This window comes from Micrasema longulum, unplaced genomic scaffold, assembly GCF_059751315.1.
Source record: "Micrasema longulum isolate JH-2025_06_02 unplaced genomic scaffold, ASM5975131v1 h1tg000253l, whole genome shotgun sequence".
NCBI classification, from domain to species: Eukaryota; Metazoa; Arthropoda; class Insecta; order Trichoptera; family Brachycentridae; genus Micrasema; species Micrasema longulum.
This window is the reverse complement of record NW_028277458.1, coordinates 148,359-220,447: the sequence shown is the minus strand read 5'-3', so window position 1 is coordinate 220,447 and position 72,089 is coordinate 148,359. Positions and strand designations below refer to the sequence as shown.

The following is a 72,089-nucleotide window of genomic DNA, read 5'->3' as shown; positions in this document are numbered from 1 at the left end:
GTGTCCTTCAATCAACCAATAATTTTAATTGTGTTAGTCTGTAATGTTAGTGGTAATATAGTATTCGTTTCAATTTATTGATAAACTTTTCTATAAATTGGTCAGCTTTTCGTTACTTGCCTCTATCTACTACCACCAAATAAAAAGTGTTTCTAAGTTTCCCATAGAAATCACGTCATTGTTATAATTACAAAAGGCACCACAAAGAAAATAGAACATTAAATAATTTAAGTATTCATTTTATGTCAAATCGATAAAACAAATTTAATGTGACGACCGGTTTCAAACACCGCTATTCCTTTATCAAGGCTTCATCTAACACTAAATATGTTCAATCTCACCAAAGCTAAAACCAAATTGCAAGTTGGTACCACTGGATAATAGAGTCCCCGTACAGACAAAAACTATTCTATCATATCAACCACGAAGTTAGCTACAGTTACAGCAATACGACGGACTGTAGGTTCTCAGGTCGACAGTTGAAAGCGCTAACCGAAATCGTCCGTTACACGTTTGTTATTAAACTGACAATAATACCAAAAAATTGCAACGCTTTTGTTCTATGCAACAAAGCTAAAGGGGGGCGAATTGTCACTCTGAGTGCACAAAGTTATTTTAAAAAAATAATTAAATATGGTCATAATACAATTGTTATTATTAATTATACAAGTGGCGCAAAAGTTGTCACCTGATGTTCTTTGGCTGTAATTTTTTTTTATCAGTTCAAAAAATTGGTTTTTGAATTGTGTTTACTTGATGTCTTAATTTGTTTCTTCCATTAATTCGAGAAAACGATATCAGCCAAGTGGCCACCGCCAGAATTGATGACCACGAAGGCCCGATGTATCTCATTTTCCATCACTCTTTCCAGAACTTTCGACGATAGGTTCTCGCACTCTTGATGGATGTTCTTTTTGAGAGCTTCAACAGTCTGAGGTTTATTGCCATAGACTCGTGACTTCAAGAAACTACACAAAAAGAAGACTGGAACGGTTAAATCGGGCTATCTTGCCGGCCAGTGTAAATCATCAAAATGAGAAATTAGGCTACCCGGAATGCAGCCCTTAGAATATTGGTTGTGGCTCGGGCAGTATGCGCTGTTACTCCATCTTGTTTAAACCACATGTTTTTTAATCCAATTGACGAATCTAAAAGTCGTTTAGCATGGCTCTGTAGCACTCGCTGACCACAATAGTCGTTTAGCCCGCGGCAATATTTCAAAAAATAAGCCTGATGACGCCTCCAGCGTAGACACCACATCATGCAGTAACTTTGAGCAAGCGTAATGACTCTTCGTGGGTTATACGCGGATTTTCAGCGCTCCAAAAGTGATACTTTTGCTTATTCATATATCCACAGAGATAGAAATAGGCCGCGTCGCTCACGATGATTTTTGAATAAAAGTTGTCTTCATCGTGCTCGAGATTTTGGATGGCTTTCGCAAAGGTTACACGCGCTTGGTGGTCAACGGCTAGCAGTCATTGCACTATTTTTACTTTGTAAGGAAACATCTCTAAGTCTTTTATCAAAATTCTCTGTAAACACCGCCGATTGGTGCCTAATTATTCGAGGCCCGAAAGGCCGATTAACTGAGGCCCGTAGTGTCATAAAACGATGCCCGGAGGTCCGATTGCATGATGCCCAAAGGGCCGAATTACCTAGTATATGTAACTGTCGGCAATAGCCAACTGTTACACATGTTTTTTATAATTGTATAATTAGCATTACATACATAGGTACGTTGACTAGTGGATACGTGAGAGCTTAATAATTGAGGTTAAATATTAACAATTATGATATAATAGTCATGCATATATCGTAATAATTATTATTGATGAGTACTTACATCAATACAACTATTAATATGCTAGAGTTATGCGTACAAGAACAAGTAATACACCAACGTTATTCGTTATTATTGAAATGTGATGTTGTTTATATTTGCGTTTCTCAACCTTTTTAAGCCTGCGGACCGGGGAAAATAGGAAAAAAAAATTGCGGACCGGTAACGCGGGTATAAAAGTTTTTTTTTGTTTGAAATTTATTTAATAACCCTTACGGATTATAACATTCATTTTACAAAAATAATAAATCATTTTTTATTCAGACTCTGTTGTTGATAAAAATATTTTTTTTATGAGTCTTTTGTTCAGTTTTGTCTGAAATTCTACAAAGTTTATTGTATAACTTCAGTCCCTGATTTATTAGTCTCGATTGTTCTTGTCTTGTTTTTGAATGTTGTATGTGATATTGTTCTGATATTCTATGTCCATGTTAATTTAATTACATTTTTTAAAAAGTTTTAGTTCTTTGTCTACAATGATATCACTGGCTAACTTATTGATACATTTTGAAGATTTTAGTTGATAAAGTTCATTAACATTTAATTGTTTTGTTTTTTTAAAGAGTTCTTCAGTTGGTGTTGGTCATAAACTAGCTTTAATATTTTATTTTGCTGTCGTTGTAGTCTATTTATGTCATTTTGGTTTCCCGTTCTACATAATTGTAACATATAACATATTTTAGATTTGACGTAGGCTTCGCCCGTAAGATTTTTTCCGGTTTTGAAACAAAGTTTTTGATTTTTGAAAAAGGACTCGATAACGTTTCTGTTTTGCTAATTAAATTATTGATTAATTGATTTGGTTTTCATTTTGTCGAACACCATATTTAAACGAATAATACATTCGTTTGGAAACGCCCTAACAAGGCGAAACAATTGTCATGACATTTTTGTTTTTATATTTGTAAAAATAAAATAAAGTTTTTAGTAGACTCAATCAGTGCTTGTTTTTTTTTATATTATAAGTTTCAATTACTTATGTGAATTGTCCACTTCAATTAAATTATTTATGCAGTATTTTAAATTTAGAAATAACAAGTGACGCTTTTTTAAGAGCAGGAATTGAAAAATGCGCGACGAGTATTTCTGCGGACCGGCAGGAAATCTCAACAGACCGGTACCTGTCCGCGGACCGCCGTTTAGGAAACGCTGGTTTGTATGATAGACATAATATATAAACAGTATTATGAATTTTATAATATTGAAGTAAAAAAAATCTGTAATTCGCTACTAAGAAAGCATTCTGGTTTTACCGACCTAATATACTGAAAACGATCAAATGAAATGTAATTTAAAACCGATTTGATTTGCAGTAACTAGATGATTTCGGTAACGTCTAAATGGAATATGCAAGTCTAGTCGGGATTACGACGTGTGTAACTATTTTTCGCGTTAATCGAATCATTGAACAGTAGGGTCTCGAATAGGAAGTGAATGCAGAAATTAATGTCATTAGTATTACATTGTAATGGTCAGCGCGTTTGCCTACCATGCAAGATCTCTCGGATTCGATTCCCGCCAAAGTTGATACGAAATATTTATCAAAAAGTGCGTTTTTACACTAGAATATTTCATAGTCTCCGGACTGATATCTGAAGCATAAGACTGGCCATCTTACCTTTATGTAAAAAAAGTATCAATATCTCTGCAATAGATGAACCATTGCAATGCCCTATGCACCATTAGGTGCTGTGGTAAATAATCCCTTTTCTTGCAGTGATGTTACATCGTGTTGCCACAAGAAAAAGACGGAATATTCTTAAGCTCTTACATTTAAAAAAAAAAACACTGAAATATAGAGTTTTATAATTCCTTTTCCATAATTTATAAAAATTAACATATAGTTTAGCTTTACAGAGCTATAACAGTATCAAAAACAATCATAAATTCAACGCTTATGATTTACGCGTGCGTCCCCCATCACTTTCAATAACCGACTGAATTTGTTTCACACAACACCGGCTACAGCGGCTAGATAACAGGGTATCTGCCTTCCTTGTTATGTGTTCTATCTTCGTGCTCTCTCTAATACCGATGTATTGCAGTATTTGCGGACATCATTCTTCGGGTAGCAAGGTTAAATATTTTTTGTATTAAAATTCAGTATGGTTATACAAATATTACTTTCCAAATTCGGTCTAAAAATGACAATTTAGAGATCATAAAAAAATCAACTTTATAATTTAAAAAAATAAGAGAGAAATATCAAGTATTTTACCGTATGTTGACTAGTATGACATCGCAGCCACACAAGAGTTAATATAAAATAAATTAATATTATATAAGTTTATGTTGTTTTACCACATCAGGTTGAGGTTGGGGTAAATGCGCACCCTGGGGCTGGAAGCCATTCTCGTCAGCGATATAAGTCACAGAATACGTCACCCCGTCCGGGCCGATATAGCTAAAGGATCCCCTGACTATGAGGGACTCTTTCTCCGGATCTCCAGCATTCACGACTTCCGACTGCTCTTGTCTCTTTGTTCCATCAGAAGTCTGAAATCTAAAAATAATCACTTTACCATCACAGGATCGGGACTAAGTTCTGCTGTTTGTATTTTTGTATTAATTTATCCCGACACATCAACATCCTCGGAGTAATGATTCGCTAAGCAGGAGGCGTATTCCAACAAATCATAGATGTACCCTCAGAGTAATAATTAGCTAAGCGGGTGGCGTATAATTTTTAATATTTGGTTGATTTATATAGCGCCATTTTTGTGAAAATTCATCTCAAAAGCGCTTTATGCTTAACTTACATTCTAACAAAAGTAAAGTGACATATTATGTTTTCTGATTTAAAATTGAGGGTATGATAATCTTAAGAAGAGAGATTTTAGTTGGGATCTGAACTGACTAGGACTGTCGATGATTCGAAAGTTTGAAGGCAATTGGTTCCAGGAGTGCTATTCTGAACCACTCTCGTGGCACGAGAAAACAGTTTTTCTCGTGTATTTTGTATGTAAATACACGAGATAATACGGCCACGAGAGCGTTTGGAATACCAGCCCAGGCAAAGGGGCCGGCAACGGCAAAAGCACGATCTCCAAATCTAGTGTTTGGGGAGCGCCGGATTTCGACGAGTTCTCCTCTTCCTGAATCAAATGCTGACCTAAGAATAGAATTTCTTCGACATGTATTTTCCCTAATACAAAGGTACGATAGGTATCTTGGAGCCTATTGATTCTTATTTTATATCCTAGAGAGGCTATTTATTCTTCTTTTTGTGGGTTTCGGGGATTAGCGCTAAATAAACTAGGTTCTGACGTCACTGCGACTTATTATTTATTTAGACTTAAATTTATTATGACGGGAAGATGCTATGTAAGTAATGTTTAATATTTCTCCCTTTTTGTTGCTCTGAAGCATTTTAACTTTTTTTTTACCCATCAATGAGTGAAGAGATTCGAATATATAGCAATCGTAATAAATGATGCTGTGAGTTGGTATTATCAAATAAAACCATCAACACCGGCATTAAGGTTATTGTGGGTGGTGTCAGATGTCAGACTATTGCAGTAGATCATCGGATGATCATCACACACCGTGATATTTACCTAGTGTTAGGTATCCGGACATCTTCACCGACAGGCGTGCATTGCGCAAGCGTAACCATTCTCGGAACGTTTAGTAAGAGATTCTGTTGTAATGTTAAACTTTATAATAAAGATGCAGATTTCTTAAAAAGCCGTTGCGTTACATCTTTAAAATTATTACATAAACAATAATAATGTATCTTTGCATATTGCGTAAGGCTGTGAAGGTCATTTACGTAAAATGGCTGTTGACCTTTTAACGGTCTGTCAGATAGGGCATAGGTGAAACATTCGAGCGTACGATGGTCCACTGGTCTACTGTCTGCCGCGTATGGATTATTTACAATTACAATGTAAATACTTTCTCACTCGTTTTTTTCACTAATAATAATTCTTTTTATTGGTCTTATGCGATTCGCGCACCGCTAGTGTAGATACTTCGAAATGGCATACTGGCCATATCGCAAATCGCAGCGAAGATTATCCATACGACGACGAAAGTTTAACATAATTAAAATCAACATAATACAAAGAACATTTTAAGAGAAGAAAATTTAGAAGTCTAGGCATCCACAGGGCTTATGACCTGTCATTGACTGGTTTAAGTGGTCACTTAACACACTGTGTAACATTCACCATTCTGCCTATATGTGAACATCTATATTCCTTCGATTCTTCCATCTTGTTGACGTTTGTGAAGTTTAAAATATATCTGATTATTTAATTATTTATTGACAATTCTTGATGGAATTCCATTGTTATTATGTAATTGCTTATTTTAACAAATAAGTTACTGATTAAAAATACTTGGTATTTGTTTGACCAATTAGCGCTTTCACCCTTTAATGGGCATCTTCAGACTGGAGTCCGGTCTGGAGTAGTCTTGAATTAACTTCCCTGTCAAAAAAGTATTTTGCCAACTTAACCTGTTAAAATGTATATTTCCCACTCCGTTGTATTTCGCCAGGTGTTCTTTTTCCACCTTTAAATAATAAATGCTTAATCCCAATTGTGGTTCAATAACTCCCAAACATAAACTGTTTAGCAAACTAGTTGTAAATATTTATGTTTTCTGTCCCCTGTTAAGATTCGTTTGAAAATGCCCTAACAAGGCGAAACAATTGTCATGAATTTTTTGTTTTATTTTTTTTATATTTGTAAAAATAAAATTAAGTGTTCAGTAGACTCAAATCAGTGTTTGCTTTCTAATATTAAAAGTTTAAATATGGAGTTCTACAAAACAAACACCAAATCAATTAATATATTTATTTGATCTTCTTATCTCCAAAATATGTTAGAAATAGTATAAAAGCTGTAAACGTTGTAAACAATTTACCAGTCTTGAAGATGCCTACTTAGGTGAAAGCGCTCGTTAGTCAAAATAATAAAAAGTAAAACTAAACCAAGAAGTTTTATTGATAACTTTTTTTATAATTTTATCAAAATCATTAGTCTTCAATTTGCGAAAAAATGCAATCTCTTCCCTATCGATGCGCGATGTGCAGCAGCCAATTATTTTGTGTAGTTATTCGACTTTTTGTACATAATGTAAATTTTACATTGGCGAGCTTATTGCCAAATGGCAATTTCTTCCGACCAACCAATAAAATAAAAATTTTATTTTTATAATTTAAGTTACAAAACATATTCAATAGAAAATATTTTTAAAAATGCCAAAGATATACAAAAATATAAATAACTGTACTTGTATAAAAATTACCTTAAAACATTACTATTACTTAATGGGAAAAAGGAATAAAAAAGAAAGGAGAAGAAATTAAGGAAGAGAGGAGAGATGTTTCTTCAGACATGATTGAAACAGAGATACTGTAGTAACATCATTAATAGTGGATAGTGGATAGTGGATGGGAGATGATTCCACAGTCGAGCCAGATGGAGACTTTATGATTTAGAGGAGAAAGAGGAATTGTGAATGTGAATTTTCTGTGTATCTACCGCAAACAAATAGGCTCGAGTGTATTTGGAGTGTTAAATATATCTAGACTATTCTCGATGACAAGGTTACAATAAATATCGATGGTTAATACTTACGCAAAGTTATATCTTCCGTATCCGTCACTGTCGCTTTCGTAGTTGAGTACGTATGGCTGTTCTTCCACGGGACCTCCCAGGGTAGCAGATGTAACCAGCAGGACGAACCCAACGAGGACCTGAAACATGCGAGATTTAACCGGTTTAGTAAGAAACGAGTCGAGTGAGTACTTCTGCTAATTCAAGGACCTTTGTTAAACGAAGTCATGACTACTTTACCACTGATCACGGACAGCGAGTGTCATTCTGACTCTAATAAAATATCACCATCATTATTATCGATAGTATTAAAGTAGGAATTACAAACGTTACGTTTTTACGAGAAAAAAAATATATGGAAGGAAGTTAAAAAAATACACCACAACACCCAGACCAGCTGAGTAAAAAAGAATTCTTGAATTTTTTTCTTGCAACTGGCAGGAATGGAACCCACGCCGCCAGTTTCACAGTCGGCCGTCTAACCAGCTGCGCCAGGGGGCCTGTCTTTTATTTGTCTTTACACTGGAACTTCTTTTTTACAAAAAAACATCTTGAAAAGAAGGGTACTAAAAAAATAACAAGACTGGATGGGTTTCCTTGAATTAAAATCAATTTAATTGTGTACTATTTATTATTTATTTAACATAAATTTACAACATTAAATCAGGATAAAAAATCAATATTGTATTTAGAAGTTGCCCTTGACCATTTTCTAGAAATAATATCTTCAAAATCGTAACTCTCAGCTAAAAATATTTTATGAACAAATTAAAGTAATATTTTTTTTTAACAAAAACAAGTTAGCTCTATTTTTTCTTATCTATGCAATCAGTATGTGTCTTACGTCAAAAAACACTATGGTAATAATTGCGCTGTTGTCTTTGATGGCTATAACAACACCTCCAATACCATTAAACAAGCTGAATAAATGCAAAGAAAAAGCATTAAAATATCAGTTAACTTTAATTTTGACAAAATCATGGGGGAGACCGTTCAGAAAGGACAATTTCTTACAAACGAAATAAAGTAAATTCGTATGCTGTGTCAGAAAATGGCAACCTTAGGCATTAAAACAGAAATATCTGATGGAGATGCCGACACCATTATTGTGCAATGTGGTATCAACAAATTATAAAATAACTCTTAACACAGGAGAAGATATTGATTTGCTCGTCTTAATGACTGATTTAGCTCCACAACAAAAAAAGGTTTTCGCCAAACCCCCTGGTTTGACGAAAATTTAGGGGGAAAATTGACAAAAAATATACTCATCCTCGGAGCTACAGAAACTTGAAAATATTTCACAAAGTATTCATTGTATACATGCTTTTAGTGGGTGCGACACCATCTCATCTTTATTTAGAAAAAGTGAAGCGCAGATTGTTAAGCTTTCTGAGAAAAATAAACGTTTTAGAGCCATTGCCGATGTATTTTACAAAGCCTCATCAACGCCAGAGGAGGTGTCACAAGCCGGTGAGCACATGTTTTTGGCATTTTATCAAGCTCATGAAGATGACGTGAACAAACGAAGATACGTCGCATTCTTGAAGTCTGTTAACAAGATGAAACCTGATCTTCCGTCACTGCCACCAACGAAAGGTTTTACTCAGCAGCACGCTTTTAGAGTATTTTTGCAAGTGGTTGAAGAACCATCTGGCATCTGAAAAGTGGGGGTGGATACAAGGCTACGATGAACGACTGGAGACCCTATCGACAAAAGACTGTGCCGCACCCGACTTTATCTTGAACACCATTTTTTGTCTCTTTGCGTCTGGTTGTCGAATGTCGAAAGGCCGGGATACAATGCACTTTAGTCTGCGGCAACTGTGAGGGAACCAGTACAAATGGAATTCAGCCAGAAGACATGGAAGTTTGCAAACGAAGACGAAGAAGTTGGAAGACGTTGCAGGCGGTATACCATTACAATATTTTTTTTATTTGTCGATTGTCTATCCAAACTAAGCATTTTTCTTATTTTTTAAACTATACCCGTATTCTATTATTATCGCCACGATTTTTCAAAGTTTTTTTAATTACTCCGCGCGTGACGTCACTAATTCTCTTCGGTGAGTTGCCCCGATTCGCGGGTTGGCTTCTCATCCACAATCACCATCAAATATGATTTGTGATTAAATCTGCTAAACAACTTATAATTTATTGATATAATTGCTCATTAAATTTACGAGGCTGCAAGCTCTAAATAGATAACACCAATAAATCGTTACCACCATGCACACATGTATTAAAATGAGGCGTGTTAATTGATTATTTAGGGGAAGGTTCGTACCTTGGGCCGTTTTTTTTTCAAGTCTCTTTAAATGATTAATTGACAAAGAACGTTTATTTTTTTATCGAACAGCAAATTGTTTGAAGATATTATGTGTTTATCGTGCATAGTTTACATACGAATGACAATTTACGAAACCTCTTCTTTTGACCCAAAGTACGGTACGGTCCTATACCTTGGACTATATGGTATCGTACCTTGGTAATATAAAATAATCGTTCAGTAAATTGACATATTTATGTTTTTATAATGTTTTGTATTTCTATAGTTAAAAATAAGAGGCATTTCACAAAGTGAAAAAGAAAACATTGATAGAATAACATGTATTTTATGAATGTGTGGCATTCAAATATAGCTAATATAATAAAAAATACATAAAACAACATACAAACCATTGCGCCGTTTCCTCATAAGGGGAGGCAGATAGGATAGAACGCCACATCACTATATTTACGTACAGATCTCGCTTCCTCTACTTTCATACATCTCGTGCACGCGCGCCAATTATTCCGACTTTTGATATGTATATCTTTAGTTATTTGTTGGATTTGGTCATGCCATGTCTTTTTCGATCTTCTTCTATTTTTGCATCCATCAGCATTCGCATTGTAAATATTTTTAGCCGTTGTGTTGCTGTCCGTTCGGTCTGCATGTTCCAAGGTACGGTACTGTGAGATGACCCAAGGTACGGTACACACGGTAAGGCAATTAAATTGGCAGTCACGTTTTTGGGGCTATATTATTCTTGGATAATAAGATGTTTAATTAAAAAAACATAAGGAGGCATAATATTTCGTAGAAATAAAGGAAAATGTCTCAAAAATGTATGTGATTAAAAATGCTTGTATTTATTTTCAAAAATAAAGAAATAAAGTTTTGCTTCGGTCATTTTCATGTTCAATTTATTATCATCAAATAATTAAAACAAATTTTAGTTCAATAATTTGTCTTTATTGAGATCCTAGATACCTAAGTTTATTCTTAATTTAAAATGGCGTAATCTGCCGGTCTAAAAGTAATTATATTTTAATTAGGTACATAAAACTTTTAAGTATATTTTCAACAGAAATACCTTTAAAATATTGTTTTTATCTAATTTATATTTTTTTATTTTTCCGTTGGTTATCCGGAAACTGGAAAACTATCACAAAACTCTAGCATCGGTTGATTTAGAAAAAACTTGTGACGTCATTTAAAGTGGTTCATTTTTATTAATTTGTTCATACTGTTAAAACACTACGACGAAGCTTTAATTTTTACGGCGTGTAAGAAAACATTTTTAATATTTCCCTTAGCACTGAACCTCGTCATCCCCTATGCACCATTAGATGCGTAAAAGGTCATCGTCGTCATCATTTCTCTTTCCGAATCCAGTGATACACAGTTCGCTGCATTGAAACACCAAAGTGGAGCGTATTATTAAATGAGTAAATAAAATGACCAACCATAGAACCAAATAAATAAAACAGTCATTATCATCATCGTTTCCCTATCTGCACCTAGAAGTCTATAATTGCCTGCAATGCCCTGGCATTTAGATCATTTTTGCAAGACAAAAGTAAGGTGATCAGTCTTACGCCTTAGGTGCCAGTCCGGGGATAGTGAAATGAGGTCCTAAACCATCTTTAATATATTGATTGATTTGGTGTTGATTTTGTAGAACTCCATATTTTAACTTATAATATAAGAAATCAAACACTGATTAGAGTCTACTGAACTCTTTATTTTATTTTTACAAATATAAAATACCAAAATTTCGTGACAATTGTTTCACCTTGTAAGGGCATTTTCAAACGAATGTGAAGACTAGATGGATTGAATGTCCTTTTTCATTTTTCACGTTGACCCAACCAGTTACCATTACGAGGCGGACTTGTCTCATTTCGATTTCTCTCTTCGGGATTTTTACCCGGGAGTAGCGATCGAGGCTGAAACGCTCGACCAGGGCTCTTGTTCTGTTTCACACGCATAACTGCAGATAATCTTTATCCACCTGGACACGGAGAAGTGTCTAAAAGGAGATAATAGTTACCGCGTGCACTATTCAACTAAAATGGTTGCTTATACCTACGTACATAAGTTGAAGAACATGTTTTGAGGGACATTTGCACAATTTTAAAAAGTGAGTTAGCAGGTACTTGAAATTACTTAATGTACACAGCGTATTTATTATTTACAATGCAACATTCGCGCAATAATATTTGACGGATAATTACAACATTGAAACATGCGCACCTTTAATTATGACACACCACGCTCAATGGATTAAAACTTGACCTAGGAGTTTACATATATATAAACCTACCAGTAACATCTTGATCGGCAGACGGAGCCGTAGCTTGCACTAGAACACTTTCGTCTGTGGCTTCTCCGATCGATAACTATCACTCGAGTGCACTTGCTCTTGTAGAGTCGCCAATTCTTATAGCCGGTTTGATAATCACAATCACTCTTCTCGTTTCAGCTAGAACTGTCCGACATACGACCGCAAGACTTATCTAGTCGCATCTGCATCCTCACATCCATTGCAAAATAACCACTTATCATAAGGTTAAACGTGAATATCCATATTTTCAATCAAACAGTGGGCGTTCTTATATTTATACAAAAATCATCAGCGTTATGATAAACTTTTATTTATCTCAGAGTGTCGATTTAATTTATTTTGAAAAAAAAAAATTATTGATACAAATACATAAATATTGAAAAAAAATACAATAATAACGTACCCCATACTCTATGTGACCAAGGGCCCTGTATTGAGTTAGGAGACAACATAATGGAAAGTGGAAGCACGTACATAATTAAATAATAGCAAAAATAAAAATTAAATATTATTATATAAACATACATATATTTCAGAGGACATCTGGACAGCACGCTTAATAGTATATAAATCTATGTAATATCTCGCAGCATTCTCCTGCAATGGTCTCTTCCCTGAGACAAAATCCAGACTTGTACACTTCTTCCAAAAATGGCTTTCGTTTTTGAGAACTAAATATGTTCATCCATGACCATTGAACACTCTTGGAGCCACAAAAGACAAATGCCTCTGAGCAAACGTCGTGCGTGTTTTTTTAATTAAATAGTTCAAATTACAGGAAAACCTCGTACGAGCATTCTGCTGGGATCTCCTCTTGTAACTGCATGACCAGAAATGTGTCAATGACTCTTTAAAAAAAATTGTCTAATGTCCAGTACCTTCATAAATTGGAACAATTTCTTTAGCGGGAAAGTGGGGGGACAAAGCAGCATCACTCTTAGTATGAATTTTTTACGTTTATTAGGGGGTTCATGATAGACGCAAATGAAGTAAAAGACGCATTCCAAAATATTTATCTATCAATTTTTAACAATATTTTGAATTTGTCCAAATATTTGTAAGGACTGGATTCAACTCCCTAGGAGGTGTAAATATAAAACAGATATAAAGAACATTTTAGAGAAGGTAGTCCAGGCATCTAATTATTTATTTTATTTATTTGACACTTTATATACATATACAATATATATACATATAAAGGCGGGCATATTGCCTTAAGGTAATTTCTTCCTACCTACCCAAACCGTTTAGTTTGAGAAAATTATAAATACACGGACATGTTGAATCTTACAATTTTATACAAAAATTAAAAGCAAAGATTAACAAAAATAAATGTATAAAAAAATGAATTAACACTATAATATAAAGAGAGGAGAGGGGATGGGAAGGAAAGAAGAAGGATAAAGGAACAATTTGAATATTTAGATAGTGACATTTCAATCTTGACTTAAAAGTAAATAAAGAAGAGGCGTCTCTAACATTAGTGGGTAGATTATTCCACAATCGAGCGGCTACTACTGTGAAAGAGGAGGCAAGAAAATTGGAGCGGTGACAAGGTATTTAAAGGGTTCTCTCGTTACTAGAACGAAGAGATAGTCCGTGTTGTGAAAGAGGTTGGATCAGCTCTTTCAGATAAACAGGCGAAGTGGGATTATCGAAAATATTGTGAAGAAGTGATATAATGTGAATGTTTATTCTATGCCTGATACTGAGTCAGTGTAGTTGCGTGCGATACTCGGTTACTCACTCGCTTATGACCTATCATTGGCTGGTTTAAGTTGCCACTTTACATACTGTGTAACATTCAAAACTTCATAAACATCAACAGATGAGTGGCCACTTAAACCAGCCAACGACAGGTCGTAAGCTCTGTAGATGCTTGGACTTCTATATTACCTTGTCTTAAATGTTCTTCATCTCTGTTGTAATATGTAAATGTCAATTTTAAGAAAAAAATATGTTTTGAACGATAAGACGCATCGCACCATAAGACGCGGCCCAATTTTTGATTGAATTTTCAGAATAAAAAAGGCGTCTTATGGTCCGAAAAATACGGTAATCAAATATATGTGTCGATATTTTTAGGAGTGGCCTTATCAATAAAATCAATGAACCCATGTTTTCTGTAATTAAGTACTAAAAAACAAAATGAAAATACCCCTCCCCACACCCTTAAATTTCATAGCATTTTTTAAAAATATTTTTTGTTTTACAGAAATATTTGCGTTCTTATGGATTTACCAAAATATTTCATTTTGAGGGCCATTTTCAACGAGTTGTAAGTAACTAACTGTTGACCCATCAGATTCGGTAAAAATCCTGAATAAGAAAATCAAGTGGAAATAAGTAGTGGAAGTATTTTTTTTTTATAATAAAAAATAAATATTAGGGTTTTTATAATTTACCCTAATATTTAAATTTTGGTGGCCATTTTCCACGAGTTGTAAATAACTCACTATTAGAAATTGAAAATTAAGTTGGGATAGAGTGGGGTTTGAACTTCGAACCTCCAGCCCGTGAGTCCATAACACTAGTCACGTGACCACAAGCAGATTCTTAATTACTAAATGTTTTTTTACGTTTGCCTAGTAAAAGTACGTGTTTTTTTTATGGTCAAATCAGTAAAAAAAAAATTGTTGTAAAAATATGACATAAAATTATCTTATATTTGTTTATATTATTCACGGTCTAGCAACATTGGGGAGCCACTTCACGCATGCGCGCAGGCGGGATTTCAGGTAGAGGGGGGACTTTTGGACACAGTACGATGTATATGAACTTGGTTCTACGCACCTTCTGGTACATTATAATTCTATGTGTAAAACATAACATAAAATTAAGCAAAGTCATCGTAAATATAATTTATTATTCATAAAAATTATCTTATGCGTTATGATAATATATTGATCGCGGTTTGGCAACATTACGTGGCCACTTCACGCATTCGCGCAGGTGGGATGTCGTACAGGGGTGGGGAATTTGGCGATTTTCGCACCTTCTGGTATATTATTCTCCGGTTAAAATATTACATCGTTCATAAATAATATTATTTCACATAGTATACGATCATTTTCTAATAAAACAAGTTGCCCAAGAAGTGTGAAATGGTTGACTTTTTATTTCGACAGTTGTGAAACAAATATAATGTGTATAAGAAAATGTTATACTAAATAATATAATATTATGTATCTCTGTATCTGCATGAATGTGTTGCAAATACGAGTTAATTTATATATTTACAATATATAAATCGTAATGTTAGAATTTAGGTTTTTATGGCGTAGGATGATTTTATTTGCAGCTGATAGAGTTCCGATGTTTTATTTATTTTTGGTCATCATCATCATCTCCATTTCCACACCCGGTGGTGCATAGGGCATGGCGTTCGTAAACCAAATGCAGCGTAGTTCGATCATCTGTTACTTGAATAATGATGATCGTGATTGTTTACTAGGTAAGGTACTAAAAATAATCGTACCCAGGACCTCAAACATGGTAGGCGAACACGTCAACCGTTGCACAACGATAAAGACTTATCTCCACTCGATTTTCTTATTCGGGATTTTTATCTGAAGTTCGATTTCTGGCAAGGTGGACATGAAATTTAGCTGCAAAGTTTCATTGTTTTTATAAAAGTCCCGAATTTCTAACCCACGTTTAAATTCAAATTGCGAGCAAGTTCCAACTATTTTTTATTTTGATTCCTTGACAAAACGCCGCGTTGTTTTTTGTATGAAATTTCTCTATAAAAAAATCAACTATATAGTAGATAGTAACCTCCTCAAAAATACAAATAAATGCGGGATTGAGAATACTCAGACATCGGGACATATTTAAACTGGCTTTGTTTTCAATTAATGTTACATACCACACACCTACGGCTCGCATGTGTCGGGAATATACATATTGCCGAAATATTTTTTTTTTCCTAACTTTTGCAAATACATAATCTCTTAGGAATAAATATTTATATTGTATACCATATAAGAAATATACATGAAATTCATTTTCAATTTTTCTTTTCACCGCAATAGACCGGAGGCCCAATTACAGCGGTGAATTACATTACAGAACACCCAGGCTTGAGAATTTTTTTATTTTTTATTATTGCGTTCTCACCGGAAAATCGAACCCGGAACCTTCCGTGTCAAGCGTCTTGACCACTACACCACAGAGGCTATAAACTTATAAAACGATGAATTTACTGATATAATTAGCAGCCGGAAAGTTCAGTTATATAGATACAAATAAACTGTTTTTTTTAGTACAAGAAAGAAAAAATATCATTAAAATATGTGCACATAAGCTAGTTCACATATACGGTTTTTCAGGGCCAGACCGCGAAAACTTCAGAGGAACATTCCTTCCAGAGGAGTTTTAAGTTTTTTGTACAGGAGAACTTTATCACGTCTTTGTATGTAAATATCTGCTGGTACAATTCTCTTAACTATAGAGTACTGTGGACTGTAGACCCTGGATCATTTTAATATTAGTTTTAGTTGAATTTTCCCACGACTGCCATATCTTATTATTGATGTCCTCACAAAAGTCCGTAATCGATTACAAAGTTTGAATATTTGACAATCCCATTTAGTAGCTTATTACTCAATTGTACAATCTTTGTTACAATATAGTATTGTAGGGTGGGGTGGTTCATACGCCAATATATTAAACCCCCTTAAAATAGTACAAAGATTCATTATTAAAGTAATTCTAAAGAAACCCTCCACATTTAATACAGAAAGTTTACATAAAATATTGTAGGTTCATACAGTAGACACTTTTAAAAAATAAATTATATTATACAAATTTATAAAAAAGAAAAAATATAAGAATTTGAGATGAATAAGTCACCCAGATACCAACATTATATTAAAATTCGTAAATTCCACACAAGTCATGGTCAAAGAAGCTTTGCCTTCAAAGGTTTAAAAATTATAATAATCTTCCCAATGAACTAAAAACTATTAAAAATAATATATCAATGAATAAATTTAAAGTAAATCTAAAGAAATTTTTTGAACACGTGTAAAAACTACATTAAATTTTAATTAGTGTGAATGTATTATTGTTATATGTTTTTTCTTTATATATATCCTATGTTTTTTTCTCTCATGTACTCGTATATAAAATTATATAAACTCTTATAAATAAACAACTACAACAGTGTAAGTCACTCTCCAAGCACAAGAGTCAGTCTCTTTTTTTGGAGAGTTACAGTGATAACATTTACTAGATGTGTAAAAGTAGATATGTATAGAATTTTAAGAAACATGTACCTTTTATAAATTTATTAATTAAAAAAATAAATTAAAAAATTTATGATCTATAAAAACCTCCACAAATGTTATAAGTTTGCAATTACGCGGGTTAGAGATTAGGCTGAAGACCATAGTCATGAGCCCACTTTAACAATTTATCAAAATCATCTTGCTGTAAATCTCGATAATCTAAAGGATTTTATAGAAATGACTGGTGCGGTGTTATCCCCAATTATGAATCTCCTTACTTCATTGAAAACATTACAAACATTGACGCATTAATCAAATACAGTTTTGGACCCATAATAGATCCTCGAGGCACCCCTGATAAACATTCCCTCGCTGAACTTAACGTATTTATTTTTACACTCATTTCCTCTCTCTTAAATAATTTGAAAAAAAGTTAATAAATTTCCCTTAATACCAATTGACTAATATACATATTCATTTTGAACGACAAAAGTTTCAAAAGCTTTTAAAAAATCGACAAAAAATACAGTGACAAGATGAAAAATATTTCATTTGTTATTTATGTAATATACGAAATCCTGCAGCAAGTCATCGCAACTCCTTTTTTGAAAATCCGAATTGATAAGGATCTATGATGTTGAATTTTTAAAAATAAAAGCCCACGTTTTTTCTCAAAAAATTTCAATGGCAGGTTAAAGTGAAATTGGTCTATAATGGATTACAATTAATATGAAAAATTTTGTCCTTTGTCGTATTCTACCGTCATTAGATAGGTACATAATCCCATAGAATAGGGAAATATAACTAAATATGTTCCTTGCCATTGAAATTTGTTTGGAACATTATTACAAATCTTGACGTCACAATAACTAAGGCCAAGCACGTCGCGTTTTTCTACGAACGTATTTTTATTGAATTTATTTTTTTATATTTATGAATTAAAACATTTCTCCACAATATTTTTATTTTTTTATTTACACCTTTTATCAAAAATACAATTTAACGTTCACTTTGCCCAGCTAACAAAGCTACATACTCCGTTCCAAGCTAGGCAATTCCATTTTAATATATGATAGTAGTTAAAAAATCAATTAAGAGCACAGACTAATTAAATATAAACTTACTCGTATACACATTTTGATACATATACATACACATACACACATACACATATATACATATATATACATACATATAAACACATCAACATACACACACACGTACATACACCCATGCGCATACACATACATACAAATAAAACATAGACATTAAAAATATAAAAAAATAAAATAAAATATATATTTTCCTTTTTATGATTTACTCAAATATTTAATTTTGAGGACTATTTTCTATTCTTTTAAATTAGTATTTTTAATTTTTTTAAATTTTCCTTTATTTTCATATTTTATTTTCGAAATCCAGCAAGAATCTCCAATCCGTGGCATGCATCAACTTTCTGACAAACTGAAGGTTATGGACTTTTGCCTACGTTATAGCGTTGTCTCGATGCCATAACAGTGTTGACCCCTTCACTTAGTATCAGATCCCTATTAGAGTATTTTGTATTATGGTTGTGGTTGACGCTTGGGTAAATGTCTCTATTGATGTGTGTAACCACTACCGTTATCAATAAATACTGTTGAATAATATTCAGTACTCTGAATTATTTGAAGAGCAAGTCACTTGAATAACGAAATGTTTTTTTTTAATTACTCGGATTAAAGATTTCTGTGCAATTGCTACAGGTTCGAGGGCCGTTTTTGTGCAAGCTCCCCAACCAATCAAACTGTAATTCAACACAGAATTTGCCATTGCATGGTATAGGTGCTTCAAGTATTTCTAAGTGGGATGAAAAAATGTATCAAGCGCTTAATTTTTTGCAGTTTTAGTTTCAATTTGTTCATCCCATCTCAATTACTGGTCTATAGTTATTTCAAGACATTTTATACTTTGAACAGTACTCAGTTTTTTGCAGTTACAATTCACCATCACTTAACAATTATGTAGTTGAAGTTTGTGAATTTCATTAGGTTGTCCGTATAGATCCATATTGATTTTGAAAATACAATAAATGAATTATTCTAAATCCATTTTATATATTTTATCGGTATTCGTTATACATATATGATATTCCCAAATTATAAATATTAATGTTTGTGTTTCCTGCACGTCTCAACGGAGCGACCGACTGACTTTTTTTACATGGAGATAGCCAAAGAGGCTTAAAGCAAAATAAAATACTTATTTAGCTATTTATAACACATATTTTTCTTTTATTAAGGCCTTCTACCAAAACATGATAACATGGTCTAAAAACAAGTTACATGGATTTTCAAATTATTATAATAATTAAAACAACACAAACAGAAAGGAATAACAATATGGACATAAATAGTAAAGTATAACAAAAATATATATGCAAGAATAACGTAAAATAAAACTGACGAAATTCCAACATAAATTGAAATAGGCACTATCAGAAAAAAACCACTAAAAACCTGATAGCGCCTAGTAAAACACATATAGATAGATAAAAGTTAATAACTAGAAAAATTATAACGAAATATAGTAAGCAGAATCTAATAATAATAATGAATTTTAAGAACTTTAAATAATGAACGCAGGGGAGCTGTAACAAAGTTTATAATATGGTCTATTATTGAATATTCTCTTGTAAATAGTTATAATAATTGATTCAACATAATAAAGTCTGTGCACTCCACTGCGCCGCACCTTTACCCGATCACTGATCGTATTGCTTTCAATAAATGAACGCTGCAAGATTTTTTTAAAATCATGTATCGCATTATCTATGACTATAATTTGACGTCTGTCGACTGTGAGCGTGAATGACGTTTCGGTTTGACCATTTAGAGAAATTTTGCTTCATATAGCATGTTTAAAGTGTTACATAAATGCTTCGGTCTCTTGTATACATTTTAAACAGATTCTTTAGTTTGTTTATGCATTTCACCTTTCTAAATACACTGAAATGTTGACAAGTGGTTCATAAATATGCTCAGTGACCGCGAACAAGCTAAGAACAATAGTATTATCCCAAAATCAGGACAACTTTATTATGAACCATCTACCCATCTAGCATTATGTCAACCTCATTTAATGCCTTTGAAGTCCCTGAACCTTAAGAAACTTGAAAAACTACAGGAACAAGCGAACAAAGCTTGGATGGAGTTTAAGAAAAAATCCGAACACAATAAATGAATTGAATTCTGACTACTTTTATAAAGATGGCGTATACTTTATTTGTGACTGAAATAATCTCAGCATTTATCTTGGCAGCTTGCTTGCTGTATCGCTATGGAGACTGCTACAGGAATCATATTATTGTAACCCTCGCTGTTTTGACAGCATGGTACTTTTCCTTTCTAATCATGTTTATACTTCCTCTGGATGTTAGTTCAGTGAGTATGAAATTTTTTGCTATCCGATATTTTCTATTTGATAGATATTGTAACTAAACAACTCGCTATGTAGTTCGTGCCATGGTGGGATTCGACATGCGGTAGTGTTGCTGGCTGTGGATTAGGTCACAGTTATTGATAACTTAGATATTTGGATTATTTGTAAGAACGCAAATAACTATTTCTTCAGAAATTAATAAAAAAACATTAGAACATATCTTTAGAATGGATTAGTAATTGTTTTTCACTCAGTCTTTACAAATTTGTTTTGTCCACTACACCACGGAGGCCACCAGTCAGTTTACCCTGAAGATGACTCCTGCAATGGTAGCCTAAATGTCAGAACAAATCTAACACACACGGTATCACACAAAAAGAAACATATTGATAATAGTTACCGTGAAAACCTACGCGCCTATGAATAAGTATGTACGTAGTCACCATTAATTACCTTACTAAACCCTGCCACTCCAATATGCGACGAATCGCCTTGTCATTCGCCACAACAAGGTCCCCGGGAGTGCAGCCTTCCCCCATCAGCGGGTATGTCAGTAGGTGGCTGTTATCCTGGGTTGCGCCGCAGTCACACAGGATTTCATTGTCAGGGAGATACCCCCACCTTTGAAGATTCTTTTTACATCATGTAATGCCCACGTCTGTTGAAAGTGATCCATAGTGAGTAGGGTAGATGTTCACTTTCTTGGATTCCCTCGTGTAGATCCATCCACAGTCTGGCTCCAAGATCCTATTGCCACAGTTCTTCTCCTTCCTCCGCTTTTGCAAGGATTCAATAGGGGAGGTGGCTTTGATAAAACCGTTTGTAGATAGGGAATGTCTAAGATCGTGAGTTTATTTGTACCTCTCTGCTTCTGCAGTTGTCCTTCGTCGAATGTGTGGTGGTGGATTCCGATCATTGGGTAAAGTTCATCAGTCTTTGTCGGCTTTAGGCATCCTGCTTTTATTTGTGCCATTCAGTTGACTGCTATGTACACCTGTTTGGAGTGGGCGGATTTGTGTCACACTGGACACTCATACTCTGCCGTGGATATACCTAGCGCCGATGTTCTAAGCATCGATGGCGTTGCCTCCCGCGTAGTCCCCGTGAGTTTTCTTATCATACTGTTTCTCGCACATCTTTCGCTTAGTACGTATGCAGTGCTCCTTATATGTCAGCGTTCTATAAAGGTCGACTCCAAGGTATTTATGTATTTTGCAGTGTTCTATCTTCTCTCCCATCTATTCTATGTTCAGCTCTCTGGCAGCCTCCCTATTCCCCAGGTGAGAGAGCATTCCACACAATGGGGTGAAGTTAGTGCGCCGGTTGTGTGCAGCCATTCTGACCTTTTCTATAGCTGTAGATGAAGCTCAGATGAGCTTAGATAAGCTTAGGATATTTTTTTTATTTATTGGACTGAATATATGTGTTTGTGATTGCAGACAGTGTACCGACAGTGTCTCCAGGAGCACAGCGGGAATAGCAGCAGTGATAACAACAGCAGTAGTCCCTCCCCCACCCCCTGCCTGCCACCTGGCAGTCTGGTTGATGAGTCGGTGTTCCCCAACCTCTGGAGAGTCGTGTACTGGACGTCCCAATGCCTTACATGGTTAGCTTTTGATGTTGTTATCCTGTCTTTAATCATATAATGTATCATTATCATCATATTACTATCCGCACCCCATGGTGCATCGGACGCTGATTGAATACATCTAATGCTGTATATTTCGATCATCTGTATGAAGGTAACGTGATCAGGCGCTAACTGTGAGAAAAAATAACATTAAAAAGTTAAAATTGATCCACACAGTTAAATGTAATATTTTCGTGACTGGCATTACTTCCATGATGGGTAATTTTTGTGTCCGTATGATTTATTCTGTATGTTTTGTCACAATGTTTCTTCCACTACCAGCTGTGTACATAAATCATGTAGCAACATGATATGCTTGTATAATGCAATCAGAGTTATTTATTCACATCTATACTTGAGCATGGAGCATTTTTTATTCCTTATTTCTATGTTTATAATTTTTTTATATGATAATATTTCAATATACAATAAAACCTATGTTTTACATTTTTCAAGGGAGCAGAAAAAAAAGTGTTAAACCGAGAAAACGCTTAAGTGAGGAAATGAAAAACTGCAGAAAAATTGTAAAAACAGTAATAATTGGGGATTATTCATATTTACCTATGATTTCTTTTAAAACATAATGTATTTTTTCAATCACTACAATGTGTTTTTTTTTATTGAATTAAAAAAAACACGTTTAAATAATTTTATGTGGGTACTTAACCTTAAAACACAAAACAATAAATTGCGTATAATGCATACAATTATTTATCCAAATATTGGGAAATTTTGTTTATATGGTATCCTTTTTTAAGTATGGTACCACAGAATTTCAACTGTTATTTACATCGCGGCAAAACTGTTCCACACTTTTATGATAACTGTTTAAACAATCTTCTTTCCAAATTATGTTTATAACTTCAAATAATATTTCTATTGCCAAATTTTAAAACTTTCTGTATTGTAATTTATTGATGTAAAGACTTAAACAAAATGAAGAATAACACTGAACCTACTTTTTTGGTTTGAGACAACAATTTACACATTTTTTTATGTGTAACGCGGGGGATAGAGGCTCGGCGTTTTTTGACAGATCGAATTAGTTTTGAAAAAATTTCAACGAAAAACCCCTCCAGGGTTATGAAAAACGTAAAAAACGTTAATAGGGGGAATATTTGAATGAGAATGTATGGAAAAAAATGGGACCTAAATATTTCGGCGGGAAAACGTAAAATTGAGGAACGTAAAAACGAGGTTTTACTGTAATATGTAATGTATAAAAAAACATTTTGATATTTCATTTACATATGTAGGTATATTGTAATGCAATTATATTCTGACTGAATAAAATATAATTATTGAGTAATTCATACTTGTGTACTTTATATTTTCCAGGTTAATAATGCCAATGATGCAGTCGTATAGTAAAGCGGGTGATTTTACAATCAAAGGGAAATTGAAATCAGCCCTCATCGATAATGCTATTTACTATGGTTCATACCTGTTTATCTGCGGTATTCTCCTAATATATATTGCCCTGAAACCCGGAGTGCATCTGGATGGAGCGAAGCTCAAGGCCATTGCATCATCAGCCAGTAACACTTGGGGACTGTTCCTGCTCATCCTTCTCCTCGGTCATGCGCTGGTTGAAGTTCCTCGCTCTCTGTGGTACCGTTCTGTACTGCCGTACACGCTCACACGGAGCTACTTTAAGGCCGCCAAGCTCAGCTCTGATAAGTGCGAGGCAGAGGAGACAGTGGATGACATGCTCGAGGTACATAATTTTACTTCTGTGTTGAGGAAATCAAAGAACCTCTTAGCTCTATACTAGTATCATGTAATTTTATTGTTATCTGACGTATATTTTGTCTTTTAATATTAATTTCACTTTTCTACTTCTAATGTAGAACGCATATTCATTTATTTAAAAATTAATAAAAATCAGTTTCATATATTTTAACACTTTAAATTCTATTTTTATTAGTCACTGTTTCTGGCTTTCACGCTAGCACTGAATTAAATTCTCGCAATGAATAGAAAATAAAATTAAAAAAAAAAAAAACAAAGATAAATGATTTATTAATGGATTCATTCAAAATAAAACAAAATTTTGGAATTTTATGATCATGGAAATTTTTACTCTTTGTGATATTTTTTAAAACACAATTCGGGTTGTAGAGGTTTCCGTAAAAAAGTTTGTCAAAACCACACTTGTTTTTTTTCTCCTATGCTTTTTTTTCGGTCACTGCACAGTCATTGTGGATATACTTTTCTTTCTCGGGCCAAGAAGTTACTTTCCGTCTTATTTCTTCATCTTCATTTTAAAATATTGAATGACGTGGCATGACAGTTCTAAAATTTTTATTTATTTTGTTTCATATTTTAAAATAGAATTCTATTTTATCAAGTATTTTATTCGGGTGACTTCCATCATTGAAGTCGAAGGTTATTTTTATTTCGGGTTGGCGGTTCTCGCCAAAGGGGTTATGAGGGTTATTAATAATTATGTGGATTTTTCTCAGTCTTTACAAAGCATTCACCTCTCCCTGGGCCCCAACAGTCCCCTGCGTAATCCTGTGGACAGTATTCTGCAGCGAGTTCCCACCGAGTTGCGTGGTCGCATGGAGCGGCGCGCCCTTCCCACTGCCCCCACTGCACCCCCTTCACTCAAGACTCTAGTGCGACTACACAAACAGGTGATATTAAGTATCCTTTAGTCCTGAGTCCCGAGCTCAATTGGAGACAATAAATGAACCAGGTGAAATAGCATCATCATTATGTTTGAAAACATTATTTTTGACTCTTTAAATCTCTCATTATTTACTGTTTGCAAAAAGGACACAATTACTTGTTTCCTTAGTACTTTTTAAAGTGTACAGAATGACTTTGCTTGATTTGCAGGTGATCAAGGCGCTGCAAACACTCCAGCGCACGCAGACACAGTGGGGACTTCTGCTGGAGGAAGTGTTGCACCTGGAGGATGTAGCAGCCAACCTTCGCTCCCGAGAACATCGCTTCAAGCCCAGCTTCTCCCGAGTCCGCTCCAGTATTTCCAGGGTTCTCTATACTCCAGCCATAGGTTAACTTTGTCATTTCATATGCATTCATTGATTTAATAAAACGAATTTTAATAATAGTAAACATCTTGCCACTTAACTTTACCTATGGCTAACACATAAACAGATGAACATAACAGATAAACAGATGTTTAATACTCTGTGTCCGGGTGGATTTGGAAAACCGTTCTGTGTGTGAAATAGATGCAGAATCCTGGACGAGGGCTTCCCACTTAATGTGGTTTCTCTCGGGTAAAAATTCTGAATAAGGGAATCTAGTGGAGATAAGTCTACCTCGTAGAATACCAGTTGGCATGTTCACCTACCGCGCTTGAGGTCCTAGATTCGATTCCTGGGAGGGTCGGCATGAAATATTTGTTTATAAGTTATCGAAATACACTTCATTAGGTGTACCAATGTGCCTTATACATTATCAGGTGTAAACAGGGGTATGATGATGATGATGATAATATAAATCTTAAATGTGGTTGGTATAGGAGGGACATGTCTATTATATGTCCAACCCTTACATATTTCAAGGGTAGGCTTAAAACTAATGCACTAACGCTTGTAGAACGTGAACAAAATGACCTTCAGAAGTGTGCCAGGTGACATGTGGAAGTAACATTTCTCCTCTATACTCATGCGCAGGTTTGAAGGCATTGCGTTTATGCAGTGTATTTTGAGAAGCTATGTCAACACGAGTTAAACAGCGTGCTGTTATCGAATTTTTAACTTCTGAAAAAGTGACTCCTATCGAGATTTATCGTCATTTAAAAAGTGTTTATAGAGACGATGCTGTTGATAGGTCCACTGTAAATCGATGGGTTGTAAAATGTCGTGGTTTTGAGACTGGAAAAGCCATAATAGTTGATGAAACACGTAGCGGACGTCTGATCACTGACACAGGAAATACATTTTGCAAACTTGTCTACAATCTGATTCAAAATTACCGTAAGAGGCTCTTTGAAACCTGAAGTTTGAACCGATTCTACACCCTCCTTACTCCCCAATCTTGCATCTTGCGCTTTTTTTCTTTCTCTACTCATGAGAGACCTCAAAGGTAATCATTACACCTCAGGTGATGAGGTGAAAGCAGCTATCAAATCCTGGATTCGAGAAAAGTAGGAAGAATTTTTCGTTGACGGAATGGAAAAACTTGTTATACGTTGGGAGAAATGTTTTGGGCTTAACGGTGCCTATGTTAAAAAATAAATATACGATTTCGCAGCTTAAAAATTGTACTTTGATTAACTTTTGGCCTGATCTTGCCATTTGTTTTTGCTCGTGTTCTACAAGCATGTGTGCATTACTTTTCAGCCCACCTTCATAATTAAACATATATTTGCACATTCACTCTCTTTAAATGTATAGTTAGTAAATTACCCTAAAAGTTATACCGAATAAATGTAATTGAAACTGATTTATGTATACATATATAACTATCAAAACTTGTAAAAAAAATTAATAAATCAAATACATTTGAGAAAAAGCTGTGTAAAAAATTATGAAACCAAAAATTTTTGAAGTATTCTAAATTGTCAAAAAACTGTCTAAATTTACCTTTTTATATACTCAGTTATACAATAGTTTAATTTCATCATTCATTAGTTTACCACTATCAATTTATTATACAACTGTTTATTGAATATTGAATATTGTCTTGTAGAGTGGTACTGGGAATGTGTCGTGAAGCGATATATCCTGAAGCTGACGGCGGTTGGTGCGGCCATCTTGTCAGTGAGTGTTGTGTGGTCAGAAGTGACCTTTTTCAACAAGACTCCTGTCCTCTCCATCTTTGCCAACATTGTCAACTTGGCCAAAGTCAATTATGACTATTTAACGATAGAGGTAATTTCAACAGACATTTTAACAATTAATCATAACATTTTATCAACTTATTTTTAAAATGTGATTTTTTTCTCTATCTTTGAAAAATTGTGAAATCAACATATTCACTGCTGGTTGGTATGTCACGAAAAAATTCCAAACACCAATCATTTTCCTTCATTTGTTTCTGAATAAATACCTAAGACTTGTAGTTTTTAACCCTTTAAGTGCCGCTAGGTATTGCTATGACAGTTCCCAGTAGGCCGCAAAGTTTTAGGTAATTTTTACAAAAGATGAAACCTAAATTAATTATTTTTTAAACATATGTCTATATTTTTTAATCATAAAAACTTACCAAATGAAAACACAATGTGTCATTTAAGACACCATTGCCTCAGAAAAATGCAATTAAAATTTTCACAAAATGACAGATTGCTCGATTGTGTTAAGTGAATGTCTTTCAATTCTTGAGATACCCAAGAAATCCTAAACCATAAGAGTGAGTCGAAAACATTTTAAGTAATTTTCAATTGTTGTATGCGATTCATTTAACCTCTCTGCAATCTCTCGAACAGTTATATGACGATCCTCTTCAATTATGGCAATGATTTAGTCATCATCAACTTCAGTAGGTCGACCAGAACATTGGTCATCGAGTGAAAAATCTCCCGAGCCAAATTTTTTAAACCAAATCTAACACGCGCTCTGTTATGCAATCAATACCATAAACTTCACATATCTCTTTGTGAGCCTCAGCAGCTTTCTTTCCTCAACGGAAATAAAAAAGAATGCTATTCCAAAAATTATTGTTTTTGCACTCCATATTAAAATTAACAAAATTGTTAAAAACAAATTATGCACAACGTACATTTTAAGTAACCTAAATGTGACTGGTATCAAATGTCAAGTGAAAAAACCATAACACTGACAGAAGTCATTTTTAAAAACTACAACGCCATATATGTATGTGTGAAAACCGATATTACTTTCTTGCAAACCCAATATATCGATGGCTCTGTTCCATAAAGCGATAACTAAAAATTTTAAGCGTTATATTATTAATTATACAAAATCCTCCTTTTCAATACTAAAAAGAGCAACTCTTAAAAATTATTGATTTCTCTCGGTGACAGATGTTTTCATATGGATATAAATGAATTCTCCGGATATAAATAAATCTCTCAGCTCCAAAACTAATTAAAATTTTGTGAATATGCATAACAACTTTAATCTTAAAACTAGTAACCACTGTGTGTGTATTTCACATAAATATATACATATATACATACTTTATTTACAAGGTGATATTTATTTTTTTATTTTTTATTTTCTTTTATTCAGGAAACATACAGTACAGTTACAAAGTTTAATATTTTACACAATTAGACTTAATTCTAATGGACCAGTGAAGTTTCCATATTATAAAGCAATTATATGTAAGGTTAATTATGAAAGTATAAAAAAGAGAAGGAAAAAGAAAAACATGAATGAAAGTTGTTCAAAAATTAAAATTCAAGTGAAAAAAAGATATTTTAAAGTTTGTAGTGAGTATTTACAAATGGAAATAATATTAAAAATGAAGAAAATTTCTAAGAGTAATTAAAAATTAAGAATTGAAATAAAGAATGAAAAATATGCTCAGATGTAAAAATAAAATAAAATAGTAATAACATTTTTTTAAACAATTATATGTTACAAATTAATTTAGATGTGTCCAAACTTATTATAACACAAAAGTAAGTTATCTCTGTATGGAACTGAGCCATCGATATGTGTGTACATATGTATGTTTTGAAAATAATTATTTTACCTTTAATTTTTTCTGAAAATTGCCTTAAATTTCGTGGCCAACTGGGAATAGCCATAGCAATGCCTAGCGGCACAAAAAAGGTTTAATCCAGTACATGTCTATGAAGATTTGAATATATTCAAAGTAATAGTTTAATATATTTACATAATATAATATACATGCATATTATGTCCACCTTGTTGTCAAATGTTTAGCGTGTCTTCCTACCACGCAGGAGGTCTCGGGTTTGATTTCTGACATGGTTGTCATGGAAGTATTTATTTAAAAAAGTTTTTTTACGCTCTAATATTTTATAGGCAATATCTGTGGAATATCCTGAAGAAGGAAATTGAGTTGAGATAAGTCCAGCTCGTTGTGTAGTGGTCGGGGTGTCACCAGTGCTACAGAATTCTTGAGGTCCTTGGTTCGATTCCTCACGGGGTGGACGTGAAATATTGATTTTAAAGGTTTTTTGAACTGTAAAATTTCATTGTTTCTGAACTGGCACCTGAAGAGTAGGACTGATCCAATCCATCACTGGGCGCGGGAAGGGGAATGATGATGATGGATATAATTATTCTGTGTTTGATTTCAGGCATTCTCCACAATAATGATAGCGTACGTGTGCTACTGCGCATTTTCTACGGTGCTGAAGATCCGAGTGCTAAACTTGTACTATTTGGCTCCACATCACCAGACTAACGAGTACAGCCTCATCTTCAGTGGCATGATGGTGTGTCGCCTCACTCCGCCCCTCTGCCTTAACTTCCTCGGTCTCATACACATGGACTCGCACATAATCAAGGAGCGCATCCTGGAGACCTACTACACTCAGGTATTGTACGAATTGTTTGAATGTAATTATTATGTTTGTGAAATACTATCGGACGAGTGGTTTCCACGTGGCTACTTTTAATATAAAAGTTCTGAAATGACGACTATGCCATGTGTCCTTTGCCCTATTTTCTGACATTTTGGATGGCATTACTGCGTTCATCACAAGCGTAGATGTGATCTATGCGAGCATTTGTGTAATCTTATGCACATAGGATTTATATAGCAGTTGTGGTAATACCCAGCATGTTAGTCTGAAATCTGTGCTGTTTCATTACTGGAATGATTTTAATCTTTGTAAAGCTTGATGTTAGATGATCCAGAACTACAGAAAAACTCACTGTGCGATAAATCTTATTTTTTCTTGACCCTGTTTTGATAAGTGTTGTGTTTAGATTATGGGCCACATGGATGTGCTGAGTATAATATCGGACGGATTCAACATCTACTTCCCGATGCTCGTGCTAGTGCTGTGTGTATCCACTTACTTCTCCGTCGGAAGTCGACTCCTGTCGGCGTGTGGCTTTCAGCAGTTTGTGGGAGATGCTGAACTCACTACCGATCTTGTAGAGGAAGGCAAGGAGATCATAAAACGAGGTACATGGTTATAATAATTACATTATCTATCGTTTGCATGGCCACAGTGCAAAGTGTTCAGTTTTCAACTCGTTCAAAGACTTATTTTAAATCCTAATATGGGTGAAAAACAGGTATTTGATTTTTAGAACTGTCGGAATGATTTTACTTTTAAGGATATATTTTTTATAAAAGCTACATATGCATGACACCTCGCCATATATATAGTTGAATCTATCTCGGATGAGATAGATTTCTCTGGCTGGATCGGTGGTAATATCTTCCAAAAAGGCAGGCGGCGGAGTCGAAGGCGTAATTCAAAATAGACAGGTTTTATTGGACTATTTGTACCGTGTCGCAGTCGTCGGGCACGGTACGAGACAGCATACATAAGTCGCTCGATAGAGGGGGTCAGACTGTCCCGAATTAATTCGTAGCGCGCTCTCTCATTGGCGGAACATTTTTACATTTTGTTTCTTCATTTTCACTTTAAAACTGAATAACTCTCTAAATATAGACTTTACATATGAATTGAGTATGTAGGCATCATCCCCGTGTCTTAATTGGCGCATAAATAACGCGGGAAAGAACCTACATACTTGTTAAAAGGGTGACACAAGTTTTAGTGGGATTTTGTGAGGCTTAGTACCTCACAATCCTATACATATTTGTTGCTTGAGTCTCGATATTCTAAAGTCTGTCCCCGCAAGTGACATAATTAACCGTCTTTATTAAAGAGGCAGCTCATTAGATTAGAAAATCGAGATCATAGCCGAAATAAACAACCTATAAATTATTTAAAAAAACACTCTTATAGTTTCCTATGTTAGGCCACCGCTAGCGCAGCCTAGCGACCAATTCGCAAAGCTCCAGCCGCTGCCGAGGGTTTGAGAATTTCTCAACGCTCAGTCGAGCCTTTTTCCCGTGCAGCTAACATCTCCGGAGCTCTCGCGTCTATGAGCCCGAACAAGGGCCGCTAGGCTTGATATTACTTTAAATGTTCGGCGAGTGTCGCCGCGTTGTAGGCCGCATTCCGCCTCCATATACATCAAGATTTTGAAAAAAATAAGTGTTATGACACTACCAATTTCGCAAAAAAAATATAATTTTACTAACACTTTTTTTTATTGTAATTATTATAAACGTCAGATCAGAGTATCAAAACTATTTTTTTTTAAATGTTTGTAATTTGTATGCTTATTTATAGTAAAAATATTTGTAGAAAAACGGAAGAGGCAACGGTTAGAAGAGTCAGCAATGAGGAGAAGAGACTTCCAAGGGAAACTGGGAGGGTACCAACCGGATACAGGTATTTTTATAGACATTTGATATTGAAATAAGTACACACATACATTAATTTTTTCACCATAAATAAATGGTGATTCCATTTTAAATTAATTTAAACTTATGTTTGAAAGAGATTTTTGGTTCCAGTCAAAGGCTTTGTGTCTAGTCAGTAAAACTTGTTTCCAATGTGAGCCCGTATTACAATGGGAAGTTAACATTTATCTTCAACTTTATCTAAAGAGTAAAATTAAGTTTTGTGTTTGAAAAATATAACATGCATACGATTTTTGATATGATATGCATATGATACAGGTTACCAACGAAGATACTTTAAATTTTCATACAAAAATACACATTTTCATACATACATTTCAATTTTACTTCATAGACAGTCGAAGATAGCTCCGTTAACTTCTCATTGTAATCGGGGTCCCGCTGTATATTATATTCATGTCATTTCCTCATGTTCAATGGTGAATTACGAACCTTTCTCTATTGCATTCATTTTCCTTTTTCTAAATGCAGTGAAACCTCGAGATTATACTTAATTTAGGCGATTAAGCTTAATTTATCTCAAATGATTTAAAATTAGCGAAAAAAATTATCCCAATCTGAGGTTTATCTGTGACTGTTCATTATCATGGCACTCGGCACGCTAGCACGCTAGTGGTGGTGGTAGGAAATGCTTACGTAACTGACCACCTCTCATCAGACCCGCGTCCCCCTGCGCAAGTAGCACGGGCAGTGCAGCCTGCGCAGGGGGACACGGGCCCCGCACTAACCCTGGCCGCTTGAAGCTCGCGCGGGACTGCTGAGCTCGGGGAGCGAGGCGGCCATCCCTTACACTGACGTGCCCCCAGGGCTGCCCCCCTCCCCGCTCACGCTGGACGAGGAGATCGACCGGCGCTTCGGAGCCTCCACCCTATACCGGAGCCCCCCACCCGCCGCCTCCCCTCCCCGCGGTATCTTCGACGACGTCTAACCTCCATCTGCCGTAGCCGACCGGCGCTTTACTAAACGCCGAGTAGAATCGTCACGCGAACACTGAGTTTGGACATACCGGATAGCCGGAGATACAGTTGCCACGCGAGAAGTTAATTTTGTAAAGAAAAATTACTCCTCCCAGCACCGGGTATGTCGATGCATTCCAAATTAATTGTTATCCATCATTGTAATCTCATGCATTTTGTGATTGCCACATTAGAACTTTTGTGATTAATTATATTTTTACTGTGCATTATAAACACTTGTTTAAAATATTTATTGTGATTTTAAATAGAAACTAGATTTAAACTTATAATATGTATTTTTAAATTATTAACATAGAAAATTAAATCAATTAATAAAGACGATTCTCGAGGAAGAATAAAATTATTTGCACACACTTTAATGTCATTTAAAATATTCCTTTTGATGATTGCTTTACCCATACACAATTATTTTACTTTATAAGTTATTCTTACAAACTAAATCCATTGGTAAAACGACATGTTGTTTTATGTACCAATTATTGTATTACCTGTGAACTTCTTGAGTGAGAAAATGCTATAATATGCATGCGAGTCATCTATTTCCAAAACCCTAAGAATTTTGAAAATAGACTACTCATACGAGTATATCAAGAAATATGTTAGGATGCTTGGTGTTTGGGTTTTTACTAAATTTTTTAAATCATAAAAAAAACATTGATGAGATTTTCGTAAATGAGTTTTATTTAAATACGCAATTGAGTAAATGACTATTTTTCCTTTATGGGAATATTAAAAATAAACGGATTTCAAAATATGATGTGTCGCTTTATGGGTTAGAGAAATATTTATTTTACAAGAATAATTTAAGAAAATATGTACATGTTTTGAAGAACATAATTAAAACAATTAAGAATATTTTCGCTGAGGATTAAATTGATTGCTCTAAAAATGTATTTTATCGATTTATAAATATATTTTATTTCACCACTCTAAAAAATTCAGTAAGTATTTGAAAGTGCTTTTGTCGTAAATGGTGGATATTTCGGAAATAACTTTTCTCTCTGTATAAATGATCTTCAAAAGATCCTCGTCATTATTTCCCGTAAGGGATTCTGCAGAATACTGACAAGTTTTGTGGCGAAAATTCACTTTTTGGGATTTATATTTATTTAATCTGTTGTAATATAATTATGTAATCTACGCTAGTCGATACAGTGAATGATTTAAATAACAAAAATACTGCACTGGTCCTATCTTCGCAAATTAGCCAAAATTATAATGTATATTTTTTAAATTTAATTTAATTAAGGATTACATTCATTTAACAAAATATAATTTTTATTGTTTAATTCATATTCTATATCAATAATAATTTACATACATAATATATGTCACGAAAATTTATGACAAATACAATATAGGTGTTAAAATAAGTTGTGTCCGCTTTTCCAAATGAAGAGAACACAAGGACACAACGAAAAAAATAATTACAAATTAGTCAATAATTGAACATAGTTATGCAGAAAGCAGCCAGACCGCTTTTACACAAAAAAAACTATAATAATCACCTTCTGAAAATAGTGTTGATCACAAAAACGACATTTCTCAATTTGCATAAAACACCCACAGGACTAAAAAAATCTGACGGTACTTCTAAAATCATTAAAACTGGTTTAAATATATAATTTGATTCTTGTTTTTAATATAAAAATACTAATGTATTCTTTGTTTATCGTTTGTCAAAGTCAAAAACATTCTAACTGTTGTGTAGATTTTATTATTCACTCTTTTTGCAATTGTACAATTATCTCAGTTTCACTTTTCTATGGCTGGCTGCTTTCTGCATAATTACGTTTAATTCATTGTGTCTTCGCCGTACACTGCGCAAATATAGCGTGCAGTTTTGGCATATTTATTCCCTCAATTGAACGCGAACAGAAGGAGGTGCCAAAAATGCTCACTTTTGTCTACTTGACATTCCATTTTAAAGGCTCGTAATAAAATAAAATATGAAAACGTAAAACTGAACACAATAAAAAACCAGAAAGTTTTCGACCACTTTGTTTGACCACTTTTAGCGCTAATTTTTCAATTTGGAAAAAAACAGACACAACTTATGTTAACATCTTAACTAATACATTTATGTACTTATGTATTTATTTATCATCTGGAAAAATTCATAGTTAACAAGATGCCTTGCCTAAGACAAAACCAGTATACCTCTCAATAAAACTGATTGCCATTTGTAGCGAGTTAGTAAATATGTATATTACGAGTTCATTTTTATTAAACTTGACACCACTATAAATGTGCAATATAAATGCTTGAAAAAAAAACATTTATGTATCCAAATGAACGTAAACTCTAGACATAGGTAGATGCCAGAAATGACATCAGTATAGTGGTACAGAGATTTGAACTGTGGTTGTGGACTCACAGATCAAAGAATCCCGTTCTTCTACAATGTTTAGAAAACGGCCTCAAAATGGAAATTTACAGGTGTCAAATAGTATTTTTATTTTATTTGTTAAAATAACTACTGTTTGGTCATCAAGTTAATGAAACTAGGTTTAAAACTAGACACGTATGTAATATCAGGTTCAATTGACATTGTAGACATAAATTTTCTGGATAAATGTTGTTTGTTTTGTTTTTGTATTTATGAATTAGCTATATAGCTAGTATTTGACGTATGTTCAAGTTTCTTACCTTTCCGGTTTCATCTTCGGCATTGTTTTCTGTTCACCGCCAGCTCACACAATCTTAACTAAATAATTCAACTACCAAACAATAAATAAGTGAGATGCCAACTGCCTTAGTTAGTCAGTTTTAGCGATACTTATTAGTAGTTTTTATGATATAGCTCTCACTATAAGACATCTGGATTTCAAGAATCCCACGAAGGTATAAAATGAACACGCATATGGTATTATTGAAATAATTAAAAATTTGTGCAAATGTAAATGTTTTAAAAACTTTAAATTGCAATGTTCTCTTGCTGTGTTTTAAATTTTAATACGTTCGGCTTCTGTGCGTCGAATAAAACCTCACTGCATATACCAAAATGTATTATGCACCAGAAGCTGTTAATGCATTCTTTAGTTCGGTAAACTTTTATTTCTAACAAATCAACACATTTCCAATTGTGCAATGTTAAAGAAAAAAATAATGTCAGTTTAGGTTAATGTGTATATAAGTATTATTATTATCTTATTGCTAAGCATTGGATGTTATAATTTTTATTAAATTTATTGTTAAACATTTGATATTTTTTGTTTATTAAATTTCTTAGATTTTCAGTCGTTAAAATTTTTATTATTATTTAATATGTGAACTTTTAAATTGTTCAGTATCATTTAAATGAATGTGTGCATACGTACATACATATTATTATAAAGATTTATCGTATTTTTAATACCATGAAAAATTGAATTGTTTATAAGATGTTAAATTCTTTAACCGTTCGAATGCCAAACTAGCGGGACGCAAAATGTACCAGACTGCTGAGCATTTTGCCCGTGCGCACCGATTTTTCAGCCTTTTTTTGCAAAACGAAACATAATCACTGATGGATTGCAATTCTCCATTGACCTCTATATAAACTTTTTTTACGTTCTTCTACAAGGGTCAGTCAAAAACTGATGCCTGCTATGTTTTTTCTACTTAAATAAAGTTAGTTAAGTGAAAAATTTGAACTTGGCGCTATTCCTCAAACCTCCTTCTACAATCTACTGCAGTAGTAAATTTCTGCATCAACAGGTGGTAGCACTGTAGTTGCTTGCGAAATGGCCAACATCCATGTTTGTATTATGTCTAATACGAACATCTGTCTGCTGCTGCAACAAATGCTGTTGCATTTTGTGATTGAGTTCTTGAATGCAGAAGGTGAAACACCCATTCGCATTCATGAAAGACGGCGAGTTCGTCGCTGTAATGAATCTGAAGGACAAACACCGTCTGCTGACAATAAGCGGGGCGGCAGGCCGTTGACTGCAGTGATTCCAAGCAACATTCAGCAAGCCGATGTCATAATTCGTGGTGACATTCTGTCCAATATGTCACGGGCCTCAAAAAGTTTATAGCACATCTTCAGCGAGTTCGTTCAGCAAAAGCTAAGGCAGGTGTTCTCTTCTTTTGCATAACAGTGCATGAACACACACCAGTCGTCACCCCACTAAAGAGATTATGAAAATTGGATGGATGGATAGTATTGCCTCATCCTCCATTCAGCCCTGACCTCCAGAGCTCCAAAGCCATCAGATTTCCACCCGTTGGGACCGCTGAAAGAAATTTATCGTGGGATTCACTTTAAGATGAGGAGGCCGTGAAAACGTCAATGGTTTAGGAAGAAGGACTTTGCTTTTTACCACAGTGGAATACATGCCCTTGTTAAAAGATGGTCCAAAACTGTAGAAATGGATGGAGATTAACTTAAAAAGTTACAAATTAATCTTCAATAGTGTGGTTTTCATTATAATTGCATTATAATTTCTTGACTATTAAAAGAAGATAAAAAATAGGAGGAATTAGTTTTTGACTGACCCTCGTAACTCTGCAATAACGTATATATAAGATTATAGCACGACATTCTTTGAGTGATAACTAAAATTCTGTACTAAGAAAAAAACGAATAAAACAAAGACTGCATCGCAAAACTGTGCCTTTTTTTTTTCAATAAAAACCATTGTAGGATATACTGTTACGTGCAAGGAAGCAGTAATAAGTTTCATAAAGTTTAACCAACATTTAAAAAGTTTTGAGGAAATTGAGATTTTTATATTTTTCATGTTTGTAAAAATTGCAATTTTGTTTTATATAATTTCTTAATAATTTTTTCTATAAAAAAAAAGCTCACGTTGAATTTATTCTGCGAACTGTAATTAAATTTGAATAAAACTATCAAAATACTTACAATGATGGTAATTTCATTGATTGAATTCATCCCTAAATACAATCAATAATGAACAAATACTTACATTTTTCGTTATCTTTCTGAAAAAAACTTTCATTTCACAAAATCGAAAATTAAAATTGCGATCTATTGAGTGCGACTTTTGGTACTGTCATGACGCCAATGACGTTGTTTGATGACAGATGTATTAATTTGTTTATTCAAAAAAGTAATACAAAAAATCAGTTTTAAGTCCTAAAGTTCACAACAACACGAATAAGAAAGCAAATTCCGCTTGAAGATTTTGAAGCGCTGATCTCAGCTCCAGCACTCAACTCAACGGGTACCGAAATTGACAGCTGAGATCTACGCTTTGGCATTCAAGCGGTTAATAGATGGATACTAAAAGAAAAATGATCTATGTACCTATATTATGTATAAAATATCTGCTTGAAGTTTCCAAAGAATGTCCTACAATGCTATCCTAGAAGTATAATTCTTACTCACCATTTTGGGTAATTATGTCGTGTTCTTCTAAAGCCTTAAGTCATAAAATACAAATGCTCGATGCGGTTACAAATTGTGAATCTGGAATTATATCTACAATACTGTCAACCTGATGGAAAGTAGAGGAGTTCATTAAACCTGGTGGGCAACAATCTGAAATCTGAAATTCAGCGAAGCGTATTTGTGCACGGGAAACGTAAAAAATCATGTTGAAGCGAGAACTTATCGCTTTTGTTGCGATATGTTTGTACACTGGATAAAAATCAGGTACTCGTACAAAAATTAAATTAAAAAACATATTTAACATTAATTTAACAATTCGTGTAATAGTGATATAATTATAATATTAGTTATTGGAATGCCCTGCATTGCTTTTTTACTTGGCATATATGACAGAGATAGTTCATAAGCTTTGTAACGATTTTTTAAAGTATTTTGATGTCACGTTATATTTAAGAAAAAAATTAAGGTACAATAGTTTTTTTAATTTTTTTAATCTCAAATTGATTTTTATACAAGAAACCTTTCCCATCACTGTTCTTTCTCTAGTATACTTTCTTTTTTTTTTTTTTACACAAGTGTATTTTAAACCGTTTTGAGGTGGCTACATTTTATCCTTTGACCTTGAGGGCTGAGCAAAGTTTGACAGTTAAAAGACATCACCATCTAGTGGCTAAGGTTGCCATATCTTCCCGAAAACACGTGTCGACATGTCAGTAAAGCCAGATTCGTAATACTTCGGTAGAAAGAGATAGTAGAAAAGTTAAGTATACTGTCGCAATGCGTTCGTAATCGTCCTGGTCCAAGACCCTTGATTTTTCAACCATGTATGCCAATTCAATATTTGCATGAAATTATGTAGTATTATACCTGCTACTAACTACAAAATTATTCCATTTGAGAAGAATGTTTTGAGCGGGTAAATTTTAATAAATCCCACTTCTAATAAAACATCACATCGATTATTTTTAATATTTCAAATCCCAGATTTTTCTCATAATAAAATTATTTATTTTATTCGTAAATAATGTAATACTTAAAACATACAATTTTGTATTTTTTTGTATTTTGTCATCTCTCATCAGTGATTAAGATTATATAAAGTAATACGTATTTGTCATCTCTCTTAAATAAGAGCCTAAAATTAGAGTCCCGAGTCCTGTAAACATTTTTTATCACGCATTTGTGTGCTCGCGTTTCATTAATTACGTAGCAACAACATTTTTTCTTAAATTGGATTTTTATTAAATGAAATATCTGTAATCTTATATAAATATTTATTTAAGACAGATCCAAGTAGCTGTTTTTAGAAAAAAGGTTAAATACACTTGTCAATTACTTATGGTGAGTAGAATTATGTTTGGAACAATAATTTTGTTTGTACGAGGCGAGATCTGATTTCCGGAGCGCTATCAGAAACTAAGTCGGATTCAAATTTAATGTACACTTTCTTCAGCTCTTCTAAAGTTGTTACATTCTTGGAGTCTGAAAATTAAAATAACATATAAAAAAATTAGAAGTGCTAATATTACCCAAATTATTTTCATCATGTGTACACTGTCTAAAATAAAATATATAATTGACTAATACTGGCCTTTTATTTTTTTTCCTAGAGTATTCAGTACATTCAGAGCTTCTTTTCTCAGTCTTGTGTTCTTGGCTATACCTAAAAAATAAAATATCATTTTGAGAAAACAATTAATTTTTTTTAAAAGGTTATTCTTAAATTAGCACCCAATTTTGATAGTTTTTAATATGGCTGTTTATATATTTTTTTTAATCTATGATGAATAATTAAAATTGTCCACTGATGTGATGAAAGTCTCATTTCCACGAGAATAATTTCACTCAACTTGACTCAAAACATAAATACACCGGAACCTCTTTACACGGCGGATACGTTCCTCGTAGAACTGTGTAAAAAGAGGTTACAGGGTTATGGAAATCAATCTATATTTGAAAAAATTACCGAAGGAATAATCCAGTAGTTTGACAATGTGCAAGACGATAAAGTCCAGGTCGGGGGAAGCGGTCGGGCAGTTCTGTAAGAGGAGTAACTTGTCCACGTAGAGTCCGAGGGCCGTGAGTACTGCCACCTGCACCGAGCGCGTGTTGGAAGCCATACACTCCGCGCAATGGGAAGCAAACACTCGTTGGTATTTATCTGGCAGAAACATAAAGCACCAACTTTAAATTTTATTCATTTATGAACTACAAAATATTTACACAATCTGCTTTTACTATCTTTATTTTATAATAAATGGTTGTAAATTGACCGTGGCAAACACGTTTCTGTGTGAATTTAAAAAAAAAACATGAAACCGGCTCTCAGGAGAATACATGGAAAGATCCAGTCTACATGCAAAACCAAGTTCTCAGTTAGGACTGTTTCCAAGAGATTACACTCCTGGTTTCTCCCCTGCAGAAGTAAGCAACTATTTGTTTTTTTATACATTTTTAAAAAAAAGCCAATGTCTTCTTGCTCATAGCGATCATCGTGATTTCTGATGTGACAGGGTTTTACCAACACCCTGTATAAAAGAATAAGAATGTATGATGAAATTCCTGAAAATATGAATGATGAAAAGATTTTATTTTTTTTAATTTATCAATTTAGTAAGTTACTAACTTGAGAAATAAAAATCATTTATATTGCTATGGTACCTTGTGTTTCTTTATTGTCTGGCCACGCCTTTCCTAATGTTTCGTAAGAAGCCTCCTTCAGTAGTATAAGTTGTTCTTTTTTCTTTAACGATTCTTCATTTGAGAACTCATCATCATCCGAGTCTTTGCCAACACTGCTTACATTCTGAAATATGAAAATACACATTTTAATTTTAGAATAAAATCAATATTCTAAGGTTTCTAAATATATTTTTTTAAAATTGACTCGTAAAATAATAATTATAAGCTGGGTAAAATGTCAAACTTTTCCTGTAATTTAATTGCACTTGGTACGCGTGTGCTTGCTTATTACCTTATGTAGAGTGTCCTCAAGGATCTCGTAGACTTGTTGAAAGCGATCCATTTTGAGCTGCATGAGAATGTCTCCGAGAGCAGACAGACAATGGCGCCGATACACCGGTTCCTTCTTCCCACATTCCTTCATGACGACATCCACTGCTCCCTCCCACACACTCCTGTCGCTATCGTTTGCACATCTTTTTGAGGGAAAATAAATAGATGAAAACATAAATCACAATGCATACATTAGCTGCTCTCATTTCATAATATACTGTTATTGGTAAAATTAAAAAATACATTTATTTGATTATTAAACGCATATGTATGTATTTTTTTAAAACCTTTTCGTCACATTCGGTTACAACTCGTATATTTTAATTATATACTTATGTATGTATTTTTTGTGCACCTGGAATTTCTCAAAAGCAGCATCACTGGCATTGTTGGCCAATTACACCGACTAATGACCGAGGTGTGGGAACAAAAATTGATTAAAATACTGACAATGGCACTCGTAGAGTTTTGATTTTTGTCAATGAAGATCAGCCCAACAAAATTCTATATAAATATGATTCAAACAATAGTTACATGACCTGTGTTATTCGCAAGGAAACCAGAAAGTATAGTGTTACTATTTAAATAAAGCATGAAAATGCACGAATGTGCCACTTCCAATAACTGATGACAAAAAATATAAAGATTTCTTAGATCTTCGTGATTCTGAAATCATTCTGGAAAGGTTCTTCCATTGAAAGTCATGCCATGGGTGTTATACCTATAATGACTGAAAGGCAATAATTTGTCAAGACATGAAAAAGAAAACCAATGAAAAAATGTTTGTTACATTTTTTCCCGTATCAATTAGGTATTTGTAATATTTTATTTATACCAGTATTATGTTCCTGAGTAAGTATGGCATAAATGGATTTTTATCCTTCAACAAACTTTTAAATCTACGTTTACTTCATTTCAATTATTTAAATATTTCTTTAAGAATTAAAATATACTAATTTTGTTAAAAAAAAAACATTTTATAAAGTACAATTAAAAAAAATAAATTACATCTGTATATTCTTAAAAAATACTTACTAGCTAATATTTTAAAATTAAGTTTTACATATTTTTAAGTAGGTACATGTAAAGAACATATTATTTTTATTTACGAAATAATCAAAAAGTTAATTTTAATCTCAAAATGTATTTTTTTCTTATTAATACTTTTAAAAAAGGACTTTAATTTCTCCATACACTGTAATAGATTTTCAGATCCGACCGATTTAGCTCTCGAATGTGCGGTGTATTGATGGGTTAATGAACTGCTCTGAAATCAGTTAAATTTTGACTGAATAGGATGATGTGATGCTCACTTGCAAAGTGCCGCAATAGCCCGAAGCAGGGCCTCCTTGCCGGGCCAAGAGCGGCCCTTGAGGGCCTCCAGAAGCGGCGGCAACAGACGGGGTACAGCCGCACCCCCCGGAGCTCCCTGCAAGGCTGCCCATGCCTCCCGCCCTACAGTGGCCAGTCCCCGCGCCCCCTGGCCCTTGCTGCTCCAGCTCGCTGACCCGATAGCTTCCACCAGACACGAGCAGATCCCCTCCAGGTTGGCGCGGATCCCTTGCTCTTTGCTCGGGCTGATGTCACTCCACACCTCCTCGTACAGTTCCACCGTACTTGTTGTTTCTGTCCAAAACACAGGCCTATAAAGCTCTAGCATCCACAGGATAATTCGTATTATAATCGAAGACCTCGTTTTAAAAACGGCAAATGTCCTTTTTTTTCGTTTGAATTTATTTTATTTTATGTTTATCGATCTATGACTCCATTAAATAGTTTTTTTTTTTTTTAAATTCTATGACCCACAAATTAACAACGTTTAATTCACTAATAATTTTATTTTTTGTAGCATCTTTATTTTTTGTGGTCATAATTTGAAAGTTAAATCAAGAGCATATACAGTAGAACTCCATTTATCCAAACTCTGGAGTTTATGACTGGTAATCCGGGTAGCCAAATATCCAAATCTTTATCAGGAAATAAAAATTAAGATGTTTTTTAATTTTAATTCAACCGTCCTACCCATATGAACGTACGTGATACGTTCGCGATATTATCGTCCAAAAAAAAAGTATACCCGCAACAACAGAAACGTTCGTGATACGTCAAATTGTCGCTCGCCTTACACATACAAATATGCTAGACGGCGAGTTAAATATTTAGAGGTCAGTCGAAGTTAATGGATGTGTTCGTGTTTTGTTTGTATGAGGAAGGAATTGGTTAACAGTCATAATTCACAAGCCTCTTCATATTTAGCAGTTCACCTTGAAAGTGTAATGGAAAAATGGCTCAAAGAAAGGTTAAAATGAACACCAACACCTTCCCTTGGATGCGAATTGTGTCACCTCACTAGGGCCCAAAATAGCGAGATACTGTGTTTTGAGAATAGGTGTTTCAGAAGAATCTGGGGTGTGCGGCGGTTCGACTTTGTGAGGAATAAAGTAATAAGAGAACGGACGCAGCGAACTCCGGTGACAACTGTCATCAAGCGGAGGTGATACGGTTGGCTGGGCCTTATAATGCGGATGCCTCCCGAGAGCCTTAACCACGCTTGCCTACTTCACAAGGCATCAGGTTCTCGACTTCATGGACGTCCGCTGCTGAATGTTGAGGACGCACAAGAGCTGGCAACCGATAGAGATGCATGGAGGCTCTTTGTGGACACCATATGCTCCAACTAGCGGACATGGAATGATGCTATTACATTAACTTATCATAAAAATAAAAAATAAAGTTTTATTCAACCATTTATAGTGAATTCTGCTTGCACAAATGTTCAAAGTTTTTATTATTCATATAATTTTCGAGTTCTATTAGTGCTTTAAACAAACGTGTAAAATTTTCTTTCACTATAAGACATAATCCCCATAAACAGATTAAACACTCTCCTGAAAAATTAACGATCGGTGACATTTGAGGTTTTTAAAACAAGATATTCAATCATTTTAATAAAACTATCACTATACATTTTCCTTCTGCGTGACATTCCTTTACAATGTTAATTACGTATTAAAATATCACAACATAATTACTTACCGGGAGTTTTCTCTGCGTGCATAGCGAAAAATAAGGTTGGCATAACAATGTTGGATCTGTCCTTGAGCATTTCTGAGTGACGGTTGGCAATGGCTTGGAATGTCAGAGCTATGGCAGACCTCACAGCTTCATCATCTCGTTCCTTATACCACGTGCATAATTTTGTTACTAATTTGTCCACTGAAGATTCCTGCCAAATATAAATGGTACATTAAAAAAAACAGTATTTTTTTTGGATTAACAAATTTATCTTAATGTAAAATTTGTCATGAACAACACCTTATGCACGAAACCAATAACACTGATTTTGAAACATGAACTATTGTCGTCGATTCTCATGTATTTTTTTCTGCTGAATCCGAATATGCATACATCGGAATGCATTTATCATCCTTTATTTTTTTGTATTGTTATGTTTTACTCCCAAATTACCATATCTCGCATCTCATATTTAACTTTTAGAATCTCTAATTTTTGTAGCTGTTTTAAAAAATATTGCTTTTAACAATGTTTTTTTTTTTTCACCACAACAGGCCAGGAGGCCCAATTACAGTGACGAATTACAACACAGAACAGCCAGGCCTGACAAAAACCACATAATAATCTTAATCCCATAAGCTGCTTGCTTAAAATTAATAATAATAATTTATTTTTTTGCGTTCTCACCTGGAATCGAACCCGGAACCTTTCGTGCGTGAGTCACGCCATTACACCACGGAGGCGCATTATATTGAATCAAGGGAAAACGGAACCAAAACATGCTTGCGAACTACTGTAGGGACCTTAAGAGACAGCCAGCAAAGAAATACAGGCAATATCGAATAAAAATATGTTTTGTAAATAAATCATGTTATTGTGTACCTATATCATCACTTAAAACATCAAATTTCTGAAATTTCGGAATTTTAAATTTTACTAAAAAAACGTACATTCTGAAAAAAATTGGAGAGTAGCTTTTGAATTCGCAGGAAAAATTAGACCTGAATCACCTTCTTTAGTTCATTCAAAAAGTTTAATTTTGTCAATCAGTGTAACTAATAACTATTGTTTAAAGTATGTAACTATGTTTTAAGAATTTGAATAAATTCACATTCCCGGTACCTTATAGTAGAGACAGTATGAGAACACTACATATAAATGGACAATATTAATTTAAGTACTCTTCGTGGTGCTTATTTGAAATGGCAAAAAAAAAAATCCCGCTGCTTGTGAGATAAGGTCTATAATTTGTTTCCTTAATGTGAAGATTATCAAACCATTCCACATTCACCAACAGATCTGTGACGAGAACGGAGAACATGTGATAAATGATTCGATGGTATTCATCGAACCAGTTCATAACTAATCAAAGATAAACATCCACTTTGTTCGTCGCACATTATCACGACATTCATTGAACGTTTTCACCCATCTTCTTACCATCGAATCATTCATTACATGTTCTCGGTACACCTCACAGATCTGTTGATGAATGTGGTCTGGTTTAACGTTCTTCGCATTAAGGAAACAAATCACAGACATTATCTCGAAAGCCGTGTGATTTTAAATTTTATTTGTCATTCAAACAAGCATCACGGAGTCAGCTAACTCATAATGGCGTCAAGTTTTCTCAAGTCTACGCTGACCACCTCATAATATATAGGAATAAAAAATGAGCTTATCAGAAAGACGAGATAGGGGTATTTAAGTTGATAACCGCCTGCTTCTAATTTAATAATAATACATAATTACATTCAGGATGTATCCCGTATTGCCTTCATCTCAATTCAGGATGTATGCCGTATTGCCTTCATCTCAATCGTACATACCTTGGCCGCACCGACGACCGTACCGATGGTGTCGGCGGCATGCTTGCGCACCGTAGAGTTGCGGTCCAGCAGCGAGTGCAGCAGCGCGGCGAGGATGCGGCCGGCGGAGGGCTGCAGGCCGGGCCCGAGCTGCAGCGCCAGCAGCCCGAGGGCGTGCGCCACGGCCACCTTGCAGCCCAGCGCCGGCCCCTTGAGCAGCTCCAGGACGGCCGGCAGCATAGCCTCCGCACACGCCACGTCCACGTATTGGATACACTGAAGGCAAAATACAATAATTTTACAAGAAAGCTTCAGAGGAAAAAAAACATCCTCTTATACCATCACTCCCCTTTCCGCACCTAGGCTATGTTTCGAACCAAATGCAGCGTATTTTCATAATCTGTTACATGAAGGTAAGGTGATCCTACACTTCGGGTCCATCCCAGTCCAAGAACAAAGAAATATTGCAGTTAAACAAAAGGAGTTAGATTAACTCCATTATATCAATATAGCATTCTTGCTGCGCCCCCAGAACGGCTGACGGGAAGTGACTGATTACCTCTGTGCCTGTATCGGTAGTGTAGGCGCCTAAAGTGCGTGAGCACATAGCCCGTCCACCGTCTCCTGCGCGTGGAGCTGCGTCCCCAGGTGGTGACGGATTACCTCGGTGACTATATCGGTGGTGCAGTGTGCCTTAGCTGCGTGAGCGTGGAGCCCGTCTAGCGCCACCTGCGTGTGGAACTGCGCCCCCAGGTGGTGACAGATAACCTCGGTGACTGTATCGGTTGCATAGAGCGTCTCGGCTGCGTGAGCGCAGAGCCCGTCCACCGCCTCCTGCGTGCGGAGCTGCGCCCCCGGGTGGTGACGGATTACCTTGGTGACTGTATCGGTGGTGTAGTGCGCTTTGGCTGCATGAGCGCAGAGCCCGTCCACCGCCTCCTGCGTGTGGTGCTGTGCCCCCAGGGCGGCAGACAGGTGCGACAGCCGTGCCGACTCCAGCTCTCCGGCGGCTTGCAGCAGCCCAGGCACCAGAGTGGGCAGGAAGGGGGCCAGGGAGGCGCCCGCGCTGCCCACCATCTTGGATACTGTCTGCAGGCTGAAAACATTTATTTATTTCAACCACGTAAAATTCTAATTATTGCAAATTGAATGTGCATCGATGTAAGTCTATACATACAAAACACACTAAAAAAAGAAAGGCATTTTGTGAAAATTTGAGTGATTTATTTCTGTTTCACTGTGTCATAATTTACACATTTATTTGGTAGGTTCTTTATTGACATAATATATAATGTTTTTAAAATATTTCTTTCAGGTGTTATCCTTTTTAAAAATTGCCTTAACTTCTAGGTACTGCCTTAGCAATCCTAGCGGCATTTAAAAGGTCAAGTAAATGTAATAAAAATGCCAACCTGATTTGGCGAATTTCTGGCACTGTGTGCGTGATCCCGGTATTCAAGATTACGGGTAAAATGACCGCCATGATTTCCTTTCCTGACTTGCCTTGGTCTACATCCGTGGCCCGAATACAAAGCTAAAGAAGTAACAAATCATATTAAAAACAGAGAATAGCTGTACAGCAATATGTACATATTAAAACGTGCATTTACACTGCTTACTTTGGAAAGTACCGAAGTAGTATTGCCAGCCGCGACACGTGTTCCTTCGTGAACATCATCCATAACACGGAATAACTGGGACCAAATCTCAGCCAAGCGAGGGAGAAACTCGCTCATGCTTCGCGTCACCCTACAATATTCAACATTATATTGATCATTTCATATTATTTATTTATTGAAATATATGTAAGACAAAACGTTAGTCTGAGAGAAGCATACTTTAGATTTTCATGTTGTAATTTTACTTTTAATATTTGCTGCATGTAAATTATGAAAGCAATTTAAATTTAATACAGATTTAAAGAATAAACATTACTTATATTATTATCACACGCACCTTAAAAGATCTGATAATGCCAAGCAACAGGACATCCTAACTCTCCACTGATTGGCTGTAATATTCGTCACCAAGTCATTTAAAATTTCTGAATGGTATTTTTCCACCTGAAATAATGTTTTCAAAATTTAGTTTAGCAAATAAACAATATTGTGATACAATAAACAGACGATACAATATGAGAATGTGTACAAGTTTATCTACATTGCTTTAACTTAAAATGCATTAAAAAAAATACATAAATGCGAATTGTCTTTCATAATACAAAGTTTTTTTTCAAAATTAGGTATGATAATTAAAGAAACAGCAAATAATACAAAGAAAATACCTGTGGCAATACTTTTTTTTTATTATAAAAAAAAAAAACAAAAGTATAAATTAATGTATTTAATTCACACATTTAAAATAAAATCAACTTTGTCTCGCATTTAACTCATTTGTTGTAGTTCATTTTACTTTTAATATTTGCTGCATGTAAATTATGAAAGCAATTACGAAAGAAAGGTATGTATGATATGACAGCCGATGAGAAAAGTGACTCGAAGCCGTGCCACTCATTGCCAGAAGTGTCCGCAAAATTAAGTGCACTCAACGGTCTATGGAAAGACAAATATTGGGTGTCCTCAAGAGACCGAATAAAGAATGAAGAGATAATGAAAATAAAAGAAAAGTAGGGAGACCACAGGGGAGATGGACTGACGATATCATCGAACTCGTGGGTCGCGGGTGGGAACAGAGTGCCCGGGATGGAAATACATGGACAAATTAGGAAGAGATCATATCCAGCAGTGGGGAGAAACGGGCTGATAAGAAGATGATTGCTATAATAATTTCCATAATCCAAATTTAAAACTATGCATATTATGAAAAAAATAATACCGTTTTATTAGTCTCCGGAACTAAAGCGTGCCATATACTGGACATGGAGTTCTGTATCTTAGGTGTGGGGTCGAAACGATACCTGTATAGTCGGGGTACAATTTTAGGTAAATGCTCGGAAAGTTGATCTCCAGCTTGTTGGATGATAGATTGGAAACCAAATGCGGCACCTAGAATTAAATAAATAACCAATTTTACATGACACAATAATATAATATTTAGTCTGATCGATGCCGAATTGTGAATCTCCATTCTTTCAGTCATGAAACATAACACAATTAAAAAACATTCAATAAAAACTAGCAAAATCAAAGAATTTTTCAATTGATTTATTTCTCAAAACGATGTTATGTTTATTATTATAATGTAGATTTATAAATTAGTGAATAATAATAATAAAAAGAAGTGTAATAAGTTGACACACAAATGTAATATTTTTTGCACCACAAGCCAAGGGGCCCAATTTAAACTAAGTAAAGAAAAAAAATTATACAAAAACATTTAATACAAAATTGTGTAATTCAGTGTTTTTCAACTTTTTTGAATATGCGACCCCCTAACGAGTGGAAAGATAGGTGGCGACCCCCCCTCAGAACCGTTTTTTGCCTGGTTTCTTGTTTCCGGGAAGGGGGTTCCCTACAAAAATTAAGGACGAAAGCAAGGCAAAAGCGAGCGGTGAAAATTTGACATCCTGAGGGGGGTAGCCGCAGATTTAAAGAAATCCGGGCACTAAGAGAAACAAGGCGTTCTTGGGGGGGTAGGGTCGCCTTATGCCTGCGACCCACAGGTTGAAAAACACCAGGGTAATTAATCCAAATACATATTTAACTTATAAGAAGCTGGTTTAATACGATTTGAACAGTGACACATAATTCGAGTTATAAAAACGTTAACCTTTAATATATCTAAATTGTGTGTTAGTAGATTTGAAAACTTATAAAGTATAAAAGTAGTGAACAGTTGTTACAATTTTCCAGAAAGACTACCCGCCTAAAAATAAGCTTGCAGTATTGTAAAAGCCGTATGAGCGTTTATTAAATAAATAAATAAATATTGCCAACTGAAATACAATTTATCAGAAATCAATAAACTAGATTGCCAGTTGAAACCGAATTAGGGCTTCTGTTCCAATTTGACCACATCTGGGGTGCTATTCTGAACCACTCTCGTGGCACGAGAAAACAGTTTTTCTCATTTATTTTTTATGTAAATACACGAGATAATACGGGCGCGAGAGTGTTTGGAATACCAGCCCTGAAACTTCGGTCTATCTCTACAAATCAATATTTAAATTAAAACTTATTCATTTATGAATAATTTCACAGGTACACTTTTTTTCTACATACATATATAAATACTTCACCGTGCAAAACCTGTGCTGAGGTGCTTATTATGAGAAATTCCGCTACTTTTATTGCAGTATAAATTTACATTAATATATACATTACATTATAAATTTACATTAATATATATATTACATTATAAATTTACATGGCGTGAGAATATTAAAGAAAATAATAACTAAAATGATGTTTTTGATGTTCACTGCAAATAAAAAAGATGAATAAAAACCTTTTTTAGAATTCCAGATGGCATTGTGGTTAGCGAGATGCATAAATTTATAGATGAGATCAGGTTGGTTGAGGTCAGAGGCAAATGAGCACAGTTCCTTGTATGTTGACAGGTTACCCCTAAACAGTCAAATGATTGCAAATCAATATTATCCAATACCATAGGTTTGTATGATGATAGTTAAAAATGATTTCATAATTAACAAAATGTATTTGATAATTAAACAAAAATCAGTCAAGTTGAAATTGAAGGCAGCAAAAATTAATTTAAAATAAAAAATAAATTAAAAAATAATAATTGAAACATATTTTTGAGACTAAAAGGAAGATTTCTTTTTTTAAATAACAAATGATGTAGATATTAAACAAATCGGTGGCTTCAGCCAGACGACAGAATTAGATCCTGGATACGGCCCTATCGGATGTAGGGAGTACCGCTTTACCCATCGTTGAACTACTGGGAGTTTTACTTAATTCTGACCTTTCTCTTGACGCTCAAATTAGTAGAACGATAAGTTTATGCTTCTACCAGCTGAGACAAATTAAATGCAAAAATTTGCCGGTTGATGCCACCCGTCAATCAATAAATGCGTTTGTAGTGTCTAGAGTCGATTATTGTAATGATGTCTACCAATGAACAAAATGACTCGTATTAAATGCTGCAGCGAGACTTATTTTCGGAATCTCTAAGTTCAGTCATATCACTCCACTACTTCGGGAATTGCCCTGGCTATGTTTTCCACAGAGGGTTGAATACAAACTCTGTTGGCCAGATTAACTGGCTGACAGGCGTCTTATGCTTAGATCAACTATGTCTACGGTGAGAGAAAAAGTTATTATACTTCTACGCAAACAGCGCACTAAATTCAATGAACGCGCATTTGCGGTCGTAGGCCCTATGGCATGGAATGCTTTCCCAGCAGAAGTGCGAGGCTGTGAAAGTGAAGTGATGTTTCAGAAAAAACTTAAAACCCACTTGTTTTCTAAATCATTTGAATGAATCCGCGGCATGTGATAACAATATAAATTGTATTAATTAAATTACAAATTTAAAAGCTTCAATTAAATTTATTTATCTATAAAATCACTATGTAAAGCGCCCTTCAGGTATTATATTACAAAAATGGCGCTATAAAAGTTATCCATAATGATAATAAAAATAATAATAATATTAATTCCAAGATAAATTTATACCATTAATAATGTGATTTCACACGTGTATATATATTTTTAATAAAAATATGTGCATTCTTATGATTAACTCAAATATTTCAATTTTGGGGTCATCTTCTTTGAGTCGTAAATACGATGTTAGAAAAGAGGAAACAAATTATGATAGGAGGGATTCGAACCTTGCAGACCTCCTGTTTCAGGGTCAGCGACAATACCCACAGGACCACTAGCTGTCAGTTTTTTGAAAATTGATTTATCATTATTACGTAGACAAGGTACAGTCTAAGCTTAACTGAGTGAAATCGCATTAGAAAATATATATCGTAAGCTCTGAAAATGTACATGCCTAAACTTTTATATTCCTTACTTAAAAACTTATTCATCATAATTGAGATATCTGTCTCGATAAAAATCCCTCAAGGATAAATTCAGCGTGTGTTCCTATAAAATTATTGATCGCTTACCCAGTGGGTGTCTTTCCGAGTTGGCCTTCCTCGAAGAGCTTGGTGTCCTGCGTCACAACAGCCACGGCACGCCGACCCCCAGCCAGCTGCTCCAGTAGACGTTCCACCAGGCTCCGCTGCTCCACCTCTCCGCAGCAAGAGTACACCAGCCCCAACCCCTTGCTGGCCACATCTTGCACGATGTCTGCAAGCATTAACCCGCTGTTATTCTGATATCAGTTACTATTTTTAAAAAATGGGCTAGATTTGTTTAGGAAAAGTTAAAATACTCCGACAACTAACATTCAATCAAATGGATTTAAGCACATCAGCTTAAGAGGTTGTTTACACATGGACAATTCGATACTGTTTGGTCCTAGGACTCGACCATTGTCCACGTGCAGCAGCAACAGCAATTTGTAAGACAAAAAATTGTTCCGAGACATTGCTACTGAGATTGACGGGCAGTCTATCTTTGCGGAACGATGATTAACGCGTATGGCCGCAATGTCCTCGTGTGACGTCCACGGACAGGATCTTGTGACAATCGATTTGCTCGACGTGAACATGTCACCCCCACACATTTTCCTGCCGAAAATAGATGATACCTATATACTAAGTTAAACAGATGACATGTTGAAAGTACAAACCATTATTTTCTGATAAAAATTCCATAAAAGCATCTTGAATAGGTGCAAGTCTGGATTTGATGGGAACCCTCTTGGGACAATTTTTCAGTAAAGCCAATAACCAAATACAGCAAGCCTAAAAATAAAATAATACATGCCGCTTAGTTTACAATCTGAATATTAAAATTAATAAATCAGTGCCTTGGATCAAAAAGGGAGATGTCAGAATTTAAGTTTTTTTTTTTTTGCAATTTCACTTCAGAGTTGGGGGATACCATTTGAATAGAAAAAAGATCAATGTCGATTTTCTATTATTTTCTATTTTCCAGGACCATTGTTGCTGAAGATTTTTAAAAAAATATTTGTAATTGCTAAAGAGTTAAAATTCAACATTGGCCTCATGTAGTTTCATATTGAAGATTGGCGCTCCCTGAAGATGTTTTTATCAAACATTGTAATGGATACGTTACGACCAATGTCTTAATTAATGTTAAGCAAACATTAGTCCAGAGCTTACTTCTTCCACTCCTTGACTACGCGGATGTATGTTATCCAGATGCTAACTCTGAATTGCTTGATAAGTTAGAACGATTGCAGAATATTTGTATTCGTTATATCTTTAATCTTCGCAAATTTGACCACATAACCGAGTATCGCACGCAACTACACTGGCTCAGTATCAGGCATAGAAGAAACATTCACATTCTATCACTACTTCACAATATTTTAAATAATCCCACTTCGCCTGTTTATCTGAGAGAGCTCATCCAACCCTTTCACAACACGGACTATCTCTTCGTTCTAGTAACGAGAGAACCCTTTTAATACCCTGTCATCGCTCTAATTTTTTTGCCTCCTCTTTCACAGTAGTAGCCGCTCGATTGTGGAATAATCTACCCACTAATGTTAGAGACGCCCCTTCTTTATTTACATTTAAGTCGAGATTGAAATGTCACTATCTAAATATTTAAATTGTTCCTTTATCCTTCTTCTTTCCTTCCCATCCCCTCTCCTCTCTTCATAGTAAAGTGTTATTTTTTTTTTTATACATATATTTATTTTTGTTAATCTTTGCTTTTAATTTTTGTGTAAAATTGTAAGATTCAATATGTTCATGTATTTATAATTTTCTCAAACTGAACGGTTTGGGTAGGTAGGAAGAAATTGCCTTAAGGCAATATGCCCGCCCTTATATGTATATTTATTGTATATGTATATAAAGTGTCAATAAATAAATGTCTACTTTGGCCCTTTTAGCATTTGACAGTGACGTTGCTCGGAATGCACGATCCTGTCACTGTGGTTTGTGTTCGTGCCAATGTCCCCAACAGCACTAAACTTTTGTTTTTCAAACGTCTTCACGAAACAGTTTAATTTGTGAAACGATAAGTGTTATTGCTATTTTTATTTTTAAAAACTGGAACGCCCATCTCTATCACCAACGCAATGGAGAATGCTGAAAGTTTGCCGTGTCAAGTATAACTGAAATATTAAGAGACGGTTTTGAATTACGCTATTATTTAGGTAGGTAGGATTTTATGTATAGTATATTTTGGCATCTATTACTAATATTCCATTTTTGGTGGAGATTTCTAAGTTTGCTACTAATACCCTCATACGTATATACTATTGTAACCAAACAAATAAAAATAATAGTAAATATCAATAAAATCTTGAATGTGTTTCAGAAAAAACCTTATTTAACATTTTTTTAGTATACACGCATCTAAATCTTCAGAAGCAAACACAGAGTTGATTTTAAAAATAATAATACAGTTAATGAAATACCTGTCTAGAATTGGGATGAGGAATATTTACAAACTCGAGCAGCTCAGTCAATAGCCAATCCAACAGCTGGTCATTATCTGTGTGGGATTTATTATCCGGAACTAAACTCTCATCGGGCAATGGCTGGGACCACAAGTCCCTTTTGTAAAGAGAATTCACACCATCTACACAATACACTAATGATTCACCGATCTGGAGATGTATTTCGAAGTCTTTAGTCTGAAAGAAACAAAATGCCGTGTTTTAAATACTTCAAATATTTTATTTTTTTAAAAAACTTATTTCCAAACATGGATTCAAGATTATTATTCTAGGTACTGTCAAAATATTGAAAAAAAATCTTACCTCTTTGGCCATATCCAAAAATCCCTTAATTATTTCTTTGGAATGTGGAAAATGCTCACCGAGACATATCTGTCCCAGTGCAGTGGTAGCTTTTTCTTTTATTTTAGAAGTAAATTTAGCACTTTGCAAAACACCGAAGAGTTTATTCACAACGCCGAGTTTTGATATGGCAGTTACTTCGGTGTCATTTTTGGGTGATTTGACTTCTTGGGAGGGGGAAATTTCCAAAACATTAGAAATATCTTTCTCAACTCGATCAACCAAAGGAAGAGCGTAACATTTCCCGAGAAGAGATAAATTGGAACAGGCATAGTTCACAATCAAGTTTTGGTTATTTGACAGACATTCAACTGAAAAATAAGAGCAACATATTATGCGCAATTAAATAACTAAAAAATTGTATCTGGTTTGAGTACTATTTATTAAAAATTAGTAGTATTTAAGAAAACATTAAAATTTGTTAGTGAAAATTCTCGATGGAAGTTCATTGTAATTTATTATAATTTACAGTCAAACTTAGTTATTACGGGGAATATGGGACTGACTGATTTTGCTCGTTATAAGCATAACTAGTTATACCAGAAAATGGGTCACCGAGTAAAAAAATAAATATACGTACTTATTCATACACATCTTTGAACCATCATTCAAAAATAAAACTGCTAAGGAAAAGTATAAAGCTTGCAAACCGACCATTTTCTACATTTCAAATGCAGACAAAAATAACCATTAGTATTTTTCTACAATGTTGACACTGTGGATAAAGGATATAGAAAACTTTTTACACACTTCTACATTTTTTGGGCTACATTCTATTTCACAAATGCCACTTTTTTACGAATTGAGAAACACTTCCGATTGTTAGTTTAGGTTATAACTGATCTTACATCACCCACTTGTAATGTTTATTATGCATTGACCACAAAACATAATTTTACAAAAAAACATTGTAAAAACTCTCGAAACAAGGGTGTCATTCATAAACTATACGAGGAGTTGTAAATTGCAAGGAGATGCCGAGCGGGTACTTACTGCGTTCACAAAACTTGAATTTTTTACATGCAATTTCAACCATATGTGTGATACTTTGTCAATGTTGCCAGCGAAAACATCAATTAGGATACTTCGATTTTAATACGTAGATCCTTATTTAAAAAATGATGTTTTTAAGCGATTAAAGAGTTTTTGCTTAATTGTTGTCAATATTTTTGTTAGGTATGTCCGAGAAGAAGCACGTTACAAAAGTGAATAAATGTATGGAGAAAACCATAGGAAAAATGTCAAGTAATGTTTCCTTATTACATCCGAGATCTCGCTATTTTCGTGATCATTATAACCAATTCGACTGTATTTAAATATCTCTCGCCTTTTATTTCTAGGATAAGTCAATATTTACTGCTAACTAATTCTCACACGTTTCGTACTTACTTAATCATAAAAGATCATTATTTAGGTATTTATCAATATGAAATAACTAACCCAAAAATGTTACTCCATCAATATAGGGTTTCCATTCCTTGACATTGAACTCGCTTCCTCCGAGAGTTGTAAGGGCTTTAGTCTGCCAGAGCATGATAGACCTTTCCAATAAATTACTGAAAGCTGCAATCAGGCCGCACTGAGCTTCCAAATTACGGTTGGACTTGGCCTGCTTGAGGAGATCTAGAATGTCCTCCTCTAGTTTAGATTTATCTGCTGTATGGGCTTGGACAATTGCGTACAGAGTAGCAGCTGCGTCACGCACATCTTCCCTCATACTGGAGGTGAAATGTGTACGGAAAAATGGCAGTTGATCCGCGAAGTCTCCTGACATGGTCTTAGGAATACAACCGAGTATTTCCAAGAGGCATGTAAACGGCACGATATCTGAAATATAAAATGCGTAAGCACATATGCCCCAAAGTTATGTCATTGATTACAATGTTTGAAAGTACTTACCAGGGCCAGCGGCGAGGAGTATCTTTGTCATGCTTAAGTAGTGCTGAATGGAGTCGGGAGATTTCTGTAGATTAGTTGTCAGGTACTGAGCTAAAACAGGGGAAGTGACTCCGGGGTGCGGAGAACCATCTTTAATCCCAGCACTCCGATTTAAGCACATGCGCAAATACCTCATTATCTGCCAAAGAAAACCAATATATGTAGGTGGTGGGATAAAAATTGAAACAGGCTTCTGAAACAGGTTCCATTGTAATTCGCCTATCTAAATGACTTACGTAAATTAAACAAGTAAAATAGTGGTTCACAGCTTCTCCTGTTTAGCACCGTTGAGTAAAAAGAAATATGTATTACATATAAACATTTACCTGTATTGACATGTCTGTAATTTTTTTTTGCACCATAACAGGCCAGGAGGCTCAATATACACCTATGTATATAACTTATGTCTTCTATTTGAATATTACATAATACAAGTGTATTTTCAACATCTGCCTCGTGGTAAATAAAATGGTTATCATTAAATATCTATTTGAAAATATGTTTTTGCATTAGAATATTTCATATCCCCTTCATGTACCTAACGAAAATGATAAAGATATCCTGCGGTTGGTGCATCAGTGCAGTGCCCTATGCACCATTAGATGCAGAAAGGGACTGATGATGAATATGATTTTTAATTTTAAAATAAATGAAAAAACAAAAAAATATCTCAATGTACAGTCGATTCTAATCTTGATTAGCATTTGTTAATGTGTGCATGCAATGTGTGCAAATTTCTCATGCTAGTGAGCGTACTAACAGAAATGAAATTTGTACGCTTACTAGATTCACTGACACGAGCACACACTAATATAAGCTATTAAACATTCTAATGCCCTGTACATGTTTATGAAATCTTACATTTATGATATTGATAATTAATTGGTTTTATTTTATCTAGGTAAAGGTATTTTGATGAAATAAAATCTAACAAAAGAATAAGTAGTAACTTTTGATAAGTTTAAATAAATAATAACCTCGTAGTAAGTACAGGGTGAGTACGGCAGGACATGGTTGCCGATTACAAATCTATGCTTGGAATTATTGCTCTCTTTCCTCTTGGCAATGTTAGCCCAGATGTAGTGTACCATGGCAGGGAAGGATGGAACTCCCAGTTCCGCAGTAGGCAACTCTTCCTTCTCGTCATTCTTGATCGTCTTCTGCTCTACAACTGTCGGGGTCACATTCTGCACAACATCCTCTATCTCACTCGGTCGCGTAACGCCATACAAAGACCTGATAGCCTCCGTTTTGACTTCGTCCTTCCTAAAAACAATAAAAAATTCAAAGATGTAGAGCAGTCAATAGATAAAGTAACATATTTATAGTTTTAAAAATAATAATTTATCTATTTAAACACTTTATACGTAGTCTGTTCAAAAAGCATTTATTTATTCATGAATATCTATTTTGTCCCTTTTAAAGTAATCTCCACCAGATAATATACACTTGTGCCAACGTTTTTTCCAATCCTCAAAGCACTATCGCACGATCGCAAAAAATATCTTTTTGTCATCTTGTTCAGCTCCTCCTTCGATGCCGTCTTTATCTCCTCAATCATAGCGTAGCGTCGTCCTTTCACGGGCTTCTTCAGTTTCGGGAACAAGAAAAAATCACAGGGGGGCAGATCTAGGGAATACAGTGGCTGCGACATTATTAGTGTGTTATTTTTGACCAAAAATTCACCCACAAGCAACGATGTGTGAGCAGGGGCGTTATCTTGGTGCAAAAGCCAATTTTTGTTCTTTCACAAATCCGGGCGTTTCTGGGGGATTGCTTCGCGCAAATTGAAGAAAACCGTAAGCAAAACCATTACATTCGACCGAACTTGGCGTGCTTTTTTCGTTCTTGGCTTATGCGGCAGCTTCCATTGGGATGATTGAGCTTTGGTTTCTACGTCATAACCATAAGCCCATGGTTTGTCACTAGTTATGACCCTCTGGAGCAAATTTGGGTTGTCGCTTACAGAGTCCAACAGCTCCTGAGCAATGTTTTTGCGATGCTGTTTTTGGTAAAAATTGAGCAATTTTGGTACGAATTTCGCGGCGACTCGTCTCATGCCCAAATCATTGGTAAAAATTTAATGGCCCGAGCCAATCGATATGTTTCCTCAGCAACTTCTTTAACGGTGATTCGACAATTGGCCAATACTATTTTTTTCACTTCCTCAATGTTTTTGTCTGTTGTTGACACGCTCAGGCGTCCGGCACGCTCTTCATCGTTCACAGCTTCTCGGCCCTCTGAGAACATTTTGTACCACCGATAAACGTTGTTTCAGTCCAAGGTAGCTTCACCATATTTGGAATGCATCTGCGCACTTAATTTTGTTTTTCACACAAAATTTGATACCGATTCTTTGATCCATTTTTTGGAATAAGCGAAAATCGAAGACGAGCCAAAACACGTGCAAGCAAAGCAGCTGTCAAAAATTAACTGAACATTCGAAATGCCCGAACTTGTCGGCATAAGTTAGAGACATAAATGCCAACATAATGCCATAAAAAAAATCGAAAATCGAATATACGTCACCCGCGGTAATTCAAAATTTGCTATACTTTTTATACATATACAGTTTACATATACATAAGGGCGGGCATACTGCCTTAAGGCGATTTCTTTCTACCTACTCAAACCGTTCAATTTGTAAAAATCAGTAGTATATAAACATATTGTTGGTATATTATAATTCATATTTTCATTATAACAAAAATATTAATCAACATATATATTTAAAAAAAATCTAAATTGACTTAAAATCTACAGTATACTATGAGAAGAGGAATAATACTGCTTACAAATCTCCGCTGGCCAAGAGTAGTAGGTACTTGGACGGTGGGCTATCTGAGGGGAAGAGGACGGATGCGTATCGAGCTGCTACGAATCTCACCATCGCATCTTCGCTATCCATGTGCCTGGAAGAAAATTACAGGAAAACATGACAGTAAATCACAATAATTGTATTTTCATCGGCAGTATTTTCTCCCCTATTGCCAGATTCATCTGTTATTTTGAATATCTTATCCCAAAGTGATGCAACTGACAAAATGGTCAAATTTTTGTATTCGTTCGACAGGCATCATGGCGCAGTTGGTTAAATGGCCAACTGGGAAACTAGCGTCGCGGGTTTGATTCCTGCCAGTTACAAGAAAAAAAAACAATAAAGGTGTTTTCTCAATTGGTCTCGGTGCTGTGGTATATTACCCGTCTTCCATATTCATTCTTTCTTACCTGCTGACAAGCCTGAAAATAGAGGCATAGCAGGTTATTTCCATCGTATATTTTAAAAAAAAGGTTTAACTCTATGAGCTTTATGCCTAAATTTTTGTAAAATGAGTTTACATGAACTTTGGCTATTTTTATAGCTCAGCTCACATTACTCATCGTTCGTCATGTTCGCCTGGGCTTATTTATTTTATTTTTAGTTTTTAGTCATATTCATCTTTTGGGAAATTTATAATCATCTGGCTTATATTATTATGTATGTACTACCCGTATGTATTTAGTCAAGTTGATGAAAATGGTGAAGTTAGCCAATATGTTGAACTAATTCACCACTCCGACTCTACATAATACTTGTATGCGTATTTTAAATGTATAAAAAAAAATACTATTCCAGTCGGTCGGTTCAATTCACCCGCAATGGACTCATCTCATGAGATTAGAAAATAGTGTAGTTTAGTAAAAAGTTATGAAAAAAATATTTACAGATAATTTTGGCTGAATTTTTTTTATTTATAAACAAGTTGCATTAGAAATTTTAAAAATAATGTCAATAATACTGAGTCTTTTACTTTTCCAGGAGAGCGACGAGCATCAGTGTTTTGTCTGTGTCCAGGTCAGGTTCCGGCGCAGGGTCCACATCCATGACTGTACTGGCACTAGTACTGCCTTCGGAGGTTTCTACCGGCACTTCCCCGACCTCCATTGGCTCCGGTTTGTCCACTGCTCGAATAAACAAATAATTGATTTAGAATAATATGATACTCTCGCATTTTTCAAAGCAATAATGAAAGATTTTATAGAGAAATGAAAACCTTTTGCGGTGGAGTGCTTCAAACTGAAGGATCCTGCCATGGCTAAAAGGGCTTCTCGCAGAGCGAGGCGTAGATCGAGCGGAGATGAGGGCATCTTATTAAATAATTCCTCTAACATCTCAAACTGCTTTGTTATTGCGCACGGAGCTTTAGCTACTAGACGACCTGAAAGAAGGCAATACAGTTTTGTTTACACTTATTTGTTTATAAATTTGTATAAACCACTTAATTTTTTTAATTACACTTTGACCGGTTTCGAGGTTACTACCTCATCGTCAGGAATTTAACTAACTTATAATTACACGCGTTGCTATTTATATAATAAAATATAGTATGAAAGAGACAGAAAATTGAAAGAAAGAGAGAGAAAGAAGATAAAATAAATCATAACGGGAATAGTTTTAAAAGAGGACTCAAAGTTAAATTTAATTGATTAATTATTATTTGAAGTTTTTGATTAATGGCTTTACTAATTTCTAATCGTTCTAAATTATCTAAACGAAAACCATTTTTATTGACATGCAAAATTTCTACACACGTTTCTTGATTAAATTCATGGTTTTCGGATATGAGATGATTTGCGAATTCTGAAAAATTATTATTACTCAGACATCTTATATGTTCTTTGATTCTAACTTTAAATTTACGTGAAGTTTTTCCAATATATAAATTTGGGCAATTTAAACAATTTAATTTATAAATTCCCGAATGATTTAATTTATCATCCTTATCTTTACAATTTATTAATATTTTACCTATGTTATTATTAGTATAAAAAGCTGGCCTAATATTGTTAGGTAAAATTTGTGCTATATTATTTGAAAATGAATTAATGTACAAAATAATAAATAATCAATTAAATTTAACTTCGAGTCCTCTTTTAAAACTATTCCCGTTATGATTTATTTTATCTTCTTTCTCTCTCTTTCTTTCAATTTTCTGTCTCTTTCATACTATATTTTATTATATAAATAGCAATGTGTGTAATTATAAGTTAGTTAAATTCCTGACGATGAGGTAGTAACCTCGAAACCGGTCGAAGTATAATTAAAAAAATTAAGTGGTTTATACAAATTTATAAACAAATAAGTGTAAAATGTCATACCACAAAGTGAAAAATGTTTTTGATAACAATACAGTTTTTTTTATTCGTGGCTATTGAGAATAATAACAAAGTTTATTAAACATATTATATGAAAGGTGTTTTTCTTATGGTTAGATTATTAATCAAAGAATGTTTAGAGTTTAGATCAAGACTTGGAAATAGTTTACCTATACAAGTGTAGGCTTGAGCGTGATGCACCCACTCCTCCTCTATTTTGGTCAACTTGAGTAGGCCTCCGAGTAGTACAGGAGATATCTGCTTCAGTTGACTCACGTCTCCACTGTAACAATTGATAATAATTGAAACACAAACATATAGTACAAACATGTTGAGGTGCTCATTTAAATTTCAGTATCATTTATGCACATTCTTGATAAATTGCTATTCTATGGACAGACTATAATTAAAAGATAATACGAGACAAGGATCTGGTAAAATAAATAGACTTGTCTCGTAATTTAAAAAATATATAAATTATCCTCATTCATAAATTATGATACACTGCATGAGCAGCAGAAAAGTATATTCTGACCTTTGAATGATATTCATTGTGAAGTTCAAAGCGAGGGTCTTCAAGCGGGGATTTGTGTTTTGTGCAAACAGGGATGCAAACACAACCTGTTAAAAATAAAAAAAATAAGAGTCATAATCTTTTTTCAATGTTTTACAGTGGGAGTGGAAGTACAACCCAGTTCTCATCATAATACCTATAAGGAAATAAAAATGATGAATGTGGTACAACAAATCATTAGTAAAATAACATATATAATACAAACAGACAAAGGATTAAGATTTACATACATACATATTTATATATACTGAAGAGAAGAAAACCAACAAAAAGAAAAAAGATACAGGTAACAATTCACATACAGTAATCCCCTTTTTATGTTTTTCAAGACAGAAAGAAAAAAAGTGTAAAACTGAGGAAAATGCTAAAGTGAGAAAATGAAAAATGTATTACATGAAAATGTAATTAATTTGCTACACTATTATAGTGTACATATACTTCCAGAAAAGTAGTAAAAACGGTGATAATTGGGGATTGTTAATTTTTTTTTACTATTTTCAATTATTTCACCAAAAATATTTTTACATTTTGTATTTTTTCAAACAATATTATGAAATCTGTTTTTTGATTTGAAACAGTATGTTAAAATTATTTTATGTGTAAATAAAAAATAATGAAAATAAATTTTTAATTTGCGTAGAATAACGTACAGTATTTTCTCCCCTAAATGATGGGAAATTGTATTTATACTGTATCGCTTTTTTTTTCTATGGCATCACTAAAAAGAGCTGTCATATAGATCACTGCAAAATTGTTTCACACTTTTATGAAAACTTTTTAAACAATCTTTTTATAACTTAAAATATTTCTATTGGTATGTTTTAAACATCGCAATTTATTGATATTAAAACTTCGTTGTTCTTAAAGGTTTGTCAACTGCACGTATCATGATTTGTATAAGTCAATATGAGTTTTTGTTCCAATGAAAACTAAAACTAACCCTAAAGGAAGACACTTAAACAAAAAGGTCAATTACACTGAACCTGCTTTGAATTTAGGTTGAGACAATAATTTATCCTTTATTAGTTGTTTACCTGTTTTTATTCTACATTCGCGTGGCACATGCGGTGGCGTGCGGACCGTAGCACCATGATTACGATATAATTTTGTCTTTTTTGACACATCAATTAAATACCGAAAAAAAATTCATGTAAAACCGGGGTGATGAAAATTTAAAATCGTTAATTGAAGCGAATATTTGTAGGAGAGTGTAAGAAGAAAAATTGGTCCTGAACATTTCGGTGTAAAATGTGGAAAAATGTAAAATCAAGGAAAATAAAAACGAGGTTTTACTGTATGTTAGTTATACTAACCATCAAGAAGAAATCAGAAATATATTTTATGTTGCATTCACTGCATAGCCGAAGTACATCATTCATTTTTTTGTAGTCCTGTGCAGCAATCCACTTTGTTATATTGACTTTTAACATATTTAAAACGTCAGCAAGAAATGCTATCGATGCAAACTAAACAAAAATGCTATCAGTGTCTTGGAGGTCGTAAAAATCTACAAGGTTTAATATTTTGTACCTGTATACAGTGAGGGTAAAGGATGGCGGATCCTGTGGCTCTGTTGAGGTAGTGGAGCAGTTTGAGGCGGATACGAGTGCAGGCAGGGGCGCGGGGTGAGGGACCCCCTCCCCCAAGGAACAGAGTGTAGATGGGGAGAACTACACGAGCACTATTCCACTCCACAGAACTATAAACAAACATAGATATTATTTTATTTAAAAAAATATCCGTATTTAACAAAATGTCCTCAAAAGTGCTAGATACTGCACTCTTCGTAAGGAAGGCAGATCTGTCTTTCCATGGATCATTGCGTGCATTTTAGTTTATGGATACTTTTCTGTGTCACAGACATGGTTTCTAGTTCGTATGTCGTCACTGGCAATATACACGATTCATAGACTTGTCTCTTTAAGCAAACTGGGACTTCTTTATTTTTGAAAATGTACTTTAGCTAGCTGAAAGCAGGGTTTGGTTACTTTACCAAGTTTGACTTAGTGTCCGTAAATGTATTACATATAGTTTTTATGTCAAATTTAATATAAATGAATACTTTAGTTATTTGTACCGTATCGCAATCTGCAGTAGGCACATTCTGCATCCTTTTTTGTAGTGAGTAGTGCCGGGAACCGTACTGTTCCAGCAATAGTGGCCAAAATGTCGGAACGAATCCAACTTAAACGGACTCACCCAAAAAAGATACATATTGATGAATACTGTTATACATACTAATACTGATTTTAAGACACCCTAGGAAACATTTGACGATAATCAAAGGTGGACATCAGAATTCACAGACCTGACAATTCTTCCCAATCCAACACTAGCAATGTTGGCAACACTGAACCTGGAATCTGCTGCAGCTACAATTAGAGGTAGAAGAGTATCGCTGTCCTCGAGGGCATCATTATTCAGAAACTTGACTATAGATTGTTTAGTCTGAAAATAAAGTTTAAAATAAATTAATTATATTCAATTAAATTAAGTGTGTACCTTTATCATTCATACATATATACGTGAATGTGTAAATATATATATAGCAGTTAGAAGAAATAACAGGATTACCTTTTCAAGTTGTGAGGCATCCATGGAATTCTTATCAGTGAGCCTTTTGTATGCAACCATGGATAGTCCCGGTGGCACAGGAAACTCGGATCCGGCTTCTTTACTCCCCGGGAGAGCTCTACAAGATTTGAAACACTCGCTACAGTATTTTATTTTATAAGAGCCATATCTTGACTGATCAACGCACATTTGCCAATACATCAAATGCATGTACATACATAATATTGACTTGAAGGCCAATATGCTACCAATATCAATATATTTTACGGTAGTCAACATAATTTAATGAATCTCAGAGAATGACTTAAGAGATAAGGTTAAAGAAATCAACCCATTGACAGTCACATGTCAATATATTTATGAAAACTTGATCCATGTACATAAAAATATTTATGATTTTGAGAGGAACAGAGATTTCCATAGGTTCAACATGGGAAATAAAGATATGCTAGTTGCGCCTGCTGCTAGATTGCAAAAAATTGATAGTTATTTTGCCTCAAACTACATACGATTCTACAACAAGGTACCTCCTGAAATTCTGACTTTGCCAACAAAAAAAAAAAATATATATTTTGTCAAGCACAGGCTGTTTGGAAAGAGCTACTACAGCTTGGCATTAGATTTGTGTTCATTGATTTTAGTTTGTTGATTTAATTTGGTTGTTGGTTTGAATTTATTGGTTTGTTAGGTTTAATTTACTAATTGTTGAATTGTATTATATAGTTGTAATTTATTGACGTTTTTAAGTGATTCAACGAATCCTAAGTAAAGAATATACTAAAGTAAACTAAAAGCAGTGTTAACATTTTTTTATTAAAAATTTTATACATAATACAAGAATAATTGTTATGTCTTATGTAGACAAACATATTATTGTATTTGGAGTTTATTTTTATTGTCCTTCATTATATCAATGTATGTACAGTACAGTATCTTAGAATGTTTAATAACCTTCTTTTGGTGTTAATGCCTGTCAGTCAATAAAGTAAACATATGCCTTTATTTGAGTTAGTGAGTATGATCATTAATACATTTAGATATTTAAACTCTTCACCTTCTGTTTGTATTATTCGAAATGAATAATATGTTTGCATATGAATCAAATAATTTTGAAAGAGATATAATAAAATTACCCATAAGGCAGCAAAAGGAGATCGAGAGCCAAGCGAAGTAATACTTTGGCTTGTTGTGGTCTATCCTTCAAGTTAAGCGACGGAGCTTTGTTTCCTAGATCTCCCAACACAGGCATCACTAGTAAAAGAATGCTGAAAAGATTTTAAAAAAAGAAGATATTACCAAATAAACATTAACAATATAAATACTAAGATTTGAATAAGAATAAACAGTGAATTGAACGGACAATTTACTCACTCATCCTGATGGCTTTGCGGTCTAGACGCGATGGAAGTTAACAGCTTTGGTAAGAGTTCGAGCTGACGGTCTGCAGGAAGTCGTGGAAATCCCATGGTCAAATAGATTATTGTGAAATTCTGAAAAGTTTTTAAAAATCGAGCAAATTAAATACAGATACATAACTTTAATAGAGGTAATTTTAAGATCTTACTTAAGCACGTAGGTGGCAAATTGCATTAATGCAATTCAGTAGGACTTAATGCGTTATCATTTTTTTGTAATTGAATTTTCAAAAATCTAAAATATGTTCATACACAACAGACATACATAATTTATTTATTTAACACTTTAGATACATATAAAATATATGTATATACATATAAGGGCGGGCATATTGCCATAAGGCAATTTCTTCCCACCTACCCAAACCGTTTAATTTGAGAAAATTACAAGTACATGAACATGGAAGCTAATGATTTTATACAAAATTAAAAACAAAGTTAAGTTAGTCAAAAACAAAATAATTCATTGGTATTTTTGTTTTAAAAATAATAAACTCAAAAACATATCATTATATTAATGATAAATAAAGCATTGACTTCGTTGTAAAACATTTTACTAAATGTTAAATATTTTTACATTACCACTTACCGACTTTTCTATGTCTACCGGTTTCGAGACATGCCCTTCTCTTCACCGGGACACCAATTAAACCAACATATACGAGGTGTCTTCACAACAAAAATTTCTGCAAATTTGCAAATCACCTAATCAATTTTAATCATGACTGATAAAGATACAGGAGTTAAAATCTTACATACAAATAATAAAGTGCTAAAAGTAAATGATATGGAAATATTTCACATTAGGAAAGCTTTAAAAAATAATGTTCCTTTAATCAAAAATCAAAAAACTTTTCAATATAGCCCGTTCAAGGATATTCCATTGTAATGGTCACCCTATACCTATTAAACTCACGCCCTTCCCTTCATCCCGTCCCTCTTTTTTCAACTATTTCCATAAAACATAAAATATTTTCATAACCTTATCAGTGCCTGTAAGGGCTATTTATTAAAATGCATGACATGTTGGTTTTATATTTTTGCGCAACTACTACAGAGAAGGTGTATGATGGGTTTTACATGTTGGTTTAATCGGTGTCCTTACGAAGAGACGAGTACGTCTCGAAACCGGTAGACATAGAAAAGTCGGTAAGTGGTTATATACAAATATTTAATAAATAACATTTAGTACATATTATTATTTCCATACTGATTTGAAAAACTCAAAACTTTTATTCTAAGAAATATAATTCTTCAAAATAAAATAATAGGGGACTCACAATTACAAAGGATGTGGCCTTTTCATCTTGGTACATACTGAGGAGAGCATCCATAGGCAACTGGACCGTAGATCGACATCGAACACGTTTGTTAATGTGCACAAGTAACTCCATCACTTTAGTCCTCACCTGAAGAAAGGAGAATATTATCAATGGTTAAAAATATTACAAAAATTATATGAGAAAATAATTAACCTTACAGTTTTTAGGGTACTTCAAGAAGAAAGTTAATCTCTTCATGCGTACCGCCCCAGCTGCGGATCCACTAAATTCCCATCAAATAGCGTGTGGTCACACATTCAGAATGTAGTATTTATTTAAATTTAATTCCCAGATTATTCATTTATTTATGTCACAATTGTAGCCAGCCATTTATTTTTTATTAAGATTTACATACATACAAACATATTTATATATATATACTAGCTGAACCCGACCACGCTTCGCTGTGGCTTTGTCTGGTATTAATTATTAGGAGAGTAAATAAAAATAGTCTAGCAACTATACATTTACCGAGAAAACACATAGCTTAATTTGCATTGCTGTGACTAGGCTGTAGAATATAAGGAAAGAAAATTGCAACTTTGGCTAAAATTGATAAAATGGCAGCTTTGTGAAGAACTGTCATTCAGTACTTGCTAACTATGACAAGTTATGAGTCAATTTAAAAGGCATAGAATGTTCATGTTCCATTTCCGTTGAAATCTGAATAAAAAGTATATAGAAACACTCTTCTGCTAAAATGCAATGTTCTGTAAAAATTTTGAGTCAATCCATGGATTACTTTCCGAGATATGCGGTCACAAACATAGGGAACCTAAATTTTTAAATATATGGCATAGAATTAAGAATAGTCTAGAAGGAGAGTAGAACCATATTTGAATACATCGGATTGTGTCCAATAATTCCCCCACTATGCCATACTTTCGCCGCGCGCATTCGTGAGGTTGCAGCGTAATGTTGCTTGGTGGGAAAAAAAAAAATACAAATGTAAGGTAAAAAAAAAGCAATCTGTTAATTTCTCTAAAGTTTTATTGTGCACGCGGAAATATTGATTGACACAACAGAGTAGATAAGTGAAGAGTCATTTAAAAAGAGTAATTGAATTAATGAACTTTAAACTTGAAATATAAAACAAATTTTATTTTACGTAAAACGGATATTTTTATATCATGTTAAATAATATTTGATGTTTTGAAGATAATGTCAGTCAAATATCCACCACAGAGTTGTTTAATCAAAGATCCAATTTTCATTAATTATCTCTTAAGATGAGGTAGGGTAAAAAAAAATACTACCTTGGCAACACTAACGAAATTTCTATTTTGTTTCTTCGACAATCTGACAAATGTAAAAATAATTCAATTTTTAAGTAATGCATTTGTTATATACACATTAATTTGCTTATTACACATGAAATGTGATTGCATCCTGTTTCTTTAAGATCCTATACAGTATTTCTACACTTTAAAAGGACACAACACGGCATAGTTTAATTCAAATCAGGAGTTACGTACTGAGCGACGTCTACAAAGAAACTAATGGGTCGAAAAGTAAACCTACTCATTTATGAGTAGTTGAGTCGCCTTCTGTTTGATGTGCGTAAGCGGTTTCTGGACTATTCTTAAATCTATGATATATTGATTGAGGGGAAAAATAAAATTCACATACATTTAGATTTTTTTTACATTTGCAATTCACAATTTGTCACCTAAGTAGATAATAGTCTGTTCTAAGGCTAACAATCGCGAATTTACTGGTTTGCAATGGAACATAGCAATAACCTCCGTGGTGTAGTGGTCAAGATGCTTGACTCACGCACGGGAGGTACCGGGTTCGATTCCCGGTGAGAACACAAAAATTAAAATGTGATTTTTCTCAAGCCTGGTTGTTCTGTAATGTAATTCACCACTGTAATTGGGTCTCCTGGCCTGTTGTGGTGCAAAAAAATGAAATGAAATAATAAAAGTATACAAATTACACTAGCTTATCAAGCAGAAATTAGATATATTTTTTGATGTTACGAGGTGTATCAATTAAATTCTGAGAATTTGTAAATAAAACACAGGCAAATAAAGTTAGCAACCAAACTTTTTAAACAGCCTTCACAGTAGTCCCCTCCTAACTCAGAAAATCGTTTCTAATAGTCCTCTAAAGTTAGGCCTTTCAAGACGACGGTCGCAGCTTCCTGGATGGCTTCTACGCTGCCATGATGGGTTCAGAAATTATCCCATTATTGACTGTTTTTTGCCAGCAGTGACCTAATATCTTATCCTATAGTTTATCAGACAATAAGCCACGTTGTGATAGATTATAATATTTCTTTCTATTGAACACATTTAAGAGAATGGAAGGGTCGGAAAAAAACAGATTTCCTGGCTTCGAAACATCCGTGCATGGACCAGGATTAGAACTGTGGAGGAGCTGTTTCACACTGCTCAGGATAGGGAAGCTTTCTCCCAAGTGATCGTCAACGTCGGGGGTATGACAATATGATTTATTAAATGCATTGTGTTTACCTGCTCGTGTGGTGAGGCAAGCTTTAGAAGTACCGGAGGGAGGAACTTTCCAACGCATTGTTCCAATTGTTGATCGGACTCTGCACTGCCCAATCTGAGGAATACTCTCTCGAGTAGTACTGAAACATGACATACATACATTACCAACATTGCCGTGAAAATGAGATCTCCACAATATAAACATACACTTGGCTGTTTAGATATTGCACATTTAAATATACCTACTGACTTACTTTAGGCAGAAATAATATTATTATTGTACATTTAATCTACTAAATTTTTTAGTTCATTTTACACATATTGATGTTTTTTTTAATTGAAAGAGGAAAATATGTTCTTCATCTTTATTATTAAACGTTATTATCATTGATCGTCAACGTCAAATAAAAAAGTGTGTAAATGTCATAAAAGTGACAGATCATGCTCAATGATGTGCAAAATGACGACGTCAAAATAATAGAATCTATTAAAATCGATAATTCCAAATGGTTGGCTGACACAATTAAACTACGGGCATGTGATTTTCGATCCACAAAATATGAAATATGGGTTATAATTGTTAATTTACTTACTTAAATCATTTCCCGGCTCGGAGAGCGAACCGCTGTCTGTGGAGGCCATATTGTTTTTGTTTGAATAAATCTATGGTTTTTGTTTTGGCCGCTGCCAGTGCTACCAGATCCTGATGCTAAGGGAATCAATAATAAAAGTATCTACCTTTTCTAAAACAAAGTGATAGTTGCAAATTATTCATGGTTCGAAGATGCTTTTCTTACCTTAGATATTGTGAATCAACTTTTAAAAGATCATTGATGTTATTAGTTATATAGCATATCGATCAATTATGTTATAAATACGTGTAACCATGTATTAATAAAATCTACATGATTGTATTTAGTAAAATAAAAATAAACCAAAAATATACAATGTTACCTGATGACTAGCCTCAGGTTTGCCGAAACGAAATTGTTGTCTTATGTACACAGTAATTTTGTTCACATAATATATGTGTTAGTGTTGAGATATAATTTGTAAATAAGTCTTTTTTTTTTTTTTTTTAAGAATAGGTTAAACAAGCGAATGTTTATGTAACAGCAAAATATTTGTCCAAATGTACAAGTTAGTAGTTTAATGCAATGCTTGTTCTTAGAAACCGATGAGTATTTTGCTGCTAATAATAAAATACATTTTTGTGGGAAAAACGATTTCGGATTTTGTATTTCTGTTTGTCAAAAAACAATCTTATGCGCTATATCTTTTTTAATTAACGAATTTAATATTTGATTTATTTTGTTTAAATATGTTGATATAAAAATATTTGTGGACCATCAAATCTCCGCCTCAGTTCGTTTTTATCCAATAAGCCAAAACCCAAATCAGCAGAATTCAATCAGCAGGCAGCCTCCGTGGTGTAGTGGTCAAGACGCTTGACTCACACACGGAAGGTTCCGGGTTCGATTCCCGGTGAGAACACAAAAATTAAAATGTGATTTTTCTCAAGCCTGGGTGCTCTGTGATGTAATTCACCACTGTAATTAGGCCTACTGGCCTGTTGTGGTGCAAAAAAAAATTACTTTTTTTTTTACAAAATAGGCGTAAATACTAACTACAACATAAGACTAAATCTGTCTAACAAAAACCCTTTGAACATTTTTTAAAATTTCAATTTTACAGTTAAAGGCTTTCTCAGAACTTCTGTACAATAAATTTAATTTTGTTCAAAATAGTCTGTTTGACAATAACGAACTCAAGCGACAAAATGCTCCAACTTTGCATATTTTTTTAGAATTAAAAAAAAATATTATTCTTTGATTTGATTTTTATTTAAATTTCTTTAGTTTGAGATAAATCAAGATGTTTAACATTGTTTTCTTATGCACGGATCTTAGATTTTTCTTGAATTAAGGAGCTGGCAAAGTTTCACTTACATTGCGCAACTTTGCATAGCATCATATATTATAGTTTGCAATGACAGTTTATTAAAAGGGTTTTATTTATTTC

The 72,089-nt window shown here is 34.2% G+C and overlaps 3 protein-coding genes across 7 annotated transcripts in view; 1 reads left to right on the top strand and 2 right to left on the bottom strand.

Annotated features, from left to right (window-relative positions):
• The window catches only part of LOC148283192 (endocuticle structural glycoprotein ABD-5-like), a 14,848-nt gene extending 2,706 nt beyond the window's left edge, over positions 1–12,142 (bottom strand). For both annotated transcript variants that reach the window (XM_088223867.1, XM_088223868.1), the window contains exons 1-3: positions 12,003–12,142; positions 7,432–7,550; positions 4,145–4,346 (exon numbers count right to left, since the gene is read on the bottom strand). In XM_088223867.1, coding sequence (XP_088079993.1) covers positions 4,145–4,346; positions 7,432–7,550; positions 12,003–12,011 — 330 coding nt within the window. In that variant the 5' untranslated portion in view covers positions 12,012–12,142. The remainder of the gene's footprint in view (positions 1–4,144; positions 4,347–7,431; positions 7,551–12,002) is intronic.
• A 7,926-nt stretch (positions 12,143–20,068) lies between these two features.
• On the top strand, positions 20,069–32,863 carry LOC148283191 (LMBR1 domain-containing protein 2 homolog). Of its 3 annotated transcripts, none has more exons than XM_088223883.1 (10): positions 20,069–20,676; positions 22,114–22,280; positions 23,643–24,021; positions 24,770–24,943; positions 25,149–25,326; positions 26,973–27,154; positions 29,518–29,757; positions 30,152–30,353; positions 31,555–31,641; positions 32,480–32,863. In XM_088223883.1, the coding sequence occupies exons 1-10, from the start codon at positions 20,503–20,505 to the stop codon at positions 32,599–32,601; spliced, it is 1,905 nt and encodes a 634-aa protein (XP_088080009.1). In that variant the 5' UTR covers positions 20,069–20,502; the 3' UTR covers positions 32,602–32,863. The 3 variants fall into 3 exon arrangements, with proteins under 3 accessions (XP_088080009.1, XP_088080007.1, XP_088080008.1); XM_088223881.1 differs by having other exon boundaries at positions 32,417–32,750; XM_088223882.1 differs by having other exon boundaries at positions 32,356–32,557.
• A 6,388-nt stretch (positions 32,864–39,251) lies between these two features.
• Positions 39,252–70,720, bottom strand: LOC148283190 (proteasome-associated protein ECM29 homolog). Of its 2 annotated transcripts, none has more exons than XM_088223880.1 (34): positions 70,661–70,720; positions 70,089–70,207; positions 67,570–67,698; positions 66,246–66,364; positions 66,008–66,139; positions 64,875–64,992; positions 64,609–64,748; positions 63,831–63,999; positions 62,262–62,347; positions 61,897–62,009; positions 60,625–60,789; positions 60,382–60,532; positions 59,386–59,502; positions 57,568–57,856; positions 56,552–56,729; positions 56,093–56,479; positions 54,614–54,963; positions 54,269–54,487; positions 52,502–52,616; positions 51,873–52,056; positions 50,237–50,355; positions 48,665–48,834; positions 47,786–47,892; positions 47,449–47,578; positions 47,242–47,363; positions 46,703–46,925; positions 45,851–46,105; positions 44,043–44,232; positions 42,320–42,632; positions 40,966–41,149; positions 40,653–40,797; positions 39,958–40,152; positions 39,583–39,654; positions 39,252–39,473 (listed from the first exon to the last, which is right to left on the bottom strand). In XM_088223880.1, the coding sequence occupies exons 1-34, from the start codon at positions 70,707–70,709 to the stop codon at positions 39,343–39,345; spliced, it is 5,685 nt and encodes a 1,894-aa protein (XP_088080006.1). In that variant the 5' UTR covers positions 70,710–70,720; the 3' UTR covers positions 39,252–39,342. The 2 variants fall into 2 exon arrangements, with proteins under 2 accessions (XP_088080006.1, XP_088080005.1); XM_088223879.1 differs by having other exon boundaries at positions 60,382–60,535; positions 70,661–70,712.
• Positions 70,721–72,089: the final 1,369 nt, after the last annotated feature.

What these genes read in the sequence shown, in the direction of transcription:
- LOC148283191 (XM_088223881.1), top strand. Translation starts at nt 20,503, where the DNA reads ATGGCGTATACTTTATTTGTGACTGAAATAATCTCAGCATTTATCTTG. An exon ending in ACGTCCCAATGCCTTACATG is followed by an intron (nt 22,281 to 23,642) that starts GTTAGCTTTTGA and finishes TATATTTTCCAG; the next exon opens with GTTAATAATGCCAATGATGC. An exon ending in CAGTGGATGACATGCTCGAG is followed by an intron (nt 24,022 to 24,769) that starts GTACATAATTTT and finishes GATTTTTCTCAG; the next exon opens with TCTTTACAAAGCATTCACCT.
- LOC148283190 (XM_088223879.1), bottom strand. Translation starts at nt 70,709, where the DNA reads ATGGCCTCCACAGACAGCGGTTCGCTCTCCGAGCCGGGAAATGATTTA. An exon ending in CTCCTTTTGCTGCCTTATGG is followed by an intron (nt 64,993 to 66,007) that starts GTAATTTTATTA and finishes CAAATCTTGTAG; the next exon opens with AGCTCTCCCGGGGAGTAAAG. An exon ending in AGACAATAAAGAAACACAAG is followed by an intron (nt 40,153 to 40,652) that starts GTACCATAGCAA and finishes TGTTTCTGCCAG; the next exon opens with ATAAATACCAACGAGTGTTT.